We start from the raw sequence: 72089 nt of genomic DNA, 5'->3' as shown, positions 1-72089 counted from the left end.
TCCTTATGTTTCCAAATGGACAATGTGATACATGACAAGATTTTAATTAACTTAAGGACTCAACCATTTCATCTGTCTCGTGGTTACTGTATCTTCTACATTAATGTAGTTATTTATAAGCTAACATTGCTAACGTGACACTTCCCAGATATATTGACAGGAGGAAATTAAAAATAAATGTTTCAGAGGTTAGTTAATTACAGATAACAAATTTTGTTATGCAACTGTGGAAATGATTTAATTTTCCAACTCCTCATAGCAAATTAAAGTTTACCTTTTATTTGTTCAGCTAAATTGTCAGTCAAGAGGAAGGTTACTCCATGATAAGAAATTTTAAATTTCTAAGTATTTGATCTTTTCCCCTGGTAGGAAATGTGAGTGATCCAGCTTTGTATGTTCGCATTGTTTCTCAGTTAATTTCTCAGTTAATTAGTAGGGATAGTACTGATACTACCTTTATTTGGAGGAAAGAAGATAGTAGAACCATTCTACTGTCTATTTAATAGATAGCAGAGTTTAACTTCTAGCTCTGCAGATTTCACTATTTCTTTATTCTTTCTCTTTTTTTCTTCCTACTTTCCTTTCTAGTAATCCCAAAGATATACCCCTACCTGAAATTTGTCTCTGATATCAAGTGATGATAGATCTCTTACACCAAGAACCAAAGGAAAGGTACATTATTCAAATAGTGATTTGTGTGGAATTTACAGTGTTTTTTCCTTCAAGCCTTGCCTAGAATTGGAGACCAAGGACAGAAGTGAGGAAAAGGATTAGGATCATTATAAATAAAGTGAGGCCACATGAGAATTCTCTGTGGTGAACAGGAGCTTTCACAGTTGGATCTTTCTGCTGTCTATAAGCATGAAGCACACAAACTTTCTTAGCAATTTGTCCAGATGAGATGTGGAAGAGAAAGAACAGGTAAACATAAAAATAATTACATCAGATTCTTTATTTCCTTCTTCTCATTTCCTTCCTGCTTTGTGCTTATACATGCACTTGCACTTTTTACTTCTTTTGTCTGTTGTGCTGTTTGATTTTTGTTCTTATTAAGGATTGGTGTTGATCCCTTAAGAAATTCCACCGATTAATAAAGTCCAGCTCTATGGATTGTACTCCTAGAAACATAACACTTCCAGTGTCATAGACACTTGTGACTCCTAGAAATGGGGCTTAGTATGTTTTTTAAATTTGTGCACATTTTCAGAAAAGATGCAAAGCATGTGTCATGTACATAGAGAAACAGATTTTGTTAACAGACTCAAGCATATAATGTCATTTATTTATGAAGTGCTAAATTCTATAACAAACTTTGATGGTAATGAATAAAATAGCACAAGCTGAAGTTTGTGTGATACCTTTAAATTAACATTTACACAGTGGCTTGGGTTTGTCACATTCTAAAGCTTATGCATGATCATGCATTAAAATTATTTTTCTTTTATACATTTTGATTCTTCATATGACTGAAAGCGAGATAACCAGTGGGTAGTGAAGGGAAAGAGTAGGAAGGGTGAGGGTCTTACAGAAGTACATTTTATATTAGTATGAAAATATCATATTAAACCCACCAAAAATAGTTCAATGATTGGAAATGATGAGAAAGGGTAATATGTATGGAGAGAATTTGATGGAACTTCATGTATGTTGTAAATATCACAATAACCCCTTTGTATAATTAGTTTCTGCTAATAATTTTTTAAAAAGCCAAAAAGAGAAACCAATTACATTGAAAACAGGAGTAATAATACCAAGGGGGAAGAACATAAAAAGAAACAAAAAATTACACAGTGCATTATAGATACATTAAAAACAACAACAACATAGATAAAATCTCTGTGTCCCTATCTTGGGGTTCATTTTGCTTATCATCATCTTATAATGTCATATGTACAAAGAAACAAAAAATTACACAGTGCATTATAGATACATTAAAAACAACAGTATCATAGATAAAACCTCTGTGTCCCTATCTTGGGGTTCATTTTGCTTAGCATCATCTTATATAGTCATAGTTACATAGCTTTTGACCTTTTCTGCTTGTCCTACACATATACTAGTTATTGCAAACATGGGACCTATGTTTCTTTGGGCCTGGCTTACTTCACTTAATTTAATTTTTTCCAAGTCTCTCCATTTCCTAACAAATGAGGCAATGACATTCTTTCTGATGGAGGCATACCAAACCTTACTCAGGTAACTGTACCCCTTTGTACAGTATCTTCAATAAAAATATATATTACAAAAAGAGATCCCAATTTAATAAAAAGAAAATTATAAGAGAATCTAACTATCAACATTCAATGATTGTGTCACCAGCTGTCATGCATTGCAATTTCTATTTCAAAACCCCAGGGTTTTTCTTCAGCTCAATATCTGAGTGCTTTCTTTATTTGATACTTTTAATCATGCATTTTTGGGACACATGTGCACTTTAGCCATTAAGATACAGCTTGCTTTATTTTCACATATTCATGGCATTCTCATGCATCTCTGTGAGGTAGAATTTACTATTTATCACAGCAAATAAGTATGTAAGAGGGCTCTGCTTTCAAGTTTAAGATTGATACTTCTCAGAGTTAGTCATATAGCAATAAAACTGAAAGATAAAAAAAGATTCTGCACTTTTCCTCTGTGCCTGTCTTTGGGACTATGAACAGCTCTTGTATCTCCACACAGCTTTGCATCCCTGTCTTTCATCATTTCTTTCCTCCATGCTGTGTGCTCTGAGAGAAGCTCTCTCTTTTGTTATGCCTTAGAACTGGCTTTATTCTTTTCCAGCATGTGTCAGTTGCATGTTCATGCAATTTTGTATGTCCTTATATACGCTGTATGAATCATTAACCTACGTGTAATCCCATGTGTTTTTTTCAGTGCTGCTGTTATTTATCTACTATATTCAAGTGCTTAAGTAAGAAGCTTTATGAGAGTTGTTACTATCTATATAGAAGAGACCTCCTGGATATGTATGAGATACAGAGGAGACCGGGGAATGACTGTATCTGTTTATTGTCATGCAGAGACTCTATTTGGTTCTTTTTGTAATGTTATCTTCTGGCACGGGGAAACTACAACCAACATGAGATTAATTTTGTGCTTTATGAACTACTCCTCAAAGAAGATAAGTTCCTTGAAAAAGTTGTCTTTGAGCTCAATTTAGAGTAAGAAAAAGGAAAAATCTTCTTTCACTTACATTTGTTCCAGTCCAACACTCTTTTCAGGTTTTATCTGTATTATTTCCTTTCCTTTTCTCATGTCCTATAAGACTTATTTGTAGCACATTTTGTGGAATAGGCATGTTCATGGTGAATTCTTGGCTTATTGCCTTAGAAAACATTTCTCCTTCACTGCTGAAGAGAAAATTTAAAGACTACATACACTGCTAATCTTTTTCTTTCAATTGCTTAAATATTTTCTTCTGCCAATCCTTGCTTACATAGCTCTCAGGAGAAGTTCGTTGTATTACTTGTTACTCCTCAGATAAGTTTTCCTATCTCCTCTGTCGAGCTTATTTCAAGACTTGACTTCTTGGTATGCCTGGATACTTATAGAGGTTTGCCCTTGTTTTGATTTGTGTTCTCTGAACTTTCTTAATCTGTGATTCAGCATCTATCACTACAGTTTTAGAAAATTCTGTTATTATTACTTCAAGTACCCAATTTTAGCTTTTTATATGACATCCCAATTACAAATATTATAAGTGTATATCTTGGTAGAGTTTTTCCATTTTCCATTTCAGTTTGGAAATATTCTCTTGTTATACCTTCAGTATGATGAATTGTTTCCTTTGTCTGTCCAGTTTATTGCTATGCCTATGAAAGACATCCTTAATTTCTATTCAGAATTTTATTTATATCACTTTCTATAGAAGCTCAATTGTTAGAGAATACACTTATGCTGTTTTACATACATTTATAGACCACAAGGTCTGTGAAATAATTCATAATAGTGAGAACAAAAAATGTGAAGAATAAGGTGTTGGGGTTATTGTTCTGATGCTCATTTATTACTTGTGTAGAAGTGTGCTACCTTCATGTTTCTTTAGAGTGAATAGTAATAGAGGACTGTCAATTGGTACAGCGTCCAGATATTTTGTTTATTGAAACAAAGCGCTTTGTGAAATTGTCAGACTTTTCTACCTACGAATGTCCTGTATTTCATAGAATATGAAACTAATTTATGGTTGGAAGTGAGTTACAGGTATGGATTTAGTATGACAATTCTTTACTTCACGCAGAAGATGAATCACTGTGGATAATGGTTTTGTTAAATTTAGCTGCTCAAATAAAACCAGACTCCATAGTGTATGAAGCCAGCAAGATAATAAGATAAATCTTTGGGTAGATTTCCTTTAATTATGAAACCTCTTCTTACAAAAAGTTTTTATTTTATTTAATTTTTTGTACTTTTTTATGTAAAAATACCATACAGAGGGATAACAGTTACATGAGCAATGAGTACATTTCCTATTGAGCATTGTTGTCTCCTCCTTTGTTTTCCCCCTACCATTACTGTTATTGTAAATGTGTTGTCCAGAGGGGTTATAGTGACATAAATCAGGTAATGATTACATTTCTTTTTGAGCAGTGCTGTTTCATCCCTTGATTTCCCCCAGTGTTTCCTTCTTGGCTCCCATCCTCCACAAGTTGTATAATTTCATTTTCAATATTCTTGAGGAGAGGATCACAGAGGCTCAAAAGCTATGTTCATATGATCACATAAAATGTCAAAATTAACTCGGAGAAATGGAAGCAGGAGGTTTTCTGTTACTTCGCTTTATGTTTTTGTGTGTTTTCTTGTTTTCTCCTCTGTTGTTTTGATTTCTGTACCTTTCTCATGTATGTAAGTTTATCTCTTTTGGGGAGGATAATGGAAACACAGAAATGGTGGGATATAGGATGAACTAATGAAGCAGTGATACTCACACAAAGCTTTCTTGCCTTTAAATAACGTGAATACTATTGCATATCTGTATGCCTCAAAATAGCATTTCACCAAACCATTAGATCCAAGACTCCAGGTATAACCTGAATGTACTTACTTGGTGTAAAACTTCAGCTTTCCCCTTTTTATGGCATCAGCTTGTAAACAGACTATTCACAGGAATTCTAAGAACTATAAAATTTGTAATGCCAGGGAGCACCTAGTCCTATGATTTTCAAGAATTAGTGTTCATTTGTATTACCTGAAAATTGTGTAAACTTCTGATACAATAGACTATTTACAGGACAAAATTCTTTATTTTCAAGAAGTTTCAATGTTAATAGTAACAACTACATGACTAATGCTAATGTTAATACTAATAACTAAATACTAGTACCATTGGCAGTAACATTCCAAGTTAATACCAATGATTTTAGTCCTTTGATTAGCAAAGGTGAATTTAATAGTTTTTCCTTCTGTAGAGGAAATGAAGTTTCAGAGATTCAAATCTTTTTGTGTGTGTATGCCATTCTAGGGCTTGAATTCAAGGTCTGGGAACTGTCCTTGGGCTTTTTGCTCAAACCCAGCACCCTGCTTGAACCACAGGTCTGTTTCTAGCTTTTATTTTCTTTTCTGATTAATTAGAGATAAGAATTTCATAGACTTTCTGGCCAGAGCTGACTTCTAACCTTGACTTTCAGATCTCAGCCTCCTGAGTAGGTAGGATTACAAACCAAATGCTCCATGCCTAGCTCAATTTATCTTAAATCATTTTTTTCAGGATGTGTTACTCATGAAAGTACAATATGACACAACAACATAAATTTGTTTGCAGCACTAGTTTATTTCTCAGCATTGGTATGGTAAAGAGACTATCTTGATTTCTTGGGAATGTGTACCTAGGCTTTACTTTTGAGGAGTACTCTAATTTAATTTGGCTAATTATAACAATTTGATATAAAGAGTTTATGATATAAAAAGTTCTGGTCAATATATGAAATAAATAGAAACATTTTTTTTTCAAGAAGACTGAGGATAGACCCCATTAGAAAATCTGTGTGTGGTGGTATGTATTTGTAGTCCTAGATACTTAGAAAGCAGAGGTGGGAGATTCTGGCAAATCCAGGGAAAATCATCACGATGCTCCCTCACAAAATAAAATACAAAGAACAGTGTGGGGAAAGGCTAAAGTGCAGCACTCGCCTAACATGCAGGGAGCCTTGGCTTCAGTCCCTACTGCTAAACAACAACAACAACAAAAACCTCATAATTCTGGGGGGGGGGAACAGGGGGAGGATGGGAAGGGATGGGAAGGGGAAACAAAGGAGGAGGCTACAATGCTTGACAAGAAATGTACTCATTATCTTGCCCATGTAATTGTACAGTATTTTCACAATAAAAAAGCCTCAAAATTCTACTGGAATAAACAATGGATCATAACCAGTATAAGATGCTTTAATCTGATGCTGTACCTCATGTTAATCAATCCGGTTTGTCTGTGTAATAGAAGGATGACACATGGGAAGGAGATGTAGGAACTAAGGTAATAGCTGTTTTTTTTTGTAAATATACAGTGGGATCATATAAATATTCACAAGGAAACAAGCAGAGCTGGAGGAATTCTCATCATAGAAGTCGCAACACATTTTTCTTATGTCAAAGAATAGACACAAACAAATCATTTATCTGTCTTCAGTCTATCATTGTATTTCTTGAGCAGATTCATGAAAGTAGAAAATTAAATTCAATTTTATCTTTTTTGACAAGAGATATCATGTACAATAAAAGGAACAAATGAGCCAGTGTTTCTGATTTATTACTCATGAAGTTGGCATCAAACAAACATTGATAATGGATATGTAGCTGAAGATGCTCTTTTTATTTATTAAGCCTCTTTAGGAGACAATAGTGATTTGTTTTTGAAGTCACAACTTTCAACCTTCAAACCTGTTTAAAGATTTTATGTTCTTAGGTACTTCTTAATGAGTCTAGTTAGTGAGTATAATAGGAGCTTTCAAGAAACTGCTTCAGGAAACAAGAACCATATAACTTAACTAAGCTCAAGATAGTTTGAAGTTTGTGGTACCTCTTCCAATAGTAGAAATAAGTAAAAAAGATGCAATGCTGCAGATGATGTAAATTTTAGTTATATTTTTCCATGCATTACAAATAAGATTTTGACATTCTATACCATACTTTTGGCCCTCTCCTGAATTCTTTTAGCTCTTCTGTTCAAAGAATCCATTTTCTTTCTAAGTTAATGAAATTCTTCCTGAAATATTCCATATAGCTAAATGTTTCATCAGGCTTTCTGACAGTATAATATCATCAACCTAAAAATATACTATTTGTTTCAATTATTAAGAACCAAAATGAAGGGGAAAAGGAAAGCATTGCAGTTAGAATCAACATCATAGTATGACTTTTGATTACACGTGTATTCTTATGACAAGGAAAAAAATGAATAACCCACATAGTAAACTCAATTAGACTGATCTATCTCTTATCATATAACTCATGATTTTTAGATAAAATGCATAATGCAGTAAAATGGCAATTTAATAGATGCATAATGGGAGCCAGCTACAGTATCCAAAATCAAATGTATTTTATAAGACCATAGGGTATTTTTAAATAGGTATGCTAAACTGATAAACTAATGCATGTTAGTATATTAATCTGTATTTCAGATTTCAGTAATGTATTTCTCAATTGCACTGACACATTTGAAATCAAGTGACTTGGAATGTGCAAAGAGTTAATAACTTGCATTATTATCTGGAATAGTTAAATATATTTTCTTTTCTTTTTTTTTTGCCAGTCATGGGACCTAAACTCTGGGCCTGGGCACTATCCCTCAGCTCTTCAGCTCAAGGCTAGTACTCTACCACTTGAGTCACAGCATCACTTCTGGCTTTTTCTGCTTATGTGGTGCTGAGGAATCGAACCCAGGGCCTCATGCATGCAAGGCAAGCACTCTACCACTGAGCCACCTTCCCAGCCCCCAAATATTTTTCTTATTCAGTGCACATTGTGGAGGAGCTGTGCTTTGAAGCAAGAACTCTTTGACTAAAAAAAAATCTCATTTAAAGAATGTAATCTTTCTGGCTTAGATTCCAAATAATCATATTTTATAAATTTGATAAGTAAGCATTTGTTTAAGGAAATACTGGTTATGTAAAATTTTTGACTCCTAACAGTGAATTATGAGAGTGAGTTATTTATTATGTTTGTTAGAACTCTGGTAATCAGGATTGGAAATTTATTCTGATATTTGTTCAGGCTATTAGACATGCTTTTTGAGGGTAAAAACAGGCTCTCATTTTGAAAAGTTAAACAACTGTTATATTCCATGGTTTTTATTTATTTTTTCTCTAAATTGGGGACATTAGAAAAATCCTTTGTATTAATTTGGCTCAAAAGTAGTTGAATCTGATTGTACATATACATTAAACAAATACATTTATTTTTACTCCTGTAATATAACTCCAGGAAAAATTGTTAAGAAGAAAAGTAAATGTTGTAAATGAAAAGTGTAACAAATGAATATAGGAGAGGAGGAAACAAGGAACAAAAAATATCAACTATATTTATAGTACATTATATCAGCAAATGCCTTGTGAAATGAAAAAGATAACAGCTATCTTGGTCCTTTTTGCTTTTTGCTTATGAGATATTGAACAGTGGATGCTGTATTAGTACTTTCTGAATACATATATAAGTATGAAATCAGTCTGAGTGCCCATGCATAAGTGAATAAGTACACACATTTTTACTCAGCCATAAAGAAGAGTGGACTTATGTCTTTTTCAAGGAAAATGGATTGAACTGAATGGAGATCATCATGTTAAGCAAAACAAGCCATACTGAGAAACACGAGTCTTGGATGTTCTTTCTCAAATGTGGAATTTAAACCTTAAAAAACAACTAAAACAAAAAAGAGCAACAACTACAAAAAGCAAAATACTAAAGGAAAGGAGTATAAAATGAGGACTTTATAAGCAAGCAGTAGCTCCTGAAATAAAACAATGAATTTTAAATATGAAAATCAATATTAAAAGAAATAGATAAAATAATTGAATCTTTGTGTTATAGATTAGATGATTATGTTAGCCCCCAAATTCATATAATGAAACTTAATCCTAAAGGTGTTATGATTTGCAGATGGGCCATTGAATGTGATTGGGAAATGACTAATCCACTTGTGAGATACTGCAGAGATTTCCTGCAGGATGATGATGATTTATAAACCATGAAGTAGGCTTTCAATGACATCAAATCTTTTAATACATGATATTGAACTCGTCAGCCTCCTGAGCTGTGAGAAATAAACTTCTGTTGTATAGAAGCCACACAGTTTATGGTGTTCAAGCAGCTTAAATAGGTATGTTTTAACATTCATGTTTATTAACCTTGCCCTGAGTGAATACACCTAAGCTTTCTCCACTAGAGAAATTTATTATTCATTCTAAATACCAGGATGTGGCTTCTTCGGCTCTAAGCTCTTATTCTTGATGTGAAGCAATTACATGTTCTTCTGTACAAATTGATTTGTATTCTATGGTCAAAACTTACAAGAAAACAAAGCTGGGAGATGGGATACTTGTGGAAGATGTATCTACTCTAGCCATTAGGAGCCTACATCTCATCAAAGATGTTGAGCATTTCATCCCATGTGTCAATACCAAAATTCCAACCCCAGGAAAATCTCATGTCTCTGGAATTCCTTCACTATCAAAATCAGTTACAAATGGCTTTTCCAAATTTACCCCCGGTCTATGTTTCTATAAAAATTAGGGAGGCCTTTTGTATATGTACCTGTTATATATATATGCATGCATGCAAGTATGTATTTGTGCTACTTGGGTTTCAACTGAGGGCCTTGAGCTTGCTAAGCTAGCAATCTATTCACAAGTGAGCAACATCTTTAAAATTTTTGCCTTTGGTTATTTTTTGGTACGGTTTTTATTGTAGAAATACTGTACAGAGAGGTTACCATTACATGAGCAAGGTAATGAGCACATTTCCCATTGAGCGTTGTTGCCTCCTCCTTTGTTTTCCCCACTACCATCCCTTCCCTTCCACCTCCACAACTACCCCCTCCCCACCCCACCGAAGTTGTAAAGTTCGTTTTCAACATAGTGTCTTGTACATCTCATTGTTACAATGGGTCAACCTGTATCCTTATTTAATCTTTTTGTTTTTTCCCTTCCCCTCCCCTAATTAGAGAAGTGTATATACAACATGCAGGACACCGACATCAAATACAGTGAAAACAGGGGTTATACCCTGGGGGAGGAACATACAAAAAACAAAAAAAATCACGTGGTACATAATAAATACGTTAGAAACAATAGCAAGAAAGAAAAAAGCTTCTGATTATTTTTTAGATAAGGTTTTGGTTTTTGTACCTGAGCCAGCCCTGGATCCTCCCATCTAAATCTCCCTATGAAGGGAATCACTCTTCCTGTCTTATATGTAGGAGTTGATATGACACTAATGTTTTGCCTGGACTAATCTTGAACCATGATTCTTATGATCTCCATATTCCAAATAAGATTATAGGCATATACCGCCATGTATGGCCAGAAAGATCTAAATGAAAAAAAAAGCCACATCTTTCTCTATAATTCCACAGAGAATGATTTAATTTTAGAAGTATTATGGATTATTTGGCTATTTAAATTATATGCAACTGCTGTTATAATTAAACTGCTGTTTACCTTTAGATGTGTGTTATTATTTATTATTTTTCAAAGACTAGATGAGTTTTCACTCTGTAATACTTTGTTGCTGGATAAATAGTTACAGCTATAGCAAGGGCCAAACTGCACTGACAAAAACCCAAACAGATCATCACCTGATTATTATATAATATTTTCATATAAAAAGGAGAGGCTTTAAGATTCATTTTGTGAATAAAATTACTATAAGGTCTATGAAGCTTAAACACAAATATTAGCTTTCAATGGATGATGGGTTATATGATTTGTTTTAATTTTAAAATAATGTTTTCCTCTCTTAGAAGGAAATTATTTTTATTAAAGGCATGAGTATTATTTTCCCTTAGGACAATATATTGTTATTAGCTCAAGGATAGATTCTGCTTTTACTTTTAGAGGGAAAAAAAGCTCAACAAATTAACACTAAAGTTCAGCAGCCTCAAATAAGGGAAGACAGGACCTTAGAACTTGTGAAGCTATTTGCATACCGCTTATGTTGTAATTCCTTGGAAAACATTTTTCCCCTCTTCAGTGGTAGCATATTTTATTCCCATTGACAGCAAAAGCAATTGCTTTGAACATAACAAAAGTAATTGGGTGAGAAGTTTAACATGACTTTATTGTTCCACCCCTTGAATCTTTTTGCATATCATTCCTGGTACTTGAAAAATGAGATTTTGGTCAGGGCAACATGACATAGTCAGGGAGAACATGTGCCTTGTTATTTCTTCTCCTTTTGTGTTTGAAATACTTTAGAGAGAGTGTTTTCTAGTTACCTGGTGATTTGTATCCTTAGAGAAAGGTTTTGTAGACATAATAATTATGCTGAAAAATCACAAATAATCAGGTTTTCTGAGGATATGTACAGATAAATTCAGACATGTTTCTATCCCTGTGTTTCAGAAACTGATTTTTCTTTTCCTGTACCACTATCTTCCTTTGGGTATCTAAAATGAATCATAGCTAATTAAGTGGAGCTGAGTTAGATTGAACACGACTTCAAATCTTAGGCACAAGCCAGTCCTCTCATTTGTCTAGGTGCCTTTTGATTCCAATTAAAGTTTCTGTTATTCCCTTTCTCACTACAGCCTTCAGGATCCCTATTCTTGAAGACTCTGTTTCTAGAATTTTCTGTAGGACCCGTTCCTCTACTTACTCTCAGGAAATTCCTTACCCCTTAGCAGCCGTGCATTTTGCTCTTTCAGTTTTGTCACATCTTGGTACAAGCATTTATATGTCTGAAAAATCAACATTGGAGTTATTGAAGGCAATGAGTCTGCTATCTTACGAGCTATCCCATGCGTAGGGCTTCCAGAATGACTTTCTAAGTGAGGTGATATTCAGTAAAACAGGGAAGGGGTTAATGGCTATGATTGCCACCTAGACTTTGGAAGTCTTAGTCAATTTATTCAGGAATATCAATAAGCAGATAGTAAGACTTTAGGAGATGATTAGAAAACATATCACTTTACTGACTATACCTTAACAATCCTTCAGTTGGTCAACATTTTCAAATGTATTTTGTTTTCATATGCTGAATCTCAGAACACAGACATGATTTTACATTTTCCCTATCCCTACTGGAATCTATAGATTTGACACAACTCTCCTTGAAGTGAAGTTAAAAAAATAGTATTGTCTTCAATGATGAATGATACTTAAATGTTACAAATCTATTTGACAGCCTCCATAATCCAGGTGGATGTGCTTTGCTCCAAGTCACAACTTTCCCAGTGATAATCTGCATTCAGTGGACAGATGCAAGACTGTAAGAACTCAATCCTTACTCAAAAGAAAGCAGTGCTGAAAAAGTCTTAAAGCTTCAGAATATCTGGAAGGTTTAGACATGCCTCAGAGTTTATCACTGTTTTGTTCAACTTGTTTATGTCTATAATATATATATATATATATATACATATATACACTGTGTATGTGTTTGTATGTGTGTGTGTGTGTGCGAGAGAGAGTGTGTGTGTATATGTGTGTGTAATAGGATTTAAACTCAGGATGTTATATTTGCTAAGTAGGTACTCTAGCATTTGAGCCATGACTTCATTTTTTGTTTAGTTCAGTTTAGTTTTTATTTATTATATTTTGGTTTATGACTTTTAAAAGTCTGTTCATATTTTTTCTTTTGTCCTTGGACTGTGATCCTCCTACTCATGTTTTCTTTATATCTAGCAGTATAGCCATCAACTCCAAGCCTCTCTTCTTTATTGAGACAGGGATATTGCTAACATTTTTGCCCTGGCTGACCTCAAACATTGATCTTCCTGGATAGGTTTGATTTCAGGTGTGGGCCATAGCACCTAGCTATTTCATTTGTTGTTAAAACTGTCAAGAATGACATTAAAAATTACTGTAAATTAACCTTAGATTCTGCTTCTCAGAGAAACCGACTTGAAGTAATTGTTACTATATCTGATCTGAGAAAAAGAGATAGAATTGAGGAGTGTAACCACCTTTTAGCTGGCAATTAAAATCTCATGACTGTCAGTAGTTGAGCATGCGTAATCCTAGCACAAGTGAACAATGCTATAAACATGGAATAATGATGGTGGACTGGATTGGTTTATCACTGGGGAGAAATGCACTGAGACAACACAGATACATGTGAGAGATCTTGAGCTGCAAACTACGTCAAGGGCAGTGAAGTCCTGTTGCTGCTATGAAATGCAATTAATGCGCCGAAGAAAGATAGTGAAAGGGTAAGAATGATTAAAATCAGTTAAAGTTTAATGATTGTAATCCTCATTTCTTGGGAGATACAGACAGGTAGAGGCCAGCCCAAGAAAAAACACACATCTTAATGAGATTCTAACGGAACAGCACATGCATATAATCCCAGCTACGTAAGAGGCATAGGCGTCCAAGGTTGGCTGAGGCAAAAGGAAAAAGAAAAAGGAAAGAAAATAGATATTAACTAAGGAAAAAATGGCTTGAGGAATGCTTCCAGTGATAGAGTGCAGGCCTATCAAGTACAAGGCTCTGAGTACAAATGCCAGTACCACTGAAAAGAAAAATGAGTATATTAGAGGACTTCTTTTAGCATAACAATCTCTAATGACAACCAGAGAGAAGTAAAATTTGAGGAAGTAGAAAAGATTTAATGATTAATGTACTGGACTATCAAAGATTAACAGTGAACCAAATAAGGTTTCCTATGTAAAATCATCGTTCTGAGGAGGAAAAAGATGACATAGTCCTGTCATATTTCTTTTTTAAAATTTAATTTAATTTTATTTTATTTTTGTGAACATACTGTACAGAGGGGTTACAATTACATGGGCAGGATAATGCGTACATTTCTTATCAAGCATTGCAACCTCCTCCTTCACATCCCTTCCCAGCCTCACCCCCCACCCAATACTCCCCCTTCCCCCCCCAACCAACGTTGTAAAGCTCGTTTTCGACATGACAACTTGTACTTCTCATTGTTGCAACAGGTCCACCTGTATCCTTAAACGACTTGTTTTTCCCCATCTCCTCTACAAGTTATACTGACATCAAATATAGTGAAAGCAGGGGTTATACTGTGGGGGAGGGACATACAAAGCAACAAAGAGATAATCTTATAAATGCATTAGAAACAAATGCATGAAAAACATTAAAATACATATCTAAGGGTTCATTTTCCTAACATCACATTATCTGACCTTTTCTGCTTGTCCTGTCATATTTCTGCCTGGGTTGATACATTAAAAAATTCTAGAAATCACAATTTCCCATAGACCACCTGTTCTACCAGAAGTAGCTTTTCTCTCTAGTAAACTCTGACAGATTCCCTGTCACACACTGCAAGATTATCTCCACTTAGGAGCAAGTAAATCTTATCCTAAGGGTTTGTGCTTGCTTTCTTAGTCATAAGACCCAACCATTAGGATGGATTCAATCACAGTATAACCTGGCTGGGGGAAAAACATTGATTACAGAAGACATTAGGGGAACTATTTTGCAAGGAGCTGCAGGGAATCACCTTTCATCCTTGGGGAGAGAATATTTATTTATTTATTTATTTAGGAGAGAGATTTTAAATCTCATTCTTCAAAGACGGTGATGAGAGAAAATATATGGGGAAAAATGACCATTTATAGTATTGGGGCTTGAGCTCAGGGCCTGAGTACTATCTCTGAGATTTGCTCAAGGCTAATACTTTACTACTTGGGCCACGGCTCCACTTCTGGCTTTTTTTTTTGGCAGGTAGTAAATTGGAGATAAAAAGTCTCAGAGACCTTCCTGCCCAGATTGCCTTCATACCCCGACTCTCAGATCTCAGATTCTTAAGTAAATAGGATTACTAGCATGAGCCACATTACTATCATAGAAGTCACTCCAGTTGTTCATGCATCTGTCTTATCCGCTGCTGGATGAAGCAGAAAAATGAGAATGTGTGATTCTCCTTGAGTACATCTAAGATAACCAGTTCAGTGCCTGGCTTTGCATCAAAATGCTGAAGCTTTATGGCCAACATTCCAAAGGCCCTATAACTGAATGTATATTGACACAGCTTTGAAGCTTTTGACTTTTACTTAACCTTTTTTAAAAATATATTTTTAAAAAAAATTTTAAGTGGTTGTCAGGATGTAAATAGCTTTTCTTGGTGTGTTGTATATTTGTTTCAAATTAGGTGACTAGCTGATAAAGACTACTGATACTTTTACTCAGTTCAGTTGAAAAGATAAACAATATCTCTCTCCAAAGTATCACGTAAATCACCTGACATAACAGACATGATATGTCTAAATTTGAGTTCATGTGATTATAGAATGATGAAAGAACTAAGTAGACCATTCTTCCCCAAGAAGAAATCAGATGAGCTTTTTGAGAAGCTGCTCTTCCTTGAAATCACCCAAAATACTTGAAATTTGAGAGCTCATTTTATACCTAACTATAATGGTGAGAGGTTGTCAAAAATCTCATCCTAAACAAGGACATCATTATTTCCTAGGAAAAAGTATGCTCAAATTTACCAGTTTGAGGCTCTGGTAAGCATTTCACACATAGTTGATGGCAGAGTATCTCTTAGTAAACTAAACCCACATAGTTTAAAGTCACTCAAAGATATTTTTATTGGTGTCTAAGTCAGGAAACACTGCAGTACAACTCAGTTCCAGTTTTGTAGAATGATGGTGAACCTCTGTGATATTAGCTCCAAGTGACAGATGTAAATTCTTGGAAGCTGTGCTCAAAGGAACTTATTATAGGTGGGCTGCATGATGAAGAAAATGTGCAGAGCTGTGGCAGGACATTCATAAGAAATATGGATTCGGTTAGTGCTGTTTACAGATCAGAAAATAGATTTTTGTGCTAAATCCAATCTGTGATGTTTGAATGAGAACATGTGGCATTTGGTAATCCTCTATCAAAGCTGATCTCCCTACTTACAGAAAAAAATGATATGAAAGAAAGAGGGATTAGAGCTTCTATTTTATTTCATTCCTCCGAATGTTATCTTTGGAGGATTAAGGATAACTGATGCTGATACACTCCAACAACCAGTTTACACCAAGTAATTCTTAAGAAGGAGAGTTGGCAGATATTTCTGGCTGTATAACTGAACAATAGAAAATACTGAAGAAAATGTGCCTTGAGTTTGAAACTCTTTATTCTGGTCAATCATATACATGTGACCCATAAGATACACACATGTATGATCACATATAGTCATACAAATATATATTAATACTTAATCGTGTTTATATGTTTGAATCTTGGAGGAAAGAGGAGAAATAAAGTCTGAGGTAGACATTTGAAGTATAAAAGGATTATTTTCATTAGTATTTTTTCTATTTAGAAATAAAATGAAAAGAACTGGAAATATAATTATATGAGTGGAATATTTCAATCCTCCAAATTGATGTTTTAGCATTCTAACCTTCCTGATTAGGTCAGGAAGGTGAAGCCCTCAGGATTGAGATTACTGTCTCTGTAATAAAAGAGCTTTCTTGAACTAGACATCATGTGAGAGCAGTGAAAGATGCTGTCCAGGAAGACGTCGGTCCTAACTGAATACTAAATCTGCCAAGGCCTCAGCTGTAGTCAGCAAGCCTCCAGAACTGTGAGAAATACATGTGCAGTGTCTATATGGCTTCTTAAAAATACGTATGAAACTTTTATTTATTACTTTATATTAGTGCTCGAGTTAGGAATTGCATTGCAATATTTACATGCATTTGTAATATTTTCCAATCCTTCTTATCTCCTCTATTTCTCTCTTCCCATTGCCCCCTTTCAAAACAATTCAATAAGTTTCTTCATTCAGTTGTTATGCTCATTCAGTTCTTCATTCAGTACCTATACTTATGACCAAGTGTTTCATCTGTATTCATCCTCTTTCAATGTGTATTTCAAACTTCTTCACCCTTTGTTTCTCTTTCTCCCTTTTTACTTCCATATCTTCTCCATAAATCAAATTCAGTGTTCTGTGTTTATCCATATGCAGTTATGTCCATAGATGTAAGCATGTAGATGCCCACAAATGTGTGTCTTTCAGCTCTAGTTTCTACATACTAATGAAAACATACTGTAGCTAGTTTTTCTGAAGCTGACTTGTTGGAGTCAGTATGATGTCCTCCAGTTGAGTTGCATCCATTTTTTCTGAAAATGATGTGATTTCAGATTTCTTTATTGCCACTCAATAGTGTGAATAAAGTTATATACACACAATACACCTTAATGTCTATATAATCAGATATAAGTATGACTATTAATGGGATTCAAAAATGAAAGATTGGAAGAGAGTGATATAAACGATTATAATGGGTTGTATCACTTGAAATATACATTGATTATTAAATTTCTAGGAAAAAATAAACCACTCACTTGAATAAATACACCACTAGAAACAATTGAACAAAAACATGAAGAAATACAAACAGATATGTATATGACAAATATGGCTTTCTGATTGTTCTGGTTTCTGGGGATGCCCAGATCTTTCTTGGTTGGAACTTCCTGCTGCATGCAGCCTCTGTGCTTTAGTGGGAGCTCCCAGTCCTGTCTCTTAGTTAACTTGTGCTATCTATCGATTGTAAAGATGTAATTGTTTCTTGATCCTGGGATCCTAGTGAAAATTTCTCAAGGTGGCAGCTCTGTCACTCTTAGGGACACACAACATCTTCGTTTGCTAACTCCAGCTTCTCACAGCATGGAGTGACAAGCGTATGAATACACTGGGCTGGGGGTAAGTTTTGTTGAGTTGTGTGCACTTTTCCTGCTGCTGAATTTGGGGATCTGTTGGCAGAAGCGTCCGGTTTGGACACAATCCTCCAGATTTCGAGTTTTTGTTTTACAGCTTGGAGAACCAGGTACTGGCTCAGCACTCCTTCTTGCTTTTCTTTTGCTTCTTTGCTTCTCTGTGCATTCCTGTGTCTTCTAGAACTTGTGTAATTTCTTTTTTCTTTTACTCTTTCTCTACTCAGAATCTAGTCACATTTGTATACTGGATTCTTTTCATGCATACAGCAAAAATGGGTGTAGGTTTTAATTTCATTCGTGAAAACACGGTTCTTAATGGCATTTGTTAAACCACTTTGTATGTACTAAGACACGTGTTCTCTAGCAATGTCTCTTAGACGACACCCATCCATCGCTTTGCAAAAGGAAAGTACTTAAAAATTTCTACCTGGTTAGTATACTGCCCTGGTGGATTTAATCATAGAAACTGTGTTTTAGGCAGCCACAGACACAGTGCCTCAGGAGTGTTACCACACAGGGCTGTCCAACTCAAGCTCTGCAACTGAGAAAAAATTAATAGTGTCTAATCTTTCTTTTATTTTTTTGGGGGGTCTGGTTGTGGGCCTGAACTTTGGGCTTATGGGCTCTCCCTCAGCTCTTCAGCTCAAGGCTAGTGCTCTACCACTTGAGCCACAGCACCACTTCCGGCTTTTTGCTTATGTGGTGCTGAGGAATCGAACCCAGGGCCTCAGGCATGCAAGGCAAGAGCTCTACCACTGAGCCATCTTCCCAGCCCAGTGTTTAATCTTTCTTGTTCTCACATCATAGCAAAGTGTCTAGCAAATGCAAGTTTTTCTTCATGAATATTTAGTGATTGAGTTTTGTGTAAGTGTATAAGGTTAAAGAAATTACAGATTGCAAATTGTTCCAAGACTCTAGTTGGGTGCCAGTGTAAATGCTTGAAGAAAGCCACTATGTATCTATATATATCTATGTATGTATATATATATATATATATATATACAATATAATATCCAATTCTATTGCTAACACTGACTGTATTCATTTTTCTTTAAATAAACACATGCAAATGAGTTTTATTAAATGAACGGTTTGTTCTTCTGACTTATAATGTGCTAGATTATTAGTCACAAATTCAATTTGATGTGACCTCAATACTGCATTGATAGTTCTCTTCAGTAACCCATCTTGATATGATTCCAGAATTCTACTTAATAATATATTGTCTATTAAAGTAATGCATTGGTTGAATGACTTAGTATGAGGAAACAAAATGATCTCACTTGAAGAACTGATGTATTGTTTTTGTCAGTTCATGACAATTGGATAATCTATCATGTTTCCGTTTTTATCTTGCCAGGATGCCAGGAACTAAATTTAATGCTCAATCAATTTAACTACTTAGGCATATGTTGATAAATTTTCCTTAAGATATTTCATTTTCTTTTTTCTCTTAATATTTGTAAAGCAAACCCAAACAAATCAACACATACATAATAAGTATATAGGTAATCAGCCTATCAGATATTTGTCATTTTAAAGACATTAAATCAAAGCACCTAAAATTATCTTTTGTTGATTAGACAAACAAGACCTAGGGGACTCATGCTGAGTGAGATGGATGTAATAAACTTCAAACTAGATGATCTTACTCTGTTCATCTGTTCAAGTTTCACCTTTTAAGACACTAAAGTTTCAAGATTATTGTTAATTTTCTCACTCAATTTCAGAAAGATTAATAAACAATTACATGTGCTTTAAGAAGATTTTGTTTATAGATAGAATAGCAATAATTACTATTTGCTTTTGTACACGTAAAAGAGTCGAGCCAGACTTGGTAATAATCCCAGATACTGGGGAGGCAGAATATGGAAGGATGGAGGTTTGAGTCCGGAAAGTTTTATATATGAATTTATAGTTTACTGAGAGAGAAGCCGCTTATTTTTGTATGTCAGTCAATATTTCTCAAGAATTCTGATAATCCCAAATAGCTAAGTTCACTGTCTCAGGATCTTAGATAGTATATAAAACCATGATAAAATAAAAACACACTCTGTGAGATTTTATATCTATACCAAGTATCATTTTACACAGGATTGCTACCCTCAGACGCTAGATTAATCTCCAGAGAGACCAGATGATGCCCTTGTTGAACTTTACAGAACAAGTGGTACCCAGATGTTTTACATTTACCCTAACAAATCCCACTGTTTATTAAAGGTAGCATTTATTTTATTTATTCTGTATTTTGAACAAGATAATCTAAAAATGGAAGCCTTTTATCACTAAATAATATTTCTCCTTAATGACTTATTAGTTCCCAAAAATGCTCCTGCTAAGTGAGAAGCCATAACATGGAAATAAACAAATAAACATGGAGAAAAGATCAAATGAACATCAAACAAACCATATAATCCCCAAAACCAAATGTTATCATCTTAATATTCACCCTAATTCATGCAGCCTAATTTATATGCTGTAGTGTTGATTCTGGGCTTTTTTTTGGAAAGGTTATTAAATCATGAGATAAGAACCCTCAAGAATGAGGTGAGTGTCTGAGATCTTTTTTTCATCTGTTCCCTTGTGTGAAGATCCAGACAAACTGCCAAACAGATTATCTTCAGACACTGAACCTGCTGTTGGTTGATCTTGGACATTCTCATCATGAGTGCTGACAACAAAATAGTTTTTTTTAAAAAATAAATTTCCCAGTATAAGTTACTTTGCAATAGGAGCTTGCATAAACTAAGGCAATGAAGAAATGCAGTTTTCCATGATATGATGTCAGTGAAGTGTAATGTATTCAGCCCTTTCTTTCCTTCTGTGTGATGTTCTTAAACATTTCACTCATATGGGAGCTCAAGGCTATCTTGTATTCAAAAAGTTTTTTTTAAATTGAATGTGGCAAAAATATATCGCTGTGGAAAAAAAACAAGCATGGAAGCCTTAGAAAACTGTGGAAATTCTACCAACAAGTACAGAACTGCACCTTTTCACTAGTAACATTTTTAAGTACTCTCAAATAAAAGTCCTTTGGACTCAATCAGATAGGGCATAAAATTCAAGTTAATTTCATTCATATGTAGGTGGTGTATGGTGAGGTGGGGAGGAAGTTGGTGGATTGAATCTAAGTCTTTATACATTCTCGAAAAGGCTTAGAGGCTTAGCCCATCAGATCAAAACTCTGTCTTGAATAAGTGGACTGAATCTAAGTCTTCATACAGTCTAGAAAAGGCTTAGAGCCTTAGCCTTCAGATCAAAACTCTGTCTTGAATAAGTGGATTGAATCTAAGTCTTCATACATTCTAGAAAAGGCTTAGAGGCTTAACCCATCACATCAAAACTCTGTCTTGAATAAATGACTGCCTGTAATTTTCCTAAGACTAAAAATGTTAAAATAAGACTACTCTCTAACATTTCCTTGTTAAAACTTGTGATAAAAAACTTTTAAAATGAGGGAGAGGGTAATAATATTTAAAAAGAAATGTACTCATTACCTTACTTATGTAACTGTAACCCTCTGTACATAACCTTTACAATAAAAATAAATTTAAAAAACTTTTAAACTAAAATAATGAGGAAAATGCTAACTTTTTTCATAAACTTACATGGCTACAGCTCATCTATACTTATCTCACATAACATCTGTTCAGTTATAATTATTAAACTAATGAACTCTGTACTACTTCTGAAATGTTAAGGGATTTTTAATAAAAATTAACAACTAATTACATTGTCATCTACTCTTTGCATTGTTTCAGTGGTTTTCTTTTTGGCATGACTGGGGCTTGAACCCAGGTTGTGGAACTTTCTAGGAAGGAGGCATTCTACCATACATTCAGTGTTTCAAGAGTGTTCTGACATTCAGAATATCTTCAAGAGCCTTTTACTTTTTTTCTTTTAATAAATAGAGTGCTTTCTGTTAAAATAAAATATATGTAAAATCCACCAGGAACTACTTCAATTGAAGTTTTAATGACATTTTTAAGCTTTTACAAAATGGAATGCATTAAAGTATTGAGGAAAATGGACCCATCACAGAAAGGACCTTGGGATACTTTAGCACTTTTCAACCAAGTAATAGGAAAATGGCACTTTTATTACTTAACTTGACAAGAACAGAATTCAAACAACAATTCTCTTGATGCTCTGCTCTTTTTCACTTCAGAGTCATTAGAATCATCCATACCAGGAATGCAGAGAAGAGAGAGTTACTTGGAAGCAAGAAGATAAAATTGGTATCATTCTGGGTTGATCTGTTACCCCTTTATTGCCTTGTTCCATCTTAAATGAAGAAGGAAATATTGATAAATTCTTTCCTTTCCCTTACACATACACAAACACATCCACACAAATAAATCAAATAATTGCACACATAACACTAGATCAAATAATTGTGTACACACACACTCCCTCCCCCAACTAAATCCAATACTTAGAAGGAATTTTCGATGGAGGCTATTCCTTTGACTCCTGAACATTTAGAGACAAACTTTCAGAATTATTTTTTGCTGTAAGGAAGACAGAAGATGAGAGAACACAAATGGGTGTTCAAGAGGGAAATGTGGGATATGGTAAGAAATGTCTTATGATCGCTGTCAGTCTTTAACATGGACCATGCAGTGAGAAATCAAAACGTGCAGAAATTAAACCTTAAATCAGGAAAAAAGTTTTCTGTAGCTCTTTTCAAACCACCTGTCTTGATCATTAGAATATTTATCTCTGCCTAACACCTTATATCAATTTTCTACGGCTGTTGTAATTAATCTGTTAATACTGCTACAATGACATATTTGATAACTTAAACAATGGAAATTTCTCTTACATACCTGTCTGGGATCTTGAAATACAAGCTGACGTTATTGTCAGGTTAGCTTTCTTCTGAGTTCAAGTTCAAGGGAGCTTGTAGATGTCTACATTCTCCATTTGCCTATGGCCTTTTTTTCTGTGACAAGTATCAATGATATCTCTTATAAGGATGTGAGTCATGTTGGATGAGTTGGGATCCTTATGACCTTGTGTGACCTTAAGTACCACCTGTAAGTCTCTAAACCCAAATAACTCATATTAGGTCTTTGAGCATCAACATACATGTTTCAATTTGGTAGAGGATAGCTCATAACAGATGCTACAACAAAATACCTAAGATTTTGTGAACAACAAAAGTAACGTATTTTCTCATATTTCAGGAGGCTAGAGCCCAAGATTAGGTTCTTTGTAGGATTGGAGTTCCCTGAGACCTCTCTTTTTGGCCTCTAGATGATTATACTTTTATTACATCTTCACATGGTCAGTCTCTGTGAAAAAAATGGTCTTCCTATCACTTTGTACATCCTACTTTCTTCTTCTTATAAAGACTCCAGTAAGACTTGATTAAGGACCATGGTAAAGATTTCATAACTTTACCTTTTACTGCTTTTTGGAATGTTCCATTGCTGAATACAGTTGGATCTAGAGACATTGAAAATTATGACTCAACATAAGAAGGAGGCTTTCCATTTTATGGTGACTTGACTATATATAATGTAATATTATACTATATTATATCATACAATTTCAAGTTATAATTTCCCATATATTAATGTAATATGATGACTTTACTAAGATGTAAAAATTATTTTAAAATTTATTCTTAATTGATCACAACATATGAATTTTATATGTAAGTATGGGGCTGTGATGTTTCAATATATGTATATATTGTACAATGTTTAAATCAGGTTATTCATATGCATTTTCTTAAACAGTTATACTCATTTTAGTTTTGTTATTATCTTCAAGTAGGTATACAAAGGAGTTGCCATTTAACAAAGTAGTTTATAAATACAATATAACTTGATCAATGTCTACCCTTTCAATATTCTCACTCATAATCTCCTAATGGTGAGAACATTCAAAATTTTTCTACTAGCTTTGTAAAATATGCTTTTATCTATCTGTAATTTAGTACCTATGGATAATGTTTCTTCCTTCCCCATCCCTCCTAGTCTCCTTAGCCTCATGAAACCATCATTCTGACCTCATTTTCTAGCAGATGACTTGTTTTGGATTCTGCATCTGAGGGAGGTCATGTAATATTTGCCTTTGTAGCTTATTTCTCTTAACATAATGATCTCCATGCTGATACAAGTGACAACAGTTTCATTATTCATATGGCTGAAGATTTCTCCAAAGTGTGTGTGTATATATATATATATATCATATTTTTATTATCCATTTGTCAGCTGATGAACAGTTAGGCTGTTGTGACTGGTGCTGCATTGAACATGGGAGTGTGGATTTCTCCTTGACATAATGATTTCATTTCCTGTGAATACATGCTCAGGAATTTGATTCCTGGATCATCGGGTAGATCTATTTTTAATTTTTTGAGGAAGCCCCATCATGTTTTCTATAATACCAGTAATAATTTATATTACCATCATCAGTATGTAAAGGTTCCCTGACTCCACATTGCTGTATTTGATCGATTTCACAATAGCCATTCTTGCCAGAGTAAGGTGATATCTCATTGTGACTTAGATGTTCATTTTCTTGATAATTTATTGTGTTAAACATTTTTCCACATACCTTTCAGCCATTTATATATCTTCTTTTGAAATATATGTCTATTAAGACTCAATACCAATTTTAATGAGTTATTTTTATTAATTTATTAATTTATTTTTGATTATCAAATTTTTGGAGTGCCTTATATGTTCTGTATTGAACAATTTGCAAATACTTTCTCACACTCTGTTTTTGGTAATAGTTTCCTTTGTTCTACAGAAACCTTTCCATTTTCTTTTTTTGTTTGTTTGTTTATGGGTTTTAGGATTCTTGTACAAGAATTCTTGCCTGCAACAGTGTCCTGAATTGTTCCCACTATATTTTCTTCTTGTAATTTTCACTCAATTAACTGAAGGACATTGAGCTCAAAGCTGTTCAGCTTGGGTAAATGTCAAATCATTTTTGTAGATGCCAAGTCAAATGGCATTGAATTAAAATGGATACTCATATGGAAATAATGAACTTTCTGCAATCCCTAACTTGCTCTACAAGCAAAAATTGAAAGCTGCATCATGAATCTCATCATAAATTCTAAAGTCATATTTTATAATGTATGTAGCACATGAATAAGACAAGACTGACATGCTCATGGAAAATACCATCAAGGAAATAAAAAGTAGCTTAGTTTACAGGTTACTTAGTGTTTGAATGTATCTGATGTTTAATACACACATATGAACTATAAATACGTATATTATTCACATGTGTTCCTATAAACCCATAATCTATAGTAACTACATATCACAGTACAGTAAATCTGGAGATGAACCCCATGCACATCAACAGATAAACTCATTTATGATCATAATGAGCGCAACTTAGCAGTGATGAGTTTTCTTCACTGAAACAAGGCACAAAGATGCCTCCTAGATAATACACTGGGCAAAGTGAGACAGAAAACCAAAGCAAAGATTTAATACATATTGGGTTGTGTAAATCAGACAGAAGACTGGAAGGAGACACAAGGGAACTTTCTATAAAACAAAGTGCTAAATCTTGTTTTGTTTGATTGTCATACAGATCATGAGCATATATAATTGTCAGATGCATTGAATTGGACACTGAAAATCTATTCATTTAGTTGGAATGATAATGCTTAAAAAGAAGGAAAAATAAAGAACACATATTTACAAAAAATCTATGGGTAATAATGAAAAATGTATTTATTTTTATATCTATTATTGTTGCTTTAAATGCTGGACCATGCTGACACCAACCATTTGTCATCATGGGTAATATCCAATATGTAAGTGTGCAGGAAAAGGTAATCTGGAAAGATGATTGGAAATGAGAAGTACCAAAAAGGAAAATCAAGTTATCTGTGAACTTATTTTATTTACTTGATTGCTTTTATGGCAAGAATAAAAGTTTATGTGGTTTGGGGAGGATATGAGGGAGTACAGAAATGGTGGGAAAAAGGGTGAGCAAATTCAGTGGTGATACTCATTAGACATTATGAGGAAAATGAACTTTATAACTTGGGGGGAAGTTGGGAGGGAAAATTGGGAAAATTGGGAAAAAACACTGTTCAAAAAGCAATGATATTCATTATCTGACTTACGTAACTGTAACCCCTCTGTATACCACCTTTACAATAACAATAAAAAAAGAAAATCAGGTAGTCCTAATGCATGCAATATATAAAATTGTACACAGATGTGCAAGAGTCTTACAATTGTCTCAGAATTGAGCTAAAATATGACACTCTGATTTTGCTACAGTTTCAAAGTCATAAGTGGGTATATATTTATTCTTATGCCATAAATTATCCCATGAAAACACAGCATGTATACACTGTAATAGTCTCTGATGACTTGAACTCTTCATACAATTTATACTTTAATCACTACTGTTGGTAGCAGAAGTATTGCTGGACTTTATTACATAGTCCTCTTGATACATGTAAAGGCTGTAAAAAGAGAAAACTAAAATATAAGCTCTACTTAGACCAAATTTTTCTCTACTGGGAAGCATATTTTCAGTGAGAAGGGGATGAAGCATCTTCTATGGCCCTTCTAATATATGCAGTGTCCAGGAAAGATGTTCTAGCTACATGATTAAAGATTTGAACATTATGTTGTATAGAGAAAGCATATCCTTTGCTGCAGGATTTTTGAGAGAAAGATAGACATATTCAATCAGGTATTTGAATAGGTGTAAGTGCTGTATTTTTCCTTCTACTTTATATGAGCTTATTTACAACTGAGTGATTCTGGGAAACTGGGAAAGATAGATTTTAGAATGACTTAGGGCATGCCTAAGTTAAAGCTATAGGTGATAGGTATTTGGTAATTTTATACATCACCCTATTCTTATGGAAACTAATGTGATCATTTACATGAGAGTATATGTATATTTCTCATGTAAATAATATAGATAAATATAAATATATATGTGCAATTCAAAAACTTACTAATGCTGACAGTATAAATACCAAAAATAACAGGTAGCATCTATAGAAGCACCAATTCTATATAATCACAGATGGGGCTCTAAACAACTACACAAATGCCAACTCATTGAAATATCATTAAAAATAAGTACTAAACTTTCCCCTATTTTATTAATGACAATAATAAGCAGAAAATGGTGAATTTGCTTGGCTGAGTTTCCACAGATAAAAGAGTTTGATCTGGAACTTTTTCCAAGTTTCCGGCTTCAAAGGCCATCCTCCATACTGTGTTTGTGCAGTCAGATGGTTACACATGTTCCTGACAAAGACTGTTATGAGATTTATTGGAAGGAAAAAGACGCCAACCATCAGCAAATGGAAACAAGATTCTTTACACTGAGACCACCATAGTTTTGGTAATATATAAACAAAAGAATCTCTCTCTTTTTCCTGTGGCGTTTACAGATTTCCATTTTCATATAATCAGACTCATCACCATTCTCCATGCAGAAAATTCCACTGGGACTTTGTGCTACAAGCCTATAGATACATACATACAACTATTAATCATTAGATATCTTGGTATAACATGATATTGAGTATTTTATCTGAAATATTACTGTTCTTTGTGATTAGAACAAGGTAGTATTTTTTGTGTGTATAGAAACTGTCCAACACTCTTTGCTATGGCTAGTGGGCTGAGGATTGAAAGCTTAAAGCCACAGAGGAAGTGCAAAAGTTAGATATAGAATGGTGTCTGTAATATGGAAGGCAGAGAAGGAAGAAGCCCAAGCCTGTCTGGGTAAAAATACCAGACCTTATCTGAAAAGCAATAACTCAAAAGGGCTGGAACATGGCTTACATGGTAGAGTGTTTGCTTTGCAAGCACTTAGTTCAATTCCCAGTCCTGACAAAAGTACATACATACATAAAAATGTTTAGATAAGATCAGAAAGGAAGATATTCTGTCTGTTTCACCAAGAATGAAGTGAGATTTGATTCCACCATGGAGGATAAGCAATATTTTCATATACAATGGTGAGGAATAAAGAGGGCATAAATGCCACAAATAATGATGCATCAACATCAAAGGATCTTTGGTGCCAGGATAAGGGATTCAAAATGCAAGTAGTTATGACAGATAATAAATCACTAAAGTGGTTTCCTTTTATTGTCTGAAAAAAGGCAAAATGTGTATGTTGGTATCAGCTAATTAGATAAGGAATATTGGGAATGGTGATGTACAAGAAGAATGTCTGGTGACAGGTTTGCTTGTCTGTATATTAATGCAATAATAGGAGCCATTGTAATAGGTCCCATATAAGTGATAGTGGAAGGAAAGCAGACTGGTTGTGATCATTATCACAAAATCCCAATGGCATGCAAACTATTTATTGTTGTTAGTTGGCAAATCTGATGACTATAACCCTCTGGCCTTGGTTCGGATCTCACCCTTGTCTCCCAATCACCTGACTGATGCTGATCCCATGTGAAATGAGTCAGGCAACATGGTTGGGATCCAACAACTCTGCCCTTCTCACAGGCTAGTCCAACTCTGCCCTTCTCACAGGCTAGTCCAAGAACCTCTCACATTAAAGCAGAAAGGCATAGTCACTTCTTTTATTAATGCCACAGAAAGACCATCTTATTCCAGGAGTAGCCTCCACCCTGTATGATGACTTCCACCCAGCTCTTTAGCAAAGGTCATGAATACTTCAAAAAATTTTCCTAGCCAGGCGCTGGTGGCTCATGCCTGTAATCCTAGCTACTCAGGAGGCTGAGAGCTGAGGATCGTGGTTCAAAGCCAGCCTGGGCAGGAAAGTCCATGAGACTCTTATCTCCAATAAACCACTTGAAAACCACTCTTCAGCCTTGAGCTGAAGAGCTGAGGGACAACACTCAGGCCCAGAGTTCAAGCCCCACCACCCACAAAAAAAATTCCTTAAGTACAGCACATATATTCCTGTAAGTGATTTCAACTGATTGGAAAAATAATTGGGTTTTTCTGAGGTCAGATTTTTACTTTAATTACTATTAAGTTTGTACCCCTGTGGTAAATGTTATATCTGGCCTTAGTCACCTCCTTTCTTAACAATAGGTAATAGGAGCTACTTGAGAGATAAAATCTTGAAGATGAAGTGAAATAGCTGTCATAATAATAGATGTATACTAAGTGCTCAATAAATGCCTCTACAATGCCTGTTGTTTTAAACTTTCAATAATGTGTGTGTGTGTGTATATATATATATATATATATAATAAATGCTCTTTTCTTAATTCAAAAGTTAAATGTGCTCTTTTTTATTGTGAAAGGACATACTAGGCCACTTCAAAGTATGTACTTCTTGCCATAAGATTATTTGAGCTATTTTGAAAAAAAATACAGTCATAGGGAAGCTCAGGAAAGAGCAGTCACTCCCCCCCCCCTTTTTGTGAAGTTGATATAGAGGTAGTGAACTTTCATTTTAGCATGCTTTGTCTCTGCATGCTTTGTCTCTGCATGAGGAAGTCAGGTGACTAAATTGCAGACACTAGACAAATTGGTGATATAAACTTTGCTTTGTAAAGTGATATTTATTCTGATTATGTTTCCATACCTTTCTTTCTTCCCTTTAGCTAAGGATGGCATGATAGTGTCCAGTCCTAAAGTCAGAGCCATCACTTTGTGAATTTTCCCTGGATTTCTCTTGTGTACATGAAGCATATGTCATTGTCACAGAGACTTACTCCCAGCTGAGAACTCACCAAGTGTAGAGAAAATTATTTTTCCTCCCCTACACTGTCATAGTACAAATAAATACAACTACATTCTTAAATATTTCCTCTATTATTTTTTCTTTTGCAAGTCCTGGGACTTGAACTTAGGGCCTGGGACTGTCCCTGAGCTCTTTTGCTCAAGGCTAGCATTCTTCCACTTACGTCACAGCACCACTTTTGAATTTTGATGGTCAATTAGAGAGACTTTTCTGTCTCACTGGCTTCAAATCACAATCCTTAAATTTCAGCCTTCTAAATAGTTAGGTTTACAGATGTGAGCCTTTGTTGCTTTTTTCCAAGAAAAAAAGCAAAGACAGAACTTTGAGAGTACTCTGCAAATTCTTCTGATACTTTTCACCATGCTATGTAAATGTTCAGATCCCTGCTTTCTTTCTCTTTTTTATTTTTTCTTTTCTTTTATTGTGAACATATTGTACAGAGGGGTTACAATTACATGGGCAGGATAATTCATGCATTTCTTATCAAGCATTGCAGCCTCCTCCTTTGTTTACCCTTCACATCCCTTCCCAGCCTCTCCCCCCACTCCCCATCTATCTGCTTTCTTAAGGATGATAACATCTATGGACTTCTTACTCTCTTAGTTTTCATAATTTTAAGATCCCATGCAAGTTACGTTGAAAGCAACAAATCAGGATGAAATGGATACTGACATCAAGATTAAGAGAGAAAAGAAGGAAGGAAAAAATATAACTTGAAAACCATGTAAACCTAATTGTGACTAAATCTGGTAAGTGACAATGGCTTTGGCTGAACACAAGATGCTACTTAAGCAGGTGGCTTCAAATTAGAGAGGCTGGTCAGCCACAGAATCAAAAAAGACAAAATCATGCAAGTCAAGATTGAATGACTATAATTACCTAAGCAAAATCCACCAGCCAAATGAAAGGAAGTACATGCCAGAACTAAGCAGCCTAGGAACTGAGGTAAATCCCTAAACAATAACCAAAAGTGACTGATTAGGGACTTGCAAGGTCCTGGAGGGGGAAGAGTCGTTAGGAGGTTAGGATGGAATAGAAAAATGAATCTCAGTCATAACTTCAGATGGAGAAAAATGATGGATCACATGCAAAAAAGCCAAGGTAAAATTCTGAAATAGCTGGAGGTGGGTGCTTCTGCTTTTGTTCGCAGCACCATTCAGATAAATTCTTCAGGGAGTTAGTTGTCCTAGACTGCTCTTGTTTGTTTCCTCTAACTTCAATTTGAGAGCACATACAAAGGAGAAGTATTAAAATCTACAGCTATAGTGAAAATACACATTAGGTATTCGAATGCTCATTATATATGTGCTCAGTTTGAAGTAACAGGACACGGGTAAGAGGACCATTATGCACAGATACACAGGAAAATAAACAGCACCTAATATCTCATGCTCTAAAATATCTGCCTGCATAGCTTAATGGTTCTTGGAGAATTAAGAAGTCATCTTGTCAACTTGAAAGCCAACTTCAGGCTGCTTCTGTTCTCTTTGCTTCCAGAATGGAATGGTATCAACAGAGTTGGCATTCTGATTTTTCAGGCACTCAGACAAATGCTGCCCATTTTAGCACTCAGAGTTTCATGCTGTGCTCTATCAATGCTCCTGAAATCAGCTCTGGCTCAAGCAATACACAGGTCCTTTCCTGAGATATTGCTACTATTTTTCTCCCACTCTCCAGCTGACTCTAAGGAAGCCAGTTTGTGTTCACACAAATTAGCTCATACTTCCTCCTTAGGGAATGGACGTCTCAACTTTTTTGTGACTTATACCACAATGCATCTATTAATGGCTGTACCACCAGGAAAAAAAATGTTCTCTGCATTCAGGCAATTCTTGTATCTACAACCTGTTTAGTGAAGGTTCAGTTTTTCTGACCTCAAGTAGGTGGAGTTCAAGCACATATTTTTCTGAATAAATGAACAATCATAGGTATGAAGTTGTTTTAAAGGAGTTTTGTTTCTTAGCAGTATCTATTTTTCATGTAAAATTATCTTAGCATGTGTATTTTTTTCTGAAATTTGAAACATCTAAACACATGAAGCCAGGCTTTTGCACTTAGCCCAATTCATCAAAGGCTTTATTTTCTGACCTCTCCTTTACCTTTGGCCTTGCTCAGTTCAACATCTCTATTCTTGCTGTCTTTTGTGATTTTGTGTAGATTAGCTTTATGAAATGCCTGTGGACAAGAGTGAACAATTATATAAAGAAGCCTCATAAACACATTTAGAAATTGTAGCAAATGTGGCCAACGTTTTATTGTTTGTTTTGACTTTTCACAAAAGACCTTCTGTTATGTTGTATTTTTCCTTTTCATAAAAATTTATAGAATTTATGTAAAGATATCCATCAAAATAAAGATGCAAATTCAAAAATCCGACTGCCAACTCAATCCATTCTGGGGTTTCTCAGGAACAGATACAGTAGAGGAAAAAAATGAGCCAAATGGATTTACCCAGAGGGTGAAACTAAGCCTGTGCATTTGAGTACTGTAGACAAAGATTTGCATAGGCAAGCTTTAGTCTAAGATAGTAACTTCTGAATAGGTTGAATCCATAGCTGAAAGCAAATCTGCTTTACATCTTTATAAACAGATGCAAATTTTTTGGAGATACAATTCTCCCATGATCTTCAGCATTTCTGCAGGTTTTTATTTTCTAAATAAAAGTGTACCAGCTAATTTTCTCTAGATTATCTCTGCAGGATTCTTATGTAAGCAAGCATCTTTGGAAGGTAGAGAGGTTTCATCCCTGGAGTAGAGTTCAATTCCAAGGCAATAAAGCCAATGTCTCTCACTCTGGGAGGAGGTTTGGTCTGTTTGCCAGCATACAGTTATGGCATTTGTACTATCAGTGTTGTGTAATTCATCCCATCATGTGGGAAAGAAACACCTGAGCCTCCTCATGTTGCCCCTGTGGAAATCTGGGCTCAGAAAGCAAGAGCAACATGTTATTCTGGCTCTTGTCTTTGCTGTGTGTAATAAACTGACCCAGCAACCTGGTGTCCTTCTGCCAATATGGAGGAAAAGGTGAAAAGCTATCTTGCTGGCTCTCAAAGAAGGTAAAATCTGAGGATCCTTCCCTACAGGACAAGTATTTGAACTTCAGGAAATGCCTTCATAGTTTTCCTTTACTTTATTGTTTTATCAAGACATACATTTTCTGATTATTGGAATAACATTAATTTAGAACTTCATAATAAAAAAGACATTCATTTTGCCTATAATTCTTTTATTTAGATAAAATTATTAATGATATTTTCCTTATAACCTTAGATTTTTCTTCTCATGGGATTCTCACATATACTCATGCAAACAAATGCAGGCATGTTCATAGAAATATACCTTTATCATTTGATATTATAGTGCATATATTATTATATTTTGTACTAAAGTTATTAATTACAAGGTATACTATGTAAATTATATAATATGTAATAAATAAAAATGCAGATATAATATTTATATTGAACTTTATGCTTTTAGTATAACATACAAATATATTTTATGTAAATATATATTTTTCTTTCTTTTTTTTTTTTTGGGTCCGGTCATGGGGCCTGAACTCTGGGCCTGGGCGCTGTCCCTCAGCTCTTCAGCTCAAGGCTAGCGCTCTACCACTTGAGCCACAGCACCACTTCCAGCTTTTTTCTTTTTGCTTATGTGGTGCTGGGGAATCGAACCTAGGGCCTCATGCATGCGAGGCAAGCGCTCTACCACTGAGCCACCTTCCCAGCCCCTATATTTTTCTTTTCATGTGTTATTCATATATGAGAGAAACACACAAACTTTGTCCTTTAGTACCTGATTTATTTCACCTAATATGATTCCCAGTTCCATCCATTTTCCTGCAAATGATACATATACCAACTTTTGTTTATGAGTTTTAGGGCACCCATACTATTTATATAGCTTAATTATTGTGAACAGTGCTGCAACAAACATGTGTACAGGAGCCTTTATTATATTATGACTTATATTCCTTAAAATACATACCCAAGGATAGTATCATTGGATCATTTGGTAGATGTATCTTTTCATTTTTTGAGGAAACTCCATACTGATTTCCATGGTGGTCTGCTTAAGTAGATTTTTATGTGTTATGCATTTATGTTATTAAGTTCCCAGTTTCTATATTTTTATTTTTTTCTGTTTTTTATTGTTTAATCTTTATTATATATATTATTGTAAAGAGAGTGTACAGAGGGGTTACAGTTATATGAGCAAGGTAATGAGTCCATTTCCTATCAAGCAGTTTTACCCCCCTCCTTTGTTTTTTCCCTAAGATGGTGTACAGAGGGCTTACAGTTACAAAAGTAAGGTAATGAGTACATTCCTTTTTGAATAGTGTTATCCCCTCCCTCATTTCAATTTCTTTTATTATTTTTTTATTTTAAAAATGGGAGCTGAAATAGAACAACTTTGAGAAATTTTCCAAAAGTCATTAAACTACTAGACAACAACAAAGCTAGAGATTATGTTGTGTAGAGTTTGGCTGTAGGATCTCTTCTAAACAACAACCTTTTGGTCTTCAAGAATTAAACAAAAGTCTTACTTTTTTTGTCAGTCTTGGGCTTGAACTCAGGGTATGGGCACTATCCCAGAGCTCTTTTGCTCAAGGCTAGTGGTCTACTACTTTGAACAATAGCACCACTTCTAGTTTTCTAGTTGTTAATGGAAGATAAGAGTCTCCCAGACTTTCCTGAATAGGTTGGCTTCGAACCGTGTTCCTTAGATCTCAGTATCCTGAGTAAATAGGATTACAAGTGTGAGATACTGGCACTCAGCTTACGTGTCTTAATACTTTTATTGGATAATACATTATTTGTACTTAATTGAAATGCTATTTAATGATATATATGTTTCAGTCTTGGACCCATATCCATGTTTTTTCTGAGACAAAAGTCTCTAAGTTATTCAACTTGTGCTTTACAAAAGAGCTACTGAATGAAAATATCTAGTGAGATGTCACTTCCAACAACATCCAACTAATAAATATATTTAGTAGTCATCTATCTAGTAGTCATCTACCATAAAAGAGCTTGCAAGTTTATTTGGATGATGTCAATGACTACGGGGAATGAATGGCTATGGAAGGAAAAGCATCAGGCCATTCGTGTTATTTTCCAGTATTCTATGTTGGAACACTGGAATCACACACACAGACTCCCGGTGTCACAGAGGAAGGAAGAATGACCTGGATTTGCATCTAAGGAAGTGAGCTAAGTAGAAGTTCATGCCGACAGAGAAGAATGTGTCCAAATTCCATCCACAGGAAACAACATTATCTCCCAAAATTATACTCATCAAGAAATCAGTGGGAATGGTCAAGGAAATATTTCTTTTGGTTAATGTGTTTGTAACATGGTTTTTTTTTTTTTTAACAAGATCAAACCACCAAGAGGCGCTCGGTTTGGTCCTTTTGTCTTTTGGCGCCTAAGCATGGCAGTTCCTCCTGCTAGCACAAGCCAGGCTGACTGGCACAAGTAAAGGGACCGTTTTCTTAACTCCCACCAAGCCCAGGCTCCACTGCCAGTCTCCCAACCCTTGGATATAGAAATTGGTGAGCGTATCAATTCCAGTCTCCATCCTAGATCCCAACTTTACCCTTTTTTTTATATTTAGATGTTCTTTTACCGTTAACTTGTAGCTGTGACAGTTTCTGGAATTGTTTTAGCTCTGCAACAGCATGCAGCATGAGAAGGGAAGTATCAGGAAGAAAAAACTATGTATTTTTAAAGCGATATGTGTATCTTTACACCTTAGAAATTAAAGTCTCATACCAAGTTGAGTTATAAATAATTTCCACTTAAATTTACTGATTTTTTTTCATGCCAATCACTGTAAGAACTGTTTGGTTACTGAAATAAATACTTTAGTTTTCAGATACTGATAGAGGTGAAAACAATGTTTTCAACTGTCAGTTCTATGCCTCTGAAGTCTTTTTTCTTTGCATTTTACAGAGTATGAGGTAAAATCATGTTTAGGCTTTTTTTTTTAGGAAGGAAGATTTTTCTAGTTTATTAGAATTGACCAGGAAACATGTTGAATATTTTGCAGACTAGGATGTACGTTCTGTATAAAATGGAATATAAAACATGTTACCCAATAAAACTTTATGTAATTTTTCTGTGGCTAGATACAAAGGGATTTACTTCAGTGTCTTCTTTTTTATAGTGTGCAGACTTTTCCAGATAGTGCCAGTAATTTCCATCAAACGTAGCTTGGACTTTGTTCTGTATCACACACAGCCACAACAACTAAGCTCACTCGTGTGCTGTGTTTGAGTCCATCCTGTTAGATTTCAAGTGGAATTAATCTAAATTACATTCACACAGTATGTGTGCTCTGTCAATACTTCAAGGCAGGTTTTGAAGATTAAATCAAGAGGAAAGCATATCTTTGAAAACTGCATTTATTTTTATCATCCTGATTCATGTTAATTTTAAGACTTGGGTTTTTGGTAAAAGTTGGAATTAGTCATTTTGCTGTGTATGCAATTGATGCTACTTCTTTCTTTTGAAATATATAATTCTTGGAAATTACAACTTGCAAGGAAATGAAATAGTAAATACTATAGATTTTCTTTAAATACCTTAAGAATCTGCTTTAAAAAGTATCTCTGAATATACTCAGTTTCTCATTTGCTTTCCTTGATGGAAAATAAAGAAATAAAATAATTTATTATCAATTACTGAAATTGGCTGTGTCATCTCCCATTTCATCCCATTTTGTCCTATTTGAGAACATCTAGGATATATCTTCTAAACTTCAGAGAATGAATTGACATGACTGGAAAAAGTACAATAAAGACTTCCTAACCCTAACTTTAAATGTCCTCAAACTCAGTAAGCCCAAGATAAATAATCACCCAGTGATTCTTCCTTTACAATCAGTATTACTGCCAGTTGCTGGTAGGTGGCTCATATTTGTATTCCTATCTGCTTAAGAGGCTCAGAATGGGAGGATGGTGGTTTGATGCTAGCTTGGTAGTATAGTTGTGGAACTTTTCTCAATCGCTAGCTGGGCAGACCATGCCTGATCTTCCCAAGTGACATAGGAGACTGAGATTTGGGGGACTGTGGTTCCACGTTAGCCTGGGAAAGTCTGAAAGACTTCATCTTTGTTAACAGAAGCTGGATACAGTGGGACATACTAATCATTTTAGCAACAACAGGAAGCTTAAAGTTGGATTACGGCTCTGGCACATACCCACGTGGGAAATGAGACACAATCTTAAAAATAACAAGTGAAAACTAGAGCTGGAGATATGGTCTAACATATCAACCTAAATAATGTGAGGTCCTGCATTGCTAATAAATAAACAATACATCGGAAGAAATAAAGAGAAAGAAAAGAAAGGAAGGGAAGGAAGGAAGGAAAGAAGGAAAGGAAGGAAGGAAGGAAGAAAAGAAGGAAGGAAGGAAGGAAGGAAGGAAGGAAGGAAGGAAGGAAGGATTCATCCAATAAGTTAAGCCAAGAAATTTAGAGAAATTAGGGAGTCATGTTGAAGCAAATAAAAAGGAGGAACTGAAAATACTGCATATGATAATCTAGTGATTCTTCATGATCTTACTCATTTGTTAAAACCTACAATACACCATGGAGTAAATCTAACCTTTGTAAGTTTTAAAACCTGTAACTAACCTGCAGCAAATAACAAAGGAATTAACTGCATCACAAAGATATAATATGATTTTACAGAACAGATAGAATATTTTCATTGAAGGAGAGACAGAATATAAGGGATTACTACACATTTATGAGGAAGAGATACTGGAAACTAAGGAGAATGTGATTGTCAAAGTGAGTTCATGGAACATTAATGTAACATTAGGTAAAAATGTAAAATTTCCTGGCCTGACCTCTCACTCACAATCACCTTGCTTCTACCTCCATAATAGTCAGCATCAAAAACATGTGTTACAATGCTAGACTAATATTAATTATTTTATTTATTTAGCTGGTACGAGGGCTTGAACTCATGGCTTTGTACTTGCTAAACTTGCTTCCTGTGGTTGGTGCTCCACTGCTTTAGCCATGCCTACAGCCCTGATACTGTCAGTCAATTGGGCATGAAATCTTATCAACTTTTCCATCTTGGATGGTTTCAAACTGTGATTCTCCTGATTCTCCTGAAGCATAGCCAGGGTTTCAGATATATGAGTCAATGTCTTCAAACTTAACATTTTTTTAACAGTTTGTTTCTGATAAACTCACTTTTTTTTTACTTTCCTGAAAAATTTATCACCTGAATTACTTGTTCAATCCTCTTCCTTTCTCTGCTTTCTGTACTATAAGAAAAAGACTAGGAAAGACCAGAAGCATTAGAGTTATTCTTGTTATCACAAGTGAGGGAAGCCAGGCAACCTATGTTTCTTTGGCTCTCTTACATGGCTTAATATATTTTTCCAAACCTTTTGATTTCCTTACAAAATCTACAAGTAAACACACTGAGTGATTATATATATATATATATATATATATATATATATATATATACATATATATGCACACATACACACATGATAGAATATATAGGACTCTAGACAGTCGCACACTGAAGCCAAAGGAAGATAAGCTAGGAGTGGTTGACAAAAGCTCAATAGCTATGTGCATATGATCATATAAAATAATATTTTATGAAATGAACCCTAAGAAAAGGAAATAAGAGATTTATTAGTTGCTGTTGTTGCTGCTTTGGTAGTCTGCTCCTTTTGTCTTGTTTGTCAGGTTGCATGTATTTGGGAAGGTAAGGGTGAACAAATACAACAATGGATACTATGTGGAAAATGAATTGTACATCTGTGGGTGGGGATGGGAGTGAAAACTGGGAGGGACTGAGGGAAGGGGAGACATTGTTGAAAAAGAGCTGTACTCATTAACTGATTCATGTAACTCTAACCTCTCTGTATATCACCTCCACAATAATAATAAAAATAAAAATAAATTAAAGAAAAGAGCAAATTCTTCCTGTGGAGAGAAAAAAAATAAGAAGGCTTCAGAAATGATAAGAGGATACCACAAAATTATCCAATGAGTCAAAGTTCACTGGGGGACAGAATGCTGTTTTATATTCCTTATCCATGAAGTCTTAATTTTAGAATTCTGACTCCAATTTGTAGTCAGGCATTTTCATATATAATGAGATGTAATTTCTCAAGATATAAATTTATACCACTTCTTCAAAGACTTTCTATAACCATTTCTCTCTTCATTTATTTTTGCTGAATTGGAGAACAACCTGTTAAATGAAAAAAAGAAACATGAACTCAAAATACACATCATGTTATTTTTGATCTCCAAGTGTTGTGTTACTATTTTGTAACCTTCACATTACCCTCTTTGTGGAAGAAGTTTTTTAAAAAAAAGGAAGTTAAGAAATGATAGACAACAAAAATCATATGAATGCATGCTATATAAATCTTTCTTAGCTTAAAACTAGGATAATGCCAGACACTGGTGGCTCACACCTGCAATCCTAATTATTCAGGAGGCTAAGATGTGAGGATTGTGGTCCAAAGCCAGCCCAGAAAGCAATGTCTGTGAGACTCATTTCTAATTCACTACCAAAATGTGGCTGAAGGGGTAGAGTATAAAAAAGAAAAAAAAAAAGAAACTCAGAGACAACTGTCAGGCAGCGAGTTCAAGCCTAGGGTGAAAAAACAAACAAAACCCACAAAAGAATGTGAGAAATTGGTATGTACATGCCAATACAAATACATGTAGTCCCCTGTCAGCAGAAATGTGTATTTAGTTCTTCCCCTGTTATTGCATAATTGGACCTTTCTTGAGAATAAAAATGAAACTTTTTATAAAGAGCTCTGACACACAGGATTAGCTTTAGAAAATACTTTGCAATAAGTCAGATCATATTAGAACAATGATCTTTAATTGTCCTTTCAAGATCTAAGTAATGACTTCTTTACTTCAATACAGTGAATTTTTCTCTAATGAAGTAATATATACAGTGCAATAAATTTCCCAGCCCCCTGGACCTTAGGTAATTGAGTGTTAGATTCATTTTATTACAAATTTTCCCTTTGCACATCTTGAGCGAGCTCCTTCTTGAATTGCTTTTTTTAGTTCATTCACATGCACAACAAGATTTTAGAAGTATGAAAGATTATACAGATCCCAAGGAGATAATTCAGTGTCGGATAAATTTAACTCAATTTAATATCTCAAAGGCTCAGGGATTGTTTCATTTCTATATCATCTAGTACATTGGAAGTAGGAGATGAATATTTGTGTTAGATAAGAAGAAAAACATTGTATTGTGGCAAGAATAAAATCCCACAAGATTTTGAAAAAGATATATGTACTTGACAATTAAAATGTAAAAAAATCAGAACCATTCTTCAGCATGGACTAAGTTGCCACATAGAAAAGTTCAGAAAGTATACATTATCTATTCTTGAGAAGTCTTGGGAAGTCGCTGTAGGCTACACAAGTGTTGTAGGGCTGTTGCTGTAAGGAAACACTGACCCTTTCAAGAAGTGCCAATGAGGCCTCTGTAAACTAAGTGTCTGAAAGCTGTTCAGAGACAGAACTAAGTGGCTCATGCCTATAACCTTAGCTTCTTGTGAGGGTTACATTGAGTCACACAGTTTGATGCCAGCCGAGGCAAAATTAAACAAACTTCATGAGATTTCAAGTTAATGGAACAAGCTGGTGTAGTTATCCTAGCTAAAACAAATAGCACAAAATAGGAAGATAGAGGTGTCCAGGAAAATATGAGCACCTGTTTCAAATAACCAGTGCAAAGAAGGGCTGAAGGCACAGGTCAGTGATAGAGTGCTTGCTTAGCAAGCATGAGGTCCTGAGTTGAAACTCCAGTATTTCCCAAACCAAGTAATCACTACCACTACCACCACCAACAAAAACAGAGTTGAACAAGGTACTCCAGTGTTTTTGGAAATGTTTCTAAAAAGCAAACATGTGTTCAAATCGTGGCTCTTGTCACCTTGTACCAAGGGGTCCTGAGATAATACCAATTTTGTTATTCATAAAACTGATATAAATAAGGCCCAACCTAATTTTTAGCAGTAAATTAAATGAGGTGGTTAATGGACTATATAAAATCCTTGCAGCTTTGATGGGAACTATGATGGAGGAGAGGGAATGGAAGAGTCCCAGGAAATTTTTTTTTAAAAAAGTGAACTTTTCTATTTATGTATTTCAATTTATAGAATATCTACAAAAAACATTACTTTCATTTTGGAACCTAACTTTTTTTTTCCAGTACAGGAGTTTGAACTCAGGCAGGACCTTGTGCACTCTATCTCTTGAGACATGTTATGTAGATTTAACTTTTGATAGGTAGGCCTAGACTATAATCTTGCTATTTATATTTCATGCATGATACCACAACCACGTTTTCCTGGTTGAGATGGTCGTCTTCTAAGGTTTTGTTCTGGCTAGTCTTGAACTAAAGCCATCTCAAAGTCCACCTTCTAAGTAACTAGGATTACAGCTAGGAGACTTTGCTTATGTTCAACATATTTATTTTTATTTTTGGGTCCAGTCGTGGGGCCTGAACTCTGAGCCTGGGCACTGTCCCTTAGCTCTTCAGCTCAAGGCTAGTGCTCTAACACTTGAGTCACAGTGCCACTTCTGGCCTTTTTTCTTTTTGTTTATGTGGTGCTGAGGAATCGAACCCAGGGCCTCATGCATGCAAGGCAAGCTCTCTACCACTGAGCCTTCCCAGCCCCTCAACATATTTCTTAATAAACATATTTTTCTCATTTTAAAGGTAAACTTCTTTAATGCTCATTCTGTTGCATGTAGAACGTTGCCTATCTACTTTTCACTGTTTATCATTTACTTAAAAGTAGTTGCCATTTATTATTTAGTGACCTTACTATGGTTATATAAAAGGTTATCAAGTAATACCCAAACTATTCCTTGGGTCTATTAGTTGCCACTAATATTGGCCAAATCAATTGTCTTATGAAAATTACCTAAAATTACATGTTTTATTGGGCTAAGAGAAATTAAAAATAAAGGCATATCTATGGACAAAGTTTACACTATAATATACCATACTTAATTTAATCTACATTTCATATATCCTAGCTACATTTGGTTATATCAGTCTGTAGGCAAAAATGGATGGTTAATCCCTTGTTAATTTCAAAGATTTACAAAGATTGATTAGGATGGCCATTGGTTTGGGAAAAATTAAAAGTAAACCCTGTGGTTAAACATTGTTATTAAGCAAAGACATTTATAATTTGAGGGCATATCTTATCATTCACACTCAGAAATCCTACAGAAATTTGGTGTCATCTGAGAGAAATTACAGGGAGAGAAGTGATTTTTTTGTTTTTTGTTTGCTAGGTTATTTATTTATTTTGGAAAAAAAGATGACAGTTATTTCAGAGAGAAACAGCCTAGAGAAAGAGTATTCAATAGCTTACTGTTTGGCTAATATTAAAAGAATAGGCTGATGGATAAATACTTCTTGTCTATTGATTTAGTTATTACCTTTAATATGTTAGCTTATTCATCATATTGTTCTGCTGTCTATCAAGTCATTAGATTGTTTGTTTTCTTATTAAAACAATTTTATATACTTTGTTTCCAATTATTTTTGTTATGTATCTGACCATCAATGCAAATACTTTACTGAAGGCACAATAAGAAAAATATTTGTGGGTATTTTCTTCATATAAAACACTTAAAAACAAAGCAACCCATAAATAGGCAGTTAAATCCTGAAATATGATAACTATTTAAATTCTGAAGAGTTTTTAAAGGTAACTACTACACCAATGCTTGATAGCTTAATTTGGTTTCAAATTCCAGTAGTTATTGAGCAAATGAAGTGGTAACTAAATGCATATTTTTATTACAACTTTATAATTTATGTATAAAAATGTATCACTAGTCATTATGGTGTCTATAAAAAATTCTAATCATTGGGCTGGGAAAGTGGGTCAGTGGTAGAGCGCTTGCCTTGCATGCATGAGGCCCTGGGTTCGATTCCTCAACACCACATAGGCAAAAAGAAAAAAGCTGGAAGTGGTGCTGTGGCTCAAGTGGTAGAGCGCTAGCCTTCAGCTGAAGAGCTGAGGGACAGCGCCTAGGCCCAGAGTTCAGGCCCCACGACCGGACCCCCCCAAAAAATTCTAATCCAGCTAAACTAATGACTCCACAAGAAAGGAAATATTTGCAAAATTATAATAATTAAGTTGCTTCAAATGGCCACATTTTAAGACTACAAGGAAATTAGTAGATCCTTAAAAAGATAAGTAAATATACTGTAAGGAACAAAATAAACCTTCTTGCTTAGACCTTCTGACTTCTCTGATTAGAGTTAAAATTCTTAAGCAATGTCATATACAACCTGAAAAAAACAAAAACAAAAACAAGTTTACTAGACCATATTGGTACACAATAGAGTAAAATGAAAAACCATCCCTTCTCATCTTCGCCCCCACTTCCCTCCCACGCAATCCGCCCGGCCCCCTCCCACCAAAGTTGTAAAGTTCGTTTTCGACATAACGACTTGTACATCTCATTGTTGCAATGGGTCCACCTGTACCCCTATTTAAATGATTTGTTTTTCCCCTTCCCCTCCACAAATTATACCGACATCAAATACAGTGAAAGCAGGGGTTATACCGTGGGGGAGGGACATACAAAGCAACCAAGAAATAATTTTATAAATGTGTTAGAAACAAATGCATGAAAGAAAAAAACATTTGAATACATATCTTAGGGTTCATTTCCCTAACATCAACTTATCTGACCTTTTCTGCTTGACTCAGACATATACTAGATATTGCAAATAAGGGAAACCATGGGACCTATGTTTCTTTGGGCTTGGCTTACTTCACTTAATATAATTTTTTCCAAGCCTTTCCATTTCCTAACAAATAGGGCAATGTCATTCTTTCTGATGGAGGCATAGAATTCCATTGTGTATATATACCACATTTTCTTGATCCATTCATCTTCTGAGGGGCATTTGGGTTGGTTCCATATCTTAGCTATGGTAAATAATGCTTCAATAAACATAGTTGTGCTGGTAGCTTTAGTGTGGTCTTGTTTGTAAACATGTGGGTAAATGCCCAAAAGTGGGATTGCTGGGTCATAGGGGAACTCTATGTGGAGTCTTTTGAGGAACCTCCATACTACTTTCCAAAGTGGTTGAACAAGTTTACACTCCCACCAACAATGCAGTAAGGTTGATATATTATAGCTATTTCTAAAGTCAAATTCTTGTCAGGCTTCAAGTTTTGCAGCTTCTTTTTCATTCAGTATAACATGAACATTTTTCTTGTTATTAAAAAATTACTTGGGGTTTGGGCAAGCTTTCTTTTTTTCCTGATATCTTATTTGTTTTGTTTTGGTATTTGGGATGGAAATTTACTATGTAGCCCAGATTGGTTTGGAACCTGTGAACTTCTTGTCTCTAGTCCCAAATGCTGGAATTATGTGTGTTCACATATGTTCACACATAAGCAAAGTTTATTTTTCAAATGAAGTAAGATTCTAGTGTCAGATATTCATTATCACTTAGAGTCACTTGGCTTGTGACATTTTCCCTACTGTCTTAAACCTTGAGGTCTAGGCAAATAATTTTCACAATTAATATCTAAATAAAGTCTTCTGTCACAAGTTCCATCAGGGAACCTTGGAGATGCATTTCCCAGTATGAACCCTTGAGTTAGAATTCTTTTACACATTACATATGTCAACACTTACTATGAGTGGAGAAATTTCTTCTGCCTGATGCCAACCTCTCAAACCACTTTAATTACCAAAAATATCCACATGGTACACATGAGTCATTTCTAGAATTTTCAAAATCATGGAGAAAGGAAGAATAAATTCACAACATCTTAAAATGTAGTTCATACTGCAAAGTACGATTGGCAAAAGAAAGGGATTCTTTCTGCCTTCTTTATTTTCTTAAATTTGATGAACTTGGTCCTAATTTGCAGCCTCATAGACATGAGTCAGGGGGCCTGATGACATTCACAAGGATGACAAAGGTCTTAGATGTTTATGTGCTATTTTTTTTCTCTGGTGAGAGAAAAGAAAAAAAAAGTCCTCACCTTTCTTTCCTGGCCTTTCATCATGAAAAAATCAATTTCCAAAAGTGAAATTGTGCATTCCAGTAGGAGGGGCTGAAGGCCATATGTCACTGATGCTTAGAAGTCAAGACTCTGAGTTGGAGGTTGATAGGATAATTACTGACTGAAATAAATGTGAGGGGAAAATTGTCTTTCTGTCTTTTGTTCTGTTTTTTTTTGTCCTGAGAAATTTTTATCAGTATTCTCTTTACTAGGAACAATACAATCATTTCTACTTGCCTCTTACAACTTGTTTATCCCATCTGTCAGGCTCTGCTTTTCCCTTTTGAAGCAGGCAACTCTGGTCTTTCTCTCAATAGATGTTGACAGGGAGTTAATCAGATGTATGGGCTACTGAATTATATCTAATGGGGAAAGATGACTGGCCCTATTTTTTTCTCTTTCCCCTGCTCAGAATACTGTTGCAAATGTGAAGCTAAATCCCCAGAAGCTTCAGAAAGTCATACTTCATAGAACATCAAATGTGAATTTTTTAAACATATTTGCCTCAACAAAAATTGTCTAAACTTAGGGTCTGTGACTCTAACTAATGTCTCTTCCCAGCAAGTTAGAAAAATCCCCATAGGAATTTCAAGCTGACTCTTTAACCTGAAAGAACTTTATCAGGAGAGTAATGTCATCTCTCAGGCTGGCAAAATTTCTCTACTGCTGGGCAAAAGATATCATGGGTGAACACAGTTAAGGACAGGCTATTTAAATGAAATGCATTTCCTCCTCCAAAATTTGTGAAATTTCCTTTGCAGAGATGCTTTAAGTGAGTTGTTTATTTGCTCAGATTTCAGTGAATGCTGTATGCTGGGCTTTGCAGACAGGCATTAAATGAAGGCCCTTTCGTACACTGGCCCAGGGAAAAAGCAAAGTAGCCTCAAACGGATTTGTGCATAAGTAATGTAATCATCCTTGCTCCTAAGGAACCACTGTTTAATTTTAGAGAATGTAATAGACAAGTTTGGAGATTTCATGTAACCAAATCCCTTTATATTATCTCCTCTCAAATCACTATTTCAGGCTAAAGACATCATCATCATCATCATCATCATCATCATTATTTTATTTTTGTAGCAGGGCTTGTGCTCGGGACTCAGGCAATGCTCAGGCACTTGAGGCATGCCTCTAACATGGTTCTTGTTAATTTGGAGATGGAGTCTCATGGATTTTTCTGCTTGTGATGGCTTCCAATTGTGTTGCTCTCAATCACAGCTTGTGGTGTACTAGAGTTGCAGGGGTGAATCACTGGTGCCTGGCTTCCATGTCCATTTATTTTCTAACATGATGAAGTTACCCATGTAACCTATTCACCTACAACATAAAAGTATTTTGTTCAGTAGGAAATTGAGTTGGACTTTTATTGCAACAGGATACTAATCTTTTAGTTCCTTTCCATTATTTTCTTCCTTTTCATTTTTTTTTCTTTTTCTAGTTTGAGCATTATAGAATAGATGTAGCTCTATGGATAGAATAAATTTATTCTATTTTCAAAGTGAACCTCATAAACTCTTGTTTGAAAATAGAATAAAATTATTCTAAGGCTAAAATTATTAATTTAAGTTACCAATTGGATTTCCTCCTGAAAGCATACATGTATATACTTATTTTTATTGCCTATAGATGATGCTCCAGAGAGTAGGCATGTAGATATTCAATGAGCAAGGCCAACACATTCAGAAGAGAGAAAAAAATCTGTGTACACTATACTGTGCCCAAGCCAAAGGTCTGAAGGAGGAATGAAAACGCTAACACCAAGTTAATCACTTTTTCACTGTTTTCTATATTTTTCTTTTTTTTTGACATGAGCTAGAAATTTAGACCCATTATATGAAAATCATTGCTCCTATTTTCCCCTCAATCTTGAGGATGGATTTGTTCCATATTTTGCATTCTTTGCTTTCCTAGATGAGCACCAATGAATGACATCTGCTTAGCATCTCAGAAATCACAGAATCATGTCCATTTCTTTCCTGTCCAACAGCTTGGAGTATTATTCATAAGATTGCCATTTATGACTCTAGCTGGTCAGATAAATCTGTCTCTTCTACTCCATTGGCTCTGCCTGCTTTTCTATTTAGATGCTCATAAACCTTTCACTGTGCTATAACATAGTTTCTGGCCCTCAGCATCTCCTTCATTTGCCACTGCCAGAGGGTTATTTTCCAAGGCTGTAGCTGTGTGCAATCAGGTCATTGAGTCTACAAATTAATTGTTTCATGGAGACTTTCGTATAACTGTTAATATGTTTGCTAAAGTTCATAACCCAAGTACTCAAGCCTGGCAATATTTTAGATTTCATACTACCATCACTCTTTTCAATCATGGAATGTACTGTCTCTGTCTTTAAGTATTCCCTTGCATTTTTCTCATTTTTATTTTATTTTGTTTTTTACTTACCTTTAAGTAGTTGTACAAGAGAACTGCCATTTAACGAAACAGTTTATGAATAAAGCTCATCTTGATCATCCCTTTTACCATTCTACCCATCACTCACAATGCCATTCTTTCTAATGGATTAGTAATATTCATTGTGTATAGAAACTAAGTTTTCTTCAACTAATCATCCACCGAGGGACATCTGGGATGATTCTGGACCTTGACTATGGTGAATGGTGCTGCTATTAGTATTCTGATTATTCCATGCTAACACTGGGCATATGCATGTCTTTCAAATGGCATTTGTCTCAAATTTGCCACTGTTTCTTAAGAAGGTAAAGGAATATGTCACATTGACCATTTTACTTAGTTTGAGAAAATATCCACCTAAACATTATTATGATGTACCATGATGTCAGGGCTTTCCCGGAACTACTTTTGTTGTTGGTGGTGGTCATGGTGCTTGAACTTTGGGCCTGGGTGCTGTCCCTCAGCTCTTCAGCTCAAGGCAAGCACTCTACCAGTTGAGCCACAGTGCAACTTCTGGTTTTTCTGGTTTTTTTTCTGTATTTTTTTTGGAAGAGTCTCATGGACTTTCCTGCCCAGGCTGGCTTTGAACCATGATCCTCAGATATCAGCCTCCTGAGTAGCTAGGATTACAGGCATGAGCCACCGGTGCTCGGCTCCCAGATCTACTTTTATAGATAAACCATTAACTTTACATGTTTAAACCCCAAATTTTAAAAATTACTTTTCCATTGAGATAATTCTTAACAATATTCTAAATGTAATAACCATTGTTTCCTGTACTATTCCTAAATTTTGTTTGCATTTTTGCAAATTTTATTGTCAAAGTGATGTACAGAGGGGTTACAGTTACATAAGTAAGGTAGCGAGTACATTTCTTGTCTAACTTGTTACCCGTTCCTTCATTTTTCTCCCTCTTTCCCCCCCACTCGCTCCCCCGAGTTGTACAGATCATTTCCAACATGTTGTCTTGTGAGTATTGCTGTTGTATAGGTTCCCCCTTTGTCCTTTGTCTCACCATTTTGTTGTTCCCCTACCTTCCCTAGTTCAGACAAATGTGTATACAATACTTAGGGTACCAAAATCGAATACAATGACACCAGGGGATAGTCCATGGGGGGGGGGAACACACAAAAGAAAAAAGAAATCATGTAGTACATTGAGAACAATGACAACAAAGAAAAACCACTTTGGTTCATGTCTTGGAGTTCATTTTACTTAGCATCACCTTATATAGTCATATGTACCTATCGATTGAGCTATTCTGCTCATCTTCTAAGATTATCCTAGATGTATACTAAGTATTACTAATAAGGGAAACCATTGGACCTATGTTTTTTTGGGTCTGGCTTACTTCACTTAATATGATTTTTTTTTCAAGTCCTTCTATTTCCTTACAAATGGGGCAGTGTCATTTTTTTGTATGGAAGCAAAGTGTGTGTTTGTGTATTGTGTATATCACATTTCTTTGATCCATTCGTCTACTGAGGGGCATCTGGGTTGGTTCCATATCTTAGCTATGGTGAATAATGCTACAATAAACATAGTTGTGCTGGTAGCTTTAGCATGGACTTGTTCGCATTTTTAAGTGTTGAGAAACTACTAGTGTTCTTTTTTAACTTGTGAATATTTCATTAATTTTAAAATCTATTTTTGTAAAAGATATATCCATCTCTAAAGTGTACAAGGTTCTGGTTAAAGACACTGATATTTATTTACTTATTTATTGGTGCCGGTCCTGGGGCTTGAACTCAGGGCCAGGCACTCTCTCTGAGCTTTTCTGTTCAAGTTACTCTACGCCTTGATCCATAGTACCCCTTCTAGTGTATTGGTTATTAACTGGAGATAGTCTCAGGAAATTTCTTCCCTGGACTAGCTTGGAATCTGTATACTCAGATCTCAGCCTACTGAGTAGCTAGGATTACATGCATTAGGCACTAGTGACTGGCTTTAAATATCTTAGAAGCTAGTTGTGATGAACTGTCACTAGGTTATTAAAATTGTTTTTGTTTTGTTATTGTTTAGTTTACTTAATATTCAAACTCTCTTTAAAAATGACTTCTTAGTTATTACAAATATTGTGATTATTATTTGGGTTACCTTTCTCAAATTTTCTACTGTAGCATAATAATGCTAATGATAATAATCATTTCTCCTTGATTGAGAAAAAATGCAACACAAGACATTAAGTTTTTCATTTCATGTACATGTACTTGCAACTGCCTAGTTCTTGACATGCCTAATTCCAGCTTTCTTGCTTTAACATATTTTTGTTCTTTGCCATATTTCTCATTTTCATTTGGTTATTAAGATAGTCAAAATATCCTTTGACATAGAAAATAACTCATCTTCTCTTTGTATAATTCAGATTGACATAAGCTACAGGTCAAGTTTCCCTCCATTAAAAAAATATTGTCAAGGTGATGTACAGAAGGATTACAATTACATAAGTAAGGTAGTAAGTACCTTTCTTGTTGAACTTATTACTACTTCCCTCATTTTTCTCCCTCTTTCCCTCCCCTTTAACTTCCCATTTGTACTTATCATTTCTACCATATTGTCTTGTGAGTATCACTGTTGCCTTGGTTCACCCTTTGTCTCACCATTTTGTTATTCCCCTTCCCTTCCCTGATTCAGATACAATACCAGGGTACCAAAATCAAGTACAGTGACATCAAGGGATATACCATAGGGGGAATCTCCTTTTGTTTGAACTATCTTCTTTCTTTGCATAAAAATAGTTTCAATATTTGGGACTGTACGTTTTCAATGATCTTATTCATTGAATTATGTCAATTTCTAAGTGGAAGGCCTAAACCCTAAACCCTAATACCTCAGATTGTTGGAAGATAGGATCTTCAAAGTGGTGATCAATGAAAATTAATTTACTGTGGTAGGTTCTAGGCCATGAATACTGTTCTCCTCATAAGAAGAGATAATTTGGACACATGAGACATGAAGGTGCAGTTATGGAGGAAAACCAAGTGAACAAAAGGCTGGACAGCTATCAATCTGTTGGCACTCAGATTTTGCACTTACAGCCTCCAGAGCAGCAACAAAATCAATTTCAGTTGTTTAGTCCACTCAGCCTGTGGAATTTTATTATGACAGCCCTAGAAAATGAATACATATTTAAATGTATTATCTATAAAAACTTAAGATAATAATTTAATTTATATGCACCAAACTAATTGAATTCTTATATGCTAGAATTAAATCAGAAGAAATGAAAGAAAGAAAAGCTTGGGCATTTTGTTTTCTATGACCCAGTGGGCTGCTCCTACTAATACTTAGATGGTAAATACGAAATACAAATAAATTCTGAATCCATTACTTTAAAACTTTAGTCAATTCAAGGATTAATGGAAAGTACAAACTATTGATTTCTGTAGAAGGATTCCAAGCTCCTTTAGATTAGTTATGTTTATTGCAAAGAAGAATGCTTTAAAAGAAAGGTTGTTGAGAAGGAGAGTAAATACCTTTTTTTTTTTTTATCATTTTCATTCATTCAAAAGAATGTGGAAGTCAGGACCAACACAGAGAGTCTTGAATCTCAACTATGCCACACTCTTTGGAGACATTTAGTAATTGCTTGGCCTTTTGGCTTGGATTATAATAAATGGGAATATCTTTCTCTGTGTTTAAAGAAAGCTCTCCACAGACTCTTGCTAGAATTGCACCCACTAATTTTTAAAATAGTCATATTGACATGCTTGGTGAATCGGATGACATTATCTTGTTTAGAAGAAGGAATAAATGAAAAGAGAGAATCACTAGTAAGGTTGCTTAAATATGTGAAGTAATGTTCACTTATTCATAGTAAAAGCAAGATAATGAAGAAAAAATAAAGATATTCATGCAGGCTTCCAAACCATGTAGGTGAAAATATTAGTTATTAAATTGTGGCTTTTCTATATTTATGTTTTACTATATCACTTAAGACTTTTCAACATTTTGAGGAGGATCTGGTATTTTGGGGGAGAATCTGATATTACTAAACCTTTTTGTATTATCATCATGCAATTTTGGAAAGGAGCAATAGTTTGGAAGCTAAAAATCTTCGTATTTATCTAGCTGAGAAAGACAACATTAACTTGAATTTACATAGCAGAGGGTGAATTAATTTTATAGGAAAAAATAAGTTGACAGAAATAATTTGAAGTTTATTAGTAAATATAGATGATATTTTAATAGTTCCTGATTTACAGAGAAGGAAAAAGGGGGCCAGGAAGTGAAGGATGGACTAAGAGGTAGATAGATAGATAGATAGATAGATAGATAGATAGATAGATAGATAGATAGATAGATAGATAGATAGACAGACAGACAGAAGAGGAGAAGGAGGAAGAAGAAGAAGAGGAGGAGGCAGAGGAGGAGAAGCAGGAAGAGAAGAGATTAGAACAGTCATGAAAATGTTTTCATTCTTTAGACCACAGGGCAAAGATTGTTTAAGCGAGAACATAGTGAAAATTACTTCAGTAAAGCTACATTGTTTCCAGAAGTTTCAGAATGTGCTAGGGCCTTTCCTAAGTTACCTGGTGGTGGGTGGGACCTTTGTCCTAAGATGATTACAGCAAATAAGAAAAATGCAATCAAATAAAGTTATCCCAAAAGATATTGTTCATGGTCTGTTTGGTGACAGTAGTGTGGAGGGTACATTTAAGAAAGAAAATATTTGACTCACAGGGTCATTATGTGCTTTAAAAAGCTTCTGATTAGGGGCTGGGAAGGTGGCTCAGTGGTAGAGCGCTTGCCTTGCATGCATGAGGCCCTGGGTTCGATTCCTCAGCACCACATAAGCAAAAAGAAAAAAGCCGGAAGTGGCGCTGTGGCTCAAGTGGTAGAGCGCTAGCCTTGAGCTGAAGAGCTAGGGGACAGCGCCCAAGCCCAGAGTTCAGGCCCCACGACTGGACCAAGAAAAAAAAAAAGCTTCTGATTAAAGCTCAAGTTGCATGCTTCTCTCAGTGATTTGAACTCTAGATAGTGTGAATTCATCATTCACATTGTGTTGTATAGTCAGTATTCTGTCTTTCTCAGCATTGTAAGTAGAAGGAAAGTTTGAGTATAAAATGACAGATTCTCATTTCCCGGAGTGCCTGTATTAGGAGATTTAGAGTACTCTCCACAATTAGTTGGAGCCCTCTACATTGCACCTTCATCTCTACCTTATTTTTGGTTAGGGGACTTGAACTCATCTGCAATGGGGAGAAAGAGTGGAGGGTGAGATCCCCATCATGCTGTATGTTGTGAATACTAGGAAATTACTTCGAGAAAAATAGAGAGAGAGCACAATGCGGAGTTATTATTTGCATGCAGATTCTGTTGAGGGTAATCACTCTGCATCCAATGTACCAAACTCAGGGTATTGCGTAAGCATTGTGCTATCAGAAATAACGAACAGCTCACATTATAAATCTGCAGTATAAAATACACAAATTCAGGAAGGAAATTTAGTTGTACTGACTGAGAAATGAATATGATGTGTGTGTGTGTGTGTGTGTGTGTGTGTGTGTGTGTATGTGTGCATGTTCTGGTTGAATCCAAGGCCTGGCACTGTCCTTGAGCATTTTTTTTAAAATTGTACAAGTGATATACAGAGGGGATACAGTGCCAGAGGGGATACAGTTACATAAGTAGGGAAAGGAATACATTTCTGTTGAACTGTGTTATCCCCTTCCTCATTTTCTCCACTTTCCCTCTTCCCACTCCCCTCTCCTCCAAGTTGTACAGTTCATTTCCAACATAGTGTCTAGTGAGTATCGCTGTTGCATTGGTTCACCATTGTACTTTGTCTCATTTTCCTTTCCTCAATCAGATACACTTAGATACAAGACAAAAAACAGTGTCAACAAGGGATAAACCACAGGGAAAAAAATGAAAGAAAAAAGAAATAACTACAAACAGCACACTAAAACAAAACAAAAAATGGTAACAAAAATTCTCTTGTTTCATATCTTGGAATTCATTTTGATTAGCATCATTTTATTTTGGGTCCAGTCTTGGGCCTGAACTCTGGGCCTGGGCGCTGTCCCTCAGCTCTTCAGCTCAAGGCTAGTACTCTACCACTTGAGCCACAGCACCACTTCTGGCTTTTTTCTTTTTGCTTATGGGTGCTGAGGAATCGAACCCAGGGCCTCAAGCATGAAAGGCAAGTGCTTTACCACTGAGCCACCTTCCCAGCCTTGATTAGCATCATTTTATATGGTCCTATGTACATAGTGATTGAGCTATTGTGATCCTCTGCTAGAACTATTCTAGACATACTCTAGTTATTACAAATGTCCCTGAGCATTTTTTGCCCAAGGCTAGCACTCTACCACTAGTGCCACAGTAATACCTTGCTTTGGGGATGGGGGCCGGTTCTGGTTAATTGGAGATAACAGTCTTATGGGTTTATCAGCCTTGTCTGGCTTTGACTGTGATCCTCAGATCTCAGTTTCTTGAATGGCTAGGATTATAGCCATGAGCCACTAATGCCCTACTGAAAATTAAAGTTTTTGATTTTCTAAAGTGTGTTTAATATTATAAGGCCAAATTTGGATAACTGGTTATTATGGAATAGAGTAGATTATGAGGGACCATTAATAGTCACTCTAGCCTCTGGTAACCACCATCTACCCTTAACTTCTATGAGTTCAACTTTTTATTAGTCTGAATGTATGAGTGAGCTCATATAGCACTAGTCTCTCTGAAAAGGCACACATTTAGAAACATAGATTGAAGTTACTTTCCATTCATGCTTTTGCTTTCCTGTTTTTCCAACTCTTTAAATAAAGGCACTTGAAAAATATGCTCTGTCTCTTTGAGGTTTCCCCCAGTGTATGAAATTCTTTGAAAGAACAATTGTGAAAGTAGTTTCTACTCAAAAAACAAACCCAGACTAGATATATGAAAAACAAGTATGTGAGACCAGAAATAGTTCAATGAACTCATTCAGGCAACAACTTGACTGAATATGCAGGTTTCTTTTCCTTTTGTGAGATGATTGATGTGGGAACTAAAAATACATTTTGCAGAATTGCATAGATTTGCAAAAACTCAGAGATTTTAGGGTGAAAGTTTGACCCTAAACAATGTTCATATTCATCTAGGTCCTTGCTTCTCCCTCACTTTTGATCACTGTGCTTTATGCACATTCAAGAAAAAAAAACTTTCTTCTAGGATTGACACTTCTAGTCTTAATATTTTATTTCATTTCTATCTTTTCCTTTGTTCTTGTTTGGCTCAGATTGTTAACAGCCAATGTTTTTCTCAAAAAGTGAAGACTGAGGGGAATATGTAGACAAAAGCTAACACAAACAAGAGAACTGCTTATTTTGTTTCTTGGACTAACATGACCCAAATCATTGTAGCCAGTTGTCACATGGGTCTCTCATTGTCCCTTTTTTCCTGCTTCTTTCCTATTCACTCTTTTTTTGTTGTTGTTTGAATGGCCATTCAAGAGCTTTCAGATAATTAATCACACAGCACTGCTTTAACAAGTCTCATTACCCAGAGAGGTCTTTCAGACAATTAGTGTATTTGCAAGTATTCCAACATGTTGTACATTTCTCCAAGGCTGTAAGTTCTCCATTTTTTGTAGCTTCTTCTCACTGATTTTTATCAGACAAATCCTTCACATTTTTATTTCCAGTTACTGCTAACACAGACAGAAGATGGCACTGTTTACACGTTGTTAAATGAGGAAAAATAAGGATCAATCTATTTAATAGCAGAAGCAAGGCTTTCCTGTTAGAAAAACCACAGTATTATTAGAAACTAATATATATAGAATATATATGTATGAATATTGCAACAGGAAATATAAATTTAAAATTAGACAAAGTAAACGAAGCAGTGAAAGCTGGTCTAGGGACCACTGACTTTTCAGAAATAGCTCATTTAGAAATGATTTCTGTTCTTGTTACATAAAGTAGTTATGCTATTTGGTGCTTGGATTCCATGTTATTATTTTAAGCTGTAAGATTTTGAACAACTTATTAAGTTTCTCTGAGTCTAAAAGTTCTTGCTATAATATGGGAGAAATAATACCAAGCCTCTGTATGGTCACTTTGTGAGTATGAATTATTTGAATTAATGATATTACCTTGTAAAAATTTAGTTGTCTTCCTAATAATGCTGTTGTTACCAAATGAACTTTCTAGGTTAGAATTTCCTAATCTGAGTAAAATCTGATTAAATGTCTAGAAGAAAAGAACTTGGTTTAATTTTATGTTGACTTATAGATGATTGCACTTAGGAAAAATGCAGGGTAGCTTTAAGAAATAATTACAATATTAAACTTTTGGGAACTTCATATTTCTTAGCAGAGAAATCAATTTTTAATTATTCTCAATTGAACTTTTGAAGATATTTCATAATTAATAAGAGGAATTTTTATTTAGATTTTACCAAGTGAATAAATGGTTGTACTTTAGTAGAAATAAAAGTAATATTCTTTTATATTTTTATCATTATATTTGCCTCCAATTTTAGAGAAAACGATGAAATTTAAAGTGAAAACATCTATTTGTGTTTTGTCAACACTGATTGAACATGAGCATTTTTCATTCATATTTACTATATTTTGATCTATATCATACTAGTTCACTATGGAATGATATTAACTTTAAGTTTCATAAATTAAAATAGTTCTCAAGTTGTTGTTGAATGTTTGCATATTCATTCTCAAGATCCTCATACAGTAGAGCCATTTACCAGAAATCTCTTTTGTTTTTTCTTCATGATACAAAGCTATCTTGATCTCTTTAGAAGTAAGATGTAGGGAGGCTGAAGGCATGGATCAAGTGGTAGAGCAGTTGCCTAGTGTACACAACAATCTGGATTGCATGTCCACCATCACATATAAAAAACATCATGAAATTAAATGTAGCTGTAAGAGTATCTAATCAATGTATTACATGGTAGCATTGTAGAATATTTCTATGCCAATTCTTTCAGAGTGTATTTCTAACCCTTAAGGATCTATTTTTTTATTTCTCTTTGTAAATAACAAGAAGCCCTAGGATGGCTGAACATTCAACGGAGAGAATTTGAATTCCTGACTCTTCAAATGAAAGAATTCATTCATGTCTTAGTAACTAATAGGTAAGAGGAAAATAAACCGCTCTTTGCTCTAGAAGTTATTATTACCTTATATTACTATTACTATTACCTTATATTACTATTATCCTTATTCATGATTTAGCAGTCACATTGTAGCTCATGATGAATTATACCAGTATTCAGAAATTTCCAGACCAAACTAAATAATAAGTGCCTTTGCATGGAAGGACCAAGATGCTATGTGCACTTAGCTCATCAGCAATTCTAGAGAACGGATGCTTACTTTTCATTAATCTCTTTGTTCTCTTCAATTAAAAAATATCAAATAATAGCTCATTGAGCATTAATGTTGGAGTGTGGCTGTGTAGTTATCTGTGTCTCTCTTTATTATGTTCCTGCTTCATTTCTTTCATTATCAATCTGTAAATTAAGGAAAAATATTCAAAACCCAAATTGACACTCTCCATTTACGCGTTCCATAAACTAGCCAGTGTGACACCATCTCTCTCTCCCTGCCCCCCCACCATTGTTTTGTTCTTTCTTCTCTCAGAATCTAAAGTAAAGCAAGAAAGGAAAATTAGAGCTTCCTAAGTTTCAGCTGTAGTTTTCCTGTAGAAGAGAAGATCTGGAGAGAGAGCTTGTTGCTGAGTAGAACATAAGACTCAGTTTTTAATGGAGTGGAAAGAAACAAATGCCTTGAAGCAAACAGCAAGTTTAAAAGTAAATTTCTCTGAATAATAACATAAGATGAACAAGCTGGAAATGTATTGAGGGATGAGCTATATATACAGTGTTTAAAGAAATAAGGTCTGAACAAAATTTCATGAAGGTTGATATATCTAAATCCTTTTGTTTTCTTTCTTTTTTTTTTTTTGCCAGTCCTGGGGCTTGAACTCAGGGCCTGGGTACCATTGCTGAGCTTATCTAAATCCTTTTGATATAGTTTACAATGGAGGTCACAGGTAAAGTCTTCTGAGTTTTCTGCTCATCTCGTACTGCTCTGTGTCTCAGAAGAGTAGTTCTGGTTGATTCTGTGTGACTTGTGGTTACCCTTGGCTAATTGGGTGTACTTCCAGAAAAATGGATGATAGAAGGCAGGACATTTCTTCCTGTTCCCCTTCCCCATGTACAATACTTAGGAAAATCCTCATGCCACCTCCACATAGCACCTGGATCTTCTCCCTCTACTTTCTATCTGCCCTTCAAACCTGGGAAGGAGGTGGCTTCCTGTTGGCTAGTCCCAGGTCATTGTTTCCTCTGATGTATTGTTTTTGCCTTATTGTTCTCAAAGCTGTAAATAATCCTTTCAGTTGGATACTTGTAAGCACAGTCATCTCCTGCCAAGTCACTGATTCAGAGAATTGTTAGTGTTAATGGAATGTAACACAAAAGATATCTACCTTGTGTTTTATCTAGTCTTCATGTTAATTTAATAACCCATAAAAGCAAAATTGAAATTGTATTGATTGATGGACATGAAACTTCCATCGTAGTTCTATCCAGAAAAGAGGAAAAGACCATCTGCAGACTGCTAACATTTTCTCACATGTCTGTAATTATGATAACCATCATTAGTATTTTAATGCTGAAGGAACCTACACCATTGGTTTCTTATAACTTCAAGATATAAACTCCAATGGATCTACTGTTGTCAAAACCTCTCCCTTCAGCTGCGGTTGTATTTTGGGACCTGTGGTTTTGAGATTTGGTACTATATATGGAGGACAACAGGGATTCTTCTACTGAGTGGATAGAAAATCTTGCCAGATGAGTGAAGGCAAAATAAGATCAATAATTAATCAGAAGAAAATTCTTGCAGCTAGAAATGACTTTATGTACTTTAGTTATCCAGAAATTTTGAGTACTCTTGGAATCATGTGAGGTTTCTCACAAAATGAACTTATTTACTAGAGGTCTATTTTAAAGGAAAATTTCAAGTAAACAAAAGTGCCAGTATCTATGTCATATTATTCAGTGACACTTGTTTTAAGCTATCTTAAGGAAACCTATATTCAGGACCATTGTAATAGATGTAGGAACACAGACATGGGATTTCTCAGTGAGAAAGGAAATCCAAGAACTGGAGTGAAAGGCAATATACAAAAAAAAAAATCACAAGCTGTACACTGGTGGATCATGCCTGTAATCTTAGCTACTAAGGAGGCTGAGATCATGGTTCAAAGCAGCAGGTCAGGAAAGTCTGTGAGACTCTTATCTCCAATTAACCACCAGAAAACTAGAAGTGGTTCTATGAATCAAGTGATAGAGCGCTCACCTTGAGCTGAAGAGCTCAGGGACAGTGCACAGGCTTGGAGTTCAAGACCCATGACTGACCAAAAAAAAAAAAAAAACCACCTCTGTTTATCACCCTTATAAAAACAATAAAAAAGAAAAAAAATACAAAGTAGTACTAATGGGTAAAGGATATTCTAAATCATCCTAATAGATATTTTATTTTGCTAAGAACAGTTTTTCCCCTTTTTTTTCATTGCATATCTCATTTCTTATTGCTAAAAATTGAGGATTTGAAACAATAGCAAGAAAGAAAAAACATTTGAGTCCTTATCTTGGGGTTCATTTTGGTTGCTTTGTATGTCCCTCCCTCACGGTATAACCCCTATTTTCACTGTATTTGATGTAGGTATAATTTGTGGAGGGGAAGGGAAAAAACAAATCGTTTAACTAGGGATACAGGTGGACCCATTGCAACAATGAGATGTACAAGATGTTATGTCAAAAAATGAACTTTACAACTTTGGGGGGAGGGGTTAGGATGGCCTAGGGGAGGGGGGGAGATGGGAAGGGATGAGAAGGAGAAACAAAGGAGGAGGCAACAATGCTTGATAAGAAATGTACTCATTACCTTGCCCATGTAATTGTAACCCCTCTGTACTGCCGCAGACCGGGTTCTGTCGGGACGACGGAGGACACCTAGGGGAGGAACTGAAATAGGTGGGGAGATGGCAAACAGACAACTCACACACAAGAGGAGTGGATGCTGAGTGCTGAGTGCTGAGTGTGATTTAATGCAGAGGATAACAAACTTTTATAGCAAAAATCTCCATAAGAAAGGGCAAAAGGTTACACAATCTGGCTACAGGGCTTCATTCTTGGGTGGTCACCAGCTGGTCGCCTGAAAGGCACTTGTTTCCAGCTTATCTCTAAGAAATATAATGGGTTTTGATGTTTGTCACCATCTAACCATTACCTTATTTCTATAGAGGCCTTAATTGTCCCATAAGATCTTTCCTGTTCCTTCTATAATAGTAAGGTCACGGAGGCCTAGATCTAGCAAGTCTCTTAGTAAATGAAAGAGAATAACAGGAAGTTCTTTCTCCTAAGTAGTTATCTCAGCAATTGCCATACATTCTTTCTGTTCTATCCTCCCTACAGCTTCTTGTACGTCTCTTACAAACAATTCCTTCTGCTGAAGTGACTTGGTGAAACCCCCAATACTTTTATATTTGCTTATGACTTGTCTACTAGCCTCCATAAGAGGGGTTTCAGGGTAGCACTTAACTCTGGTGAGTTAGTCATATTTTTAAGACACCCATCAGATATTGGAGCCGTCAACACTCTAAAGAAAGAGCTTTGAATAAGGGAACGTTGACCATGAGTAAGTACAATGAACAGCAGAAACAGTAAAAGATTAATAGGCACTCTTATATAGTGAGGAAAAGAAAGGCAGAAACACATCTTTCCCAGGGGTTTGTCAGCCTTTCCAGGAGGTAGGCCTCTTAGAAGCCCTATTCTCCGAGGTAGACTTCGGTGAAGTCCCAAAACTTGGAGATAGGTCTCTGAAGCCCCTTTCTTAGGTCTGATAGATGGTTTCCCATGCTAAGCAGACTCCACAGGATTTGAGAACTTAATATAATGTAATAAGTCTGGAAATCAAATACTTGCTTTGCTACCTTCAGGATTTTTTGGGGTGGTAATTTTTGTTCATTTAGTTAGTAATTTTTCCAAAATGAACCTGTAAGATCCAATTCTTTGTTAAATATGAACATGATGTGTCAATCTAGGTTAGAATAGTGAAGAACAGAATAGCGATAAATATGTCCTTGAAGTTTTTCTTCTTTTTTGTGGTATTAAGTTTGAATTCAGGGTTCACACTTGTTGGACTGGCATTCTACTCTAGGTTGATGAGATCTCCAGCCCTGTTCTTCATTGGTTATTTCGAGAAACAGTCTGTCTTCTCATCCAAGGAGGTACCTGAGCATCTTTTTGCCTACTTTAGGCTTATCTCATTACTAGGATTACAGGTTTAAAGCATCACAACCAACTTCCCTTTGAGGGAAATGGTGGCTCATGGGCTTTTCTCTTGGATGGCCTGGCACTGTTATCCTCGAAATCTCAGCCTCCTATGTAACTTGAGATGATAGGCACATGGCACCATGCCCAGTGATGGTTGGAGAAGAGAGTCTCACATACTTTTTTCTATGACTGGATCTCAGTTTTCTCAGAGGCTAGGATTACAAGCAAATGCCATCAGTGCCTGACTCAATCATAACTCTCCCAGTCTTTGCCAAAGAGCAGATCTCCAAATATCTGACACTTGTTAACTCTACTTTAGTTTTGACTATGAGTCGGAAGTGGGAGTTTCAGATTTTTCATGAAGTTGTTATATGGCCTTGGAAATGGGCAAAACTTCATACATGGTAGCTGTTTAGATTCTCAGCAATATGCCAAATACATCAAAATATTTATATATAATACCAGAATACTTATATATTCTGATGAATATTCTTTTATAATCTTTGGCTAATCTAATTTGTTTAGTGTTAATATATTCCATTGCTTCAACTGTCTGCAAAGTGAAATCTTGCCTCCATGTGTTTTCGACAAATGCCCTGGAATAAAAAAAATTCTTTGCTTTCTGGGGAACTCTCAGGTCAGATTTAAAGACAGACTTCAAAGGAAGTTTTCCAGGCAATGACCAGACAGGTCAAATAAGAAGCCATTCTCTGGAATAAAGCTTTGCCATAATTCCAACTTTACATCTCATCCCATTGGTTACTAGCAGCTGAATTTCGTCATGATTGAGGGTAATTGATTTTTAAGACTACTTGAGAACTTGAAACTGGACATTGAGTGAGACCAGGACAAATTAAAACACTAAAAACCCTCGTTGTTCTTTGCAAGACAGATTCAAACTGATAGCTCTCTCTTTCCATCTATTAGCCTTAGTGGGACAGCATTTACTTTGGATACTACCATGTCTCTGAGGGAGAAGTTACTCTATACTATTTTAACTACAGAATATCTATCTCAAGAATATCTTTAACAGAATGTCTGTTTATCCTGTTATTTATTTCTTTATCCTTCATTTGAAGAGATATATTCAAACAAGGTATTTATTGGAAAATAGACTGATTTAAAATAAATATGTACGGGGCTGGGAAGGTGGCTCAGTGGTAGAGCACTTGCCTTGCATATCTGAGGCCGTGGGTTCAATTCCTCAGCACCACATAAGCAAAAAGAAAAAAGCCAGAAGTGGCGCTGTGGCTCAAGTGGTAGAGCACTAGCCTTGAGCTGAAAAGCTGAGGGACAGTGCCCAGGCCCAGGGTTCAGGTCCCACGACTAGACCTCCTCCAAAAAATGTACTTATTAAGTATTAAATAATAAATACTAAACCGATATGAAACATTGATTTAATAAAGAAAATATTAATGTTTTAAATATTAAATAGTGAAATAAGTATTTGTTAAGTGTTAATTATTTAATATTAAATTAATAGTGAACATCAATTTACTCAATAATAAATGTTGAAATAAATGTTTGTTAAATGTAGAATATTAATTTATTACCAAAGTAATGCTAAATATTAATTTATTATATATTAAATATCAGAAATTAACATATTACATATTTAATATTTAAATAAATATTTTTTATTTGAGCAAAGAAAGACTAGACCAAAAAAATGACATTGTGATTCACAGATTATATTCCTTAGCAACACCATACATTCAAAAGTTGAGTTAGTAAAGAAAAGAGCACTAGATTTACAAGTATATCCAATGTTAAGAACACCTATTTGTCAAGCAGAAAAGGTCAGATAATGTGATGTCAGGAAAATGAACCCTTAGATATGTATTTTAATGTTTTTTTCTTTCATGCATGTGTTTCTAACGCATTTATAAGATTATCTCTTTGTTGCTTTGTATGTCCCTCCCCCACAGTATAACCCCTGCTTTCACTATATTTGATGTCAGTATAACTTGTGGAGGAGATGGGGAAAAACCAGTTGTTTAAGGATACAGGTGGACCTGTTGCAACAATGAGAAGTACAAGTTGTCATGTCCAAAACAAGCTTTACAACGTCGGTGGGGGGGGGGGGAGGAGAAGGATTGGGATTGGGGGGGAGGGGGAGAGGGGAGGCTGGGAAGTGATGTGAAGGGTAAACAAAGGAGGAGGCTGCAATGCTTGGTAAGAAATATATGCATTATCCTGCCCATGCAATTGTAACCCCTCTGTACAGTATGTTCACAAATAAAATAAAATTAAATAAAAAAAAAAAGAACACCTATTTGCTGGCAATTAGATTTCATGTGGTAGAGGTAATTGGCCTAGGTATGAATTTAAAGGAATAAGAGAAAGGATACGATATATGAGGCAATTTTGATGTTCTTTTATCATTTCTCACAAATACATGGTACAAGAAGTGAATCTATGCTCTTGAATGTTTCAAGGAAAACACTCTATTTAAACAAGTCCACAAATGCACGTCAGGATTTGAGGCTCATAATTTTTTTTTTCTGGGTCTGGTCGTGGGGCCTGAACTCTGGGCCTGGGCGCTGTCCCTCAGTTCTTCAACTCAAGGCTAGTGCTCTACCACTAGAGCACAGTGCCGCTTTCGGCTTTTTTCTTTTTGCTTATATGGTGCTGAGGAATTGAACCCAGGGCCTCATGCATGCAAGGCAAGCACTCTACCACTGAACTACGTTCCCAGCCCATTGATTAATAAACAATAATTAATAACAATTAATTAACAAATAATAAACAATTAATAATTAATTATAATAAATAATGATAATTAATAAACAATAAGGAAACTTTAATGTAAGAACTTGAAATTTTTGATGTGAGATTTCCTAAAATGCCTCTTCCTTTATGAGAGATCTGATAATATTCCGGATATTTAAAAGTCATCTTAACTCCTCTGAACAACTAAAGTGTTGCTCATCAAAACAAATTCTAGGAAGTAGAACCTATTCTGGGTGTGTGTGTGAAAATGGGCACATAACAATAGAGAGAGGAAAGATGAACAAATGCAGACATTGTTTTCAATGTACAATATGTAAAAATGAGCTTCATACTTGTGGTAGGAGCAGGAAGGGGAAAATGGGGGAGAACAAAGGAATATATGCTATTGACCAAGAAACATTAGATTCATAACCTAACCAATGGCTTTGAACCATATATACAACTACTTAATAACAACAATAGTAAAAAAAAGAAAGGTATTACATTTTACACTCTACAGAGAAACCAGCGGTCAAGTGTGATTGATAGACAAACACTCTGGATGACATAGGCTTTGAACAGAAGAACGTATTCCAGCAGTAATGGGGGACTTTGTGTCATGGTGAACCGTTGTGTGTTATGTGTGGTTAAGTTGCGATAAGAGAGCCAGGGATGTAAGTACAGGCATTGTGGTGAAATTTCTGGCTAAGTAAACTTGCTGACTTTAAGGTCTTATCTCACTTTAAAATTATATGGTTCTAAAATTTGTATTCCCTGTGCTGAAATATGGTTTGTCTTAAAATATCTCATTTTAGTAGTGCTTTTGAATAGCTGAGGGAATAAATTAACATGTACTTCAACGTATCTTACAATTTTAATTTTTTTGTTATCACATTTACAGTAGCACGCATCAAGTGTAAGGTCTTACACAGATTTTATTTTTAGTCCCTGTACATTTTCCCCCTCTCACTCAATGGTGTGTTCCCTATGGCCATTTAAAACTTTGCAAAGGAGAGAATTGGAACTTCTGTTTGTTTGCTGTCATTTTTGTAGGACACTGCATGTAAGTATGAAAAATGAATATGGGATAAAATTTTAGAAGCTAAAAAATAAATGTAATGTGAGGGACATCTTAAGTGTTAAGGATTTAGCTCAGTGGATTGGTGCTTGGCTATTTAATTCCCAGAATTGGGTATTAAAATTTAAAAACCTCCTAAGCAAAGTAAAACAATAAAACACAAAAGGAGTCCTATGGAACTTAAGGAAATAGTATCATGTAGTTCCTATACTTTTTGGGACTGCCACAGATTTCAAGTATTTTTCAATATGTAAAAATATACAAATTTATATATAATATATATAACTTAAATATATAATTTATATAACCACAGGAATAAGTAAGGTCATTTATGTTTGATTATGTTAATTTTATAAAGGCTCATTACTTTTATATTTTAATTATTTCCTGGGTGTAAAAGCATTTTGAAAAATACCTTTACCACTAAAACTGGTATTTCAAAACATTTGCCTTCAGATAAACTTTCTGTACTGGATTTCCTAGCAATGTCCTCTGATAAACCTGTGATGAATTTAGAGTACTGTGAAAAGCATTAAAGGCAAGCCCATGAACTCACTTTCTCTCCTTTTTTTGAAGAATCAGCCCTTTTAGGAGTGACTTGTAATAATAGGTATGCAGTAGTGTGAAAACAATGATTGACAGAAGTATGAGTCCACTTTTGAGTCATTTCCAAGAGAAAGATAATCTATGTTCTTGGAATAATTTTAATACAACTGATTTTTGGATATGCAATAGTGATTTTAGCTCACAATATAAATGTTGATCATGCAAAGAACTGACAACATGGAAGGAAATCTAATCTGAACATGTCATGAAGTTTTACAATGCAAAATATTTGATTTTCTTATACATAAGAATATTAATGTGGCCGGGCGCTGGTGGCTCACGCCTGTAATCCTAGCTACTCAGGAGGCTGAGATCTGAGGATCGCGGTTCAAAGCCAACCCAGGCAGGAGAGACCGTGAGACTCCTAGCTCCAATAAACCACCAGAAAACCGGAAGTGGCGTTGTAGCTCAAGTGGTAGAGCGCTCGCCTTGAGCTGAAGAGCTGAGGGACAGCGCCCAGGCCCAGAGTTCAAGCCCCACGACCGACAAAAACAAAAAAAAGGATATTAATGTGGTATATATTCACAATGGAATTCTATGCCTCCATCAAAAAGAATGACATTGCCCCATTTGTTAGGAAATGGAAAGGCTTGGAAAAAATTATATTAAGTGAAGTAAGCCAGGCCCAAAGAAACTTAGGTCCAATGGTTTCCCTTATTTGTAATAACTAGTATATGTCTGAGTCAAGCAGAAAAGGTCAGATAAGTTGATGTTAAGGAAATGAACCCTAAGATATGTATTCAAATGTTTTTTTCTTTCAGGTGATTGTTTCTAACACATTTATAATTATTCGTTTTAAGTTAGTCTTAATGCGCATTTCAAGTTTTGAGAATTAATTAGTCACAGGGAAGAATATCCACAATTCCTCTGTATTTCATGCTTATATTAACATTTAGGGTCTCTTAACATACAACTTACTTGGGACTTTGAAATTTAAGGTGCTCTATCTACTCTCAAATATTCTATGGTGAATAGGATGAGTCATTAAGTTTTCAGTGAAGTCAGAATCACAAGCTTTTTGGGCATATGGACAAATGGAAGTGATTTTTTTTCTTGGCTTCTAGTCTGATTTTACATTTTAAAATTAGCTTTCACCCAGTACTTTCCAAAGTGCATTATACTCTACCTTCATCAACTATACCTTGCTTTTATTCATTTTTTTATAGTGGCATAGACTCAATAGTAAAAGCACTGAGTTTGAAAGAGAAGATATATTTAGCATTTTTTTCTGAAGCAGAATACAAAAGCCAGATAAGTGTATATGATTTATTTCATCCTCTCTGAAATTTGAAAGTAAATGGTCTTTCTCATGACACAGCCAAAGTGCCCATTTTGACAATACACGTTATTTCAAATAAATCAAATAGTCAATTATAAACTGTCATGTTATGGAACTGTATATATTCTATGCAGCTGAGTAACTTAAAAAATTCCTCATAAGCCGGGCGCCGGTGGCTCACACCTGTCATCCTAGCTACTGAGGAGGCTGAGATCCGAGGATTGTGGTTCAAAGCCAGCCCGGGCAGGAAAGTTTGTGAGATTCTTATCTCCAAAGAACTACCAGAAAACTGGTAGTGGTGCTATGGCACAAGTGGTAGAGCTGAGGGACAGAGCCCAGGCCCAGAGTTTAAGCCTCATTACCCACAACAACAACAAAAAAAGTTAATCATTTCTTTATATGCTAGGAACATACTCATGCACACATATGGTCTGTCCAGAATTCTTTCCTATGAAGAAATTTTTATAATGGTATTGCCATTTTACAATATCAGGGCTTTTTGTTGTTGTTGTTGTCATTTTGAGATGCTATTAAAAGGAGACATCTGATGTGCCATGACAGAGGTGACAGAAAATTGGAAATCAGTCTGTGAGTGTTGGATAAATCATTGTGAATGAAGTACCAGCTATAGTTCAAAGGGTAGCAGAATAGGATGCTATTCAAGCATCACCTGCCATGGAAATGGAACAAAGACCACCTGTCAACAGAAGTATTGTCACTTGTTTAGGAAGTTCTTGCTAGTCAAATTATTTAAGTGAAAGTTGTGCTCATTTATGAAGAGTAGTCTTTTGGGGCTAATAATTTATTAAAACTTACTCAGGATTCTTGACTTAGGCTCAACAGTTTAAATTAACAACTTATAAACTGTCGCTATCTTGAAAAATATTCCTTAAAGTACTCAAAACCATGCTCCCAAATCTGGAGAATCTCATCCTGTGTTAAATTTCCCCTAGTGGTATAGAACTAGCCTGTCCAAGGTGCAAATTTCTCTGGCTCTCAAAAGTTTAACCAACTAGCTTTTCTGTGGGTTAGGTCAGGCCTCTGGTGTTACACTCTCCATGTTTGGTGACATTTAAAAATCAGAACAGCTCATCATTTGAGGACATGGTAGATATTCTGGAAAGAGGAGAGAAAAAATGAACCTGGTAATTTTTCTTAACTGTCTGACACAAAACATGTCTTGAAAGTACCATAAAAACATTAAAAAAATCAACTTCAAAAGGAAATAATGGGCAGTCTGAATGAAGACACTTACCTTTAGGGAAAAGTCCAGAGCCACTCAAGTTAAAAAGGACACTGAAAATAAAGTGACCAAGGAAGGAAATTCTGTATTATACTCAGGCATTGAATGATATAGACTACAATAATAAAGTAAACTAATTAAATCTCTGGGTGAAATCATGCTGACATTTGCCTGACCTCTTCAGAGATCACATGGATGTGAAAACCCCAAGTAGAAAAAGACAGAGATAAAAAGAAAATGTGATCAACCAGTCTGTCAGTCAGAAATTGACCTGGAGTTCCTCACTGGTGATGCTAACTTAAAAGATGTCCCTCTAGAGGCCAAAAGGGGGAAAAGAAGACACACCTAGACCAAGAGTTTCAGGAAAAATCAAAGAATAGGGAGATTATAATATATCCTAGAAGTCTTCAAACTGAGTTAGCATCTTGGGTCTGAAAATACCCAACATGAAAGTGACACCTAGCTGCTTCAGACTTAAATTCAAGCATATGTAGTAAAGATTGCTTTAGGAGGAAAGATTGCTTTGGGTAGTCAAGCATGCATCCCAAAGTGTGAGCAAATGTATAAGATTCACAATTACCACAGAAAAGTTAAAGAAAAGCAAAGATAACTATTTCCTACTAGCAAAATGAGATACATTTTTGTTTGAGAAAAGAGACCAACACAGTTATCCAAGTGTGGTGGCTCATGCCTGTAATCCTAGCTATTCAAGAGATGAGATGGAAAGAATTATAGTATGAAGCTCTCCAAGCCAGAAAATGAGACCGTCATCTCAACAAAAAAGCCAGACATGGTGACATACACCTGTCTAGAATTTCATCAATGTAGAAAGGATACGGAGTAATATCACATTCTAAGGCTAGCCCTGAATAAATGTGAAACCGTATTTGAAAAGGAAAATTAAAGTAAAAAAATAGAGGGGGATGGGTCAAGAGATGAATGAGGAGGGGAAGAGAGAATTAATACAATTACAATACACAATGCGTATTCTGTGAAATTAAGAAAATTGAAAGGAAAGATGTGTTTGGAATGGATGAGAAAAGACAATAAAAGGGTGACATGATCAAGATTCCTTGTATTCATAAATTGATTTGTTGAATTCTTTTTACACTACTTAAAGACAATGAAAATAGCCAGGTGTTGGGGGCTCAGGCCTGTAATTCTGGCTACTCAGGAGGCTGAGATCTGAGGATCATGGTTGGCAGCGAGCCCCAGCAGGAAAGTCCCTGAGACTCATATCCTGGACAGAGTTGACTGATGTTTGGTTTGTATCTGGAAAATTTTTTATAATTCTCTTTGAAATCATCTTGGTAAGCACAAGATATAGACATTCATGGAATCAATGATTTACAAGAGTTCATTTAGTCACTTCCAACATAACTGAAATATATACGCATACCTATATATGTATATATTTGAATTTATATGTGTGTGTAGATAAATGCTCATGAGAATGCTAGACAACATGAGTTAATTAGAAATCTAAGAGCAGCCATTAACTGTCAGAATAAAATATTGCTTTGCTAATTACATCAATATAGGGTTGTCACATCTTTGGATAAGATAGCTCTATATTCTTAAAGTTCATATATAAGCCATCTGCATTTTTGAGAAGATTCTAATAGAAATTATATGATACATGGGCATTCATAATGCCAAATATCTTTGGATTAAAGCTGCAGTTCTTCCTCTATTGTGGAAGCAGAAGAGACTGCATTTGAAGTCTCTACAAATAAGCCCTTTTTATGCAAAGCTAATGTGTTGTAATGAAATTTAGAGACAACTGATTCATTTGTTTATTCAGATTCAGGTATACTTTTGTGGTGAAGTAAGACATTGTGTCTGTAGCTAAAATATAAACATGGAATAGTGGGGAAAGGATTACTAGGAAGACAATGCAAACAGAAAAAGTGCAATGGTAAGTGTGTCTTCTGGAGGCCCTGCCCCCCCCCCCAGAATGTCATTCAAGGGTCAGGGGTCAAGGGTCAGGCATGTGGCTATTCACCTATCTTCAAGTTCCTATCATGATGGATGCACCACAGTTAGAGAAGTCTTGCAACATGGCATAAAAACAGCTTGAAGAAACAAAGTTTTCCTCTGACTTGTCCCAAAGACACCTCTTTCCTATGTCTCATAACCCACAGTTTATGATATATTGACGGATCCTTCCATTTCCATGGTTTATCCTTCTCTACCTTGCTGCTTAGCTATGATGCATTGACCACAAACAAGTTCCACTTGTTTTCATTTCCTTTGATAATAGTCATTGGGTAAGCCCAGGAGAAATCAGAGAGGACAATCAACCCCCAGGCATAAAATTTGGTTCCATGTTTCCAAGTTCAGCTTGAGCTGACTCTGCCTATGTGTGTTCTCTTATGATCTGGCTTGAACATTAGTCTCTTCCTCATGATCCCATTAACTCCTTCTCCTCAGTCTTTATGCATTTATATTTCACTTACATCTTTGCAAATAGTCCCTTTGTATAAAGTACTTCTTTAAAATACCAACTTTCAATATTATCTAGTTTTTTTTGACTGTTTTTACCTGCTGGTCCTGGGGTTTAAACTCTGGGCCTGAGTGCTATCCCTAAGTTTTGGTGCTCAAAGCTAACACTTTACCACTTAAACCACAGCACCTTTTCCAACTTTCCTGCTCAGCCTGGCTTCAAACTGAAATCCTTATATCTCAGCCTCCTGATTAGCTAAAATTATAGCCATGAACCAGTAACACCTGGCTGTTAAATGTTTTTTGTCCTGGGATGTATCATGTTTGTTTTTATTCTTTCTTAAAAATATTTAGATAGTCTTAGCAGTTATTTTAAGTAGTTGTACAAAAGAATTGGCATTTAACAAAGCAGTTTAAAATACAATATATCTTGTATCAATGTCAGCCCTTTCAACATTCTGAAAGAGGATTGAGAAAATAAACCATGGAATTTATACACATTTTTAAAGGAAGGGAATACATTGTAACTGTTTATTGATATGGAAGGTCTACTGCTTGCTTTGTCAGGTGAAAGCTGCTCTCTTGGTGTGGTCCTTGTTAGTAGAGAGGGAGAAAAATATATTGGCGAAATCAATAGTGACACACCAAACAGCAGAGGATGTGTTAGTTCAATCCATGAAGACACATCTATTAATCCTCAACTGAATTGGAGCCATCACTTGGTAAACCTTACCATAATCCATTATCAGTCTCTAGTTTCCATCTATACTCTGCAAAAACCAAATAAGGAATAGAATAGAAATGAGATGGAAATAATTCAAGCTTTTGATGGTGACTGGCTCTAATCCCTCCATGAACACTGTATTGCTTTTGATTTATTTCTCCTATGTAGAAGTACTCCTAGTGTTTTCTACTTGCTCTTTTCCACCACAATATCTCATTGCTCTCCATAGGTGGGAACCAATTTGGAATTCTTCCAATAAATGGCTTTTTAGAATCACAATATTGACTCCACCATGGTTCTACAGTCTGCCAACCCACTCTGCTGATTTTGGACTTGTTAGCTTTTATACTCATGTAAACAAATTTCTCAAATACAATATCTATCAATCATCAATCTATCTATCTATCTATCTATCCTCTCTCTATCTACCTACCTACCTACCTATCTGTATATGTGTGTACTTATATGTACGTGTTTACAATATGCCTACATATCACAAATTATTGCATGTATGAGGTAATATAGATCTGATAATATGGATGTATATGGGCCTGTTTCTGAAATTGGTCCTTATAATCTTGATGATGAATATTGTTTTCTTTAAGTTCCTATGCTGGATTCCAAATCTTAGTACTTTAAAATGTTCAGAGATAAGGTCTTTAAAGTGGTCACTGAGCTTCAATGAATGTATTAGGGTAGGAGCCTGGGACAATGTGCCTAAAATTACTTTAAAGACAGGGAAAAAAGGGACAACCCGCACCCCCCTCCTGTCGCACACCAAGGAAAGGATGTGTGAAGATATACCAAAATTTTTACTGACACAGGTGTCAATTTATTCATTTTTATTTGCCAGTCCTGGGACTTGAGTTCAGGGCCTGGCACTGCCCCTGAGCTTCTTTTGCTCAAGGCTAGCGCTCTACCACTTGAGCCACAGCCCTACTTTCAGCTTTTTCTGTGTATGTGGTGCGGAGGAATCAAACCCAGGGCTTCATGCATGCTAGGCAAGCACTCTACCACTGAGTCACATTCTCAGCCCCACAGGTGTCAGTTTAAACCAATAAAATTTCATTTTGATTATGTATTTGTGGACATCAGATCCTAATCAGACCCTCTAAGGTCATATAAAAACACATGGCCCTAATTTATTATTATTATTATTATTTTTGCGAAGCTTGGTTTGCTTTTTTTTAATTTATTTATTTGTTTTTTATTTGTGAACATACTGTACAGACGGGTTACAATTACATGGGCAGGATAATGCGTACATTTCTTACCAAGCATTGCAGCCTCCTCCTTTGGTTTACCCTTCACATCCCTTCCCAGCCTCCCCCCTCCCCCCCAATCCCAACCCTTCTCCTCCCCCCCCCCCCCCCCCCCGACCGACGTTGTAAAGCTCGTTTTGGACATGACAACTTATACTTCTCTTTGTTGCATCAGGTCCACCTGTATCCTTAAACAACTGGTTTTTCCCCCTCTCCTCCACAAGTTATACTGACATCAAATATAGTGAAAGCAGGGGTTATACTGTGGGGGAGGGACATAAAGCAACAAAGAGATAGTCTTATAAATGCGTTAGAAACACATGCATGAAAGAAAAAACATTAAAATACATGTCTAAGGGTTCATTTTCCTGACATCACATTATCTGACCTTTTCCGCTTGACTCATACA

This window comes from Dipodomys ordii, unplaced genomic scaffold (assembly GCF_000151885.1).
Source record: "Dipodomys ordii isolate 6190 unplaced genomic scaffold, Dord_2.0 Scaffold136, whole genome shotgun sequence".
NCBI classification, from domain to species: domain Eukaryota; kingdom Metazoa; phylum Chordata; class Mammalia; order Rodentia; family Heteromyidae; genus Dipodomys; species Dipodomys ordii.
Note: the sequence above shows the minus strand (reverse complement) of the source record.